The sequence below is a fragment of the Silene latifolia genome, chromosome 2, assembly GCF_048544455.1.
Source record: "Silene latifolia isolate original U9 population chromosome 2, ASM4854445v1, whole genome shotgun sequence".
NCBI classification, from domain to species: domain Eukaryota; kingdom Viridiplantae; phylum Streptophyta; class Magnoliopsida; order Caryophyllales; family Caryophyllaceae; genus Silene; species Silene latifolia.
The window spans coordinates 169,461,767-169,533,855 of NC_133527.1; the positions used below are offsets into that span (position 1 = coordinate 169,461,767).

Genomic DNA, 72,089 nt, shown 5'->3' on the forward strand with positions numbered 1-72,089 from the left:
GATCACAGATACGAGTTATAACGATACCTCGTAGGACAATTTTTGTGACAATGTAATGGAGTCCTAAATGTTTAAAAACATTCGGTGCCAGGTCGTGGGTTGGACGTCCATTGTGTTCCTAGAGTCGATTCTTTTGACTATCGACTGTCTCTTGAGATTAAGGCAGTTTTTGGGTGACTTTGGTTTCTTTCTCATGGTCTGCCGTAACAAGAGGCTAAGCAGATTTTTTTCGGGTCATTTCATCTTTGTGCTTATATCTGCGAGGATTCGAGTTGAAGAAAATATCCAACCTTTATCAGGTTTAGTTATTTCTCAGGGCCACTCGAGGAGTTGTAACTGAAATACATGGCCATGCTCGAATGATGATTCGTTTATCAGTTAAGTTACTCTCTAGTCGGGAAAACCACTCTTGATATTGATCACTTGTAAAATACGACCTTTGTGAATACGAATTTTGCAAATTGTTTTACATTGAGTGGGAGAAATTTTAGGATATCAGAATCGGTTATCGCACATACACTTGTGAGGACAAGTGGGAGTTTGTTGGAGCTTGTGTCCTCCACAAATTAGTGTGATAACATTTATAAATCTCTTATAGGTTCACAAGGGTATACTTCGTATTTTATCAGTTGATTAACAATTACTTAATAACGGTTGGCTTGCTAGAAAGTTTGACGTTATTATCATACTGATGGCGGTGATCAACTGGTCCCTAAAAGTCACACCTAAAGGATGTGTTTGAGAGATGTGATTATGGAAATGTAATCACATTGATGCCTTACGTGACTAAAAGGTTAGTCCATGTATTGACTAAACAGTTAGTCAATGTGTTGATGAGACGATTATTTAATCTAATTAAATAATATTAGCTGAGACGAATTAACTGTCAATTCGTAAATTGAATATAAACATTTATATTTAATTAATGTATATAATGTTAGCTTGAACGAATTAAGATGTTAATTCGTAATTAAACGTAATCGGTTAATTATATTTAATTAGCTAATTATAAATATGCGATATTTATACTTAAAGTATATATTATACGATATTGTCATAATAAATTATTACAGATCGACTGCCAGCTGTTGTGTGTAGACTTGTTAATACGGAATAAAATAAATGACAATTTATAATTAATATACTTTATATACATTTTGTAAACTACCAAAATAAGTAGATTTAATCTCCTTATTTTTGGTAGGTAGAAAAACCGAAAAGAGGAAAAAGAGGAGAAAAAAGATCTCCCCTCATTCACTCCTTCACACGGTTGATAAGAGGCCAAAAAGAGAGTTTTTTTCTCTTATTCTAATTTGACCTAATTCTTTCATCATTCACAAAAACCCTAAAAACTAATTGGCAATTTTGGGGATCGATTCTAGCAAGAACAAAAGGGCATTTCTCATATCATCTTGAGTGCAACGATTAGGCGAATATCAATTTTGATATTGTTCTTAGGCCATATTTGCAAGGACCAAAGGTTGATTATTAATCCCTATTCCATTTTGTTTATGCATTTCTTTTATGACTAGTTTTCATAGATTATAATTTCGTTATAATCCTTAATTTTAAGGGAAGTATACCGATATTTCCTACAGTTTACTTGCAGCAACTCATATTATCAATAAATTACCCTCTACTGTTTTGGGTTGGACGACAGCATATGAACTTTTGCTGCATAAAGAAGCCCAATATGATGAACTCAGAGTGTTGGGATGTTTGTGCTTTGCCCTAAGACCTTCTAGATATAGGGACAAATTTGATCCTAACGCTAGAAGATGTGTCTTTGTTGGCAATCCTTTTGGTCAAAAGGGTTACAAGTTATATGATTTAGATTCTCAAACGATCATAGTTAGTAGGGATGTGATCTTCAATGAGACCATATTTCCTTACAAGTCTTCTAAGCCTCTTCAAACAAGTCAAGACACTCCATCTGTTTTTGAGTTTCCTGTTGAGGATTTAATCAAAACTTCCACTTATCCTGAATTTGGTTATACTTCACATTCTACTTCACATTCGGCTCCTAACAATACTTCAGCGGTGAATACTCCTTCTAGTCGAAATCCAGAGTCCAACAATTTCTCTGATGCACCTAAAATCCAGCAGGGTTGTCAAGCCACCAAATGGTTTGCAAGACTTCATTTGTCCTACCTTGAAGCCTGCAACCACTTTATTTTCTATTTTTGATATTACTACTTATCCTTCTGAACTTACTGCCTCCTTGAACAATGTACTCTCAGTACATGAACCATCCAGTTACCAGCAAGCTAAGTCTAACCCTAACTGGATTCATGCTATGCAGCCAGAATTGACTGCACTAGAAAGTAATAATACATGGGAATTGACTCAACTACCTCATAGTTTCAAGGCCATAGGTTCAAAATGGGTTTTTAAGATCAAGTTTAAGCCAGATGGTACAATTGAGAGGTATAAGGTAAGATTAGTAGTTAAAGGCTACAACCAGGTTGAGGGGAAGGATTTCAAACACACTTTCTCTCCTGTTGCTAAGTTTACAATTGTTAGGGTGTTTTTGTCCATAGTTGCTGCAAAGAAGTGGAACATTTATCAGATAGACATCAATAACGCATTTCTACATGTCTTTCTTGATGAGGAGGTGTATATGAAACCACCTGAAGGATACACAAAAGCGTCTCCTGGTCAAGTATGCAAACTTAAAAGATCGCTCTATGGTCTTAAACAAGTTTCACGACAATGGAATATTGAGCTTTCAAAACTTCTTCTTTCACAAGGTTTTCTCCAGTCAAAATCAGATTATTCCCTTTTTTTAAGGAAGCAACATAATTCTTTTATTGTTGTTCTTTTATATGTAGATGATCTTTTGATCACTGGATCTGATATTGCTTATATTACTTATCTGAAGAAGATTATTGATAAAGCATTTACCATCAAGGACTTGGGAGAAATTAGATACTTTTTAGGACTTGAGGTCACTAGATCTTCTGAAGGAATTTTGTTGAATCAAAGGAAGTATATGAGGGATCTTTTGCAAGATGCTGGTATGAGTAACTGTAAGCTTGCATTATTTCCTCTTCCAAAGGGCCTTAAACTAACTCCTGATGCAGGTGCTCTTTTGCTAGAACCTGAGGTTTATAGAAAATTAGTTGGTAAGTTGTTGTATCTTAACTTGACCAGACCAGACCTATCATACTCTGTGCAACATCTTAGTCAATTTCTTAGTGCTCCAAGGGAGCCACGTTGTGGACAGCGGGCCGCCCACGGGGGCGCTTGGTGAGAACGAAACAAGCGTTTGCATTTTGTAAGGAGTCGCCACCAATTTTTATGGGAAATTGGAACCGTTCGAATACCTCGTGTCATGTCAAGACACAAAGTAGTGACATGAACACTAAGTGATCGTTACCCTTAGCATTCTATGTCTAGAATGACTCTCGTGGATGCCAATGAACACGGGTGCTCACGGAGATCTGGAGTAAGGGGTGAGGGTACGTATTAGGAAGCTCTTTCGATCGAACACCTAATCCCGCCCGCCTCGATAGCGGCCTCTACTAATGATTAGGGATATCATTCGTACTCGATATATCGTCGGCTATATGCATGCAATGCAACATCCAAGTTTTAATCCTAGCATGTGAGAATTAATACTAAGTCGGTTGACACGTAATTAACACACAATTGGGTCGAAATAGGAATTTAAGTTGATTGCATGTGAAAACATACAAGCAATAAAGGAAATACAATAATTATAAATTACAATAATGAAAATTACAATAATTACATTGGAATAGGCGATTTATGTCGAAAATACCTTTAAAACGGATAATTTGAGAAAAAGAATAAAAGAATAAAAAAAAGAACACAACAGAAGGTGACAATACGAATAATAGTTGATTAATACATAAACTAATTAAACTAGGTCAAGGCAGAAACGGAGTTCAGGGACGTAACTCGGCCCAGAACAAAGCAGCAGAGAAGCGCGTCCTTTGGGAATAGCGCAGCAGACGACGCGTCATTCCTTGGCTCGGTCTCCGGGTCGTGAAGCCGTAATTGCAAGCCGTTAATGTTAATTGGTGATTTAGTTGATCGATTAAATTATTTACTCGGATGAAAGTGATTAATATGTTATCTTACATATGAATGGGTCATAAAAGCGGTAAACATGAATGAGACGGATGCAAACGGATTAATTACATGATGAAATAATGATAGAAGTGAAAAATATTAATGAGTCCTCTATTGAAATCAATTAACTAGTCTAAATACGATGATATATGACGAATATGCGATGAACATGGGAAAAGACAGATTAAACTATATCAAGGACTAATTTCAGAAACCCAATATGAACAAATTGAATCTCTACAACTCGGAATTGAACTTAATGACGAAAACCCGCAAATATTGGATTATTTGGGATTTAAGTCGGATTTGTGATGATTAAAACATATTAATGATGATGATTATAATATACATGTGGAATTATTATGATATTGAGACGAAGAATTAACAGACGAACAAGCAAAAGAAAGATTTTGAATACGAATTACAGAGGACAAACGAAGAAGAAAGGAAGCAGGAACTGCGGCAGCCTCACGAAGAGGCGAAGCAGGAACTGCGCTCCTTCGAAGAGGCGCGGCGATTCTTTGCGTCTTTTCTCGACGGTTATCTACTGGAAATCCGCAAAAACAGGTTTTAACAAAGGGTTTTAGAAATCGGTTTTAATGGTATTTTCGACGTAAACCTTACAAGTGATGATACGAAAAGTAAATAACAATAAATAAAAGGGGAATTTACACCCTCAGACTTACATGTTGACGAAACGAGAAGAACTAAGATATCGATTAGTGATGCTCGACGCGAATGCAAAGAAAGTGCCCTCGTAAGAGGAAAACGATTAATTGATTAAGTTGATTGAGTGTAGTTGGTCAAGTTGGTCGGTCATGCAACGGAGAGGCTGGTACTCAGAAGGATCCGAGCTTACGTGGTCGAAAGTTCAAGCACGTAGGCGCCAATAAGTAAGAACAAAGTCTAGAATGCAAAGGGAGAAGAGAAGGACGGACACTCGCGTGAGAAATATGAGGAGCGAAAGCTCCTATTTATACTAATCACGTGAAGGAATTAGGGTTTCGGAGACTCTTTGGAAGTGAATCTCGGAAAGATATGCAAAAAGATACGAGAAACATGCAGAAAAGGGCCTGGAAAGAGGCGCAGCAGCCACTGCGTCTCTTGGAAGAGGCGCAAAGACTTTGCGTCTATTCCCAGGAGGTTTCCTCCTGCTGAAGAAAGATTTCCGCGTTTGAGTTATGGTAGGACGGAAATAATTCGATTTCCTTAATATCTTATATGAATATTACGGGATATTATTTGCTAAAAGATAAAATTTGTAAAATATGGAATAGAAATATCCGGAACATTCCAGAACATTCTGACTCGGGATTTAACGGTTATCAGAAAATGGAGACGGTTTTAGGCCCGGACTCCGAATGTACTCTAATTACTGCCAAAACGACCGTATCGGGACGTAGATGACAACTAAGAGGTCGTCATTAATATTTGAGCAATCACTTGACGATAATCTTACGAACTGTCACAAATCGTTCCGCGTATCAAACATGCGGCCCAATCATCACCGGGTGGTTTGTGAGAGGTGCAGAAATGAGGTATCTACACACGTCTTCAAACAACAACCTATGTCCTGAGGTATTTGCAAGGCACCTGTGATGCTGCCTTATTCTACCCCGCTGATAATGATCTTACATTAACTAGTTTTTGTGATGCCGATTCGGGAGCCTTTCAATTTAGTTGCAGGTCCATCACTGGTCAAGGATTTTTCCTTGGTAGTGCTCTTGTTTCATGGAAGACAAAGAAGAAAAAGACTGTATCCAAGTCTTCAGCTGAATCCGAGTATCGGGTATGTGGGTGAGTAAGTAGCGGCGCTCGACTTCATCATTGTTCAGTTGGATTACTTCAAGTAAGTCCTCGAGATGAAGTTCTTCCACAGAGCACCAATGGTGGCGGGTCAATGGTGTTGATGAAGTCTTTCGTGGTGAAGACCATGAATGTGGACGAGGCTCGGATGTCGACAATGCGAGTGATGCCAACAATGAAGCGATGGGCCCCAACTTCTGGGAGCTTCATGACCTAGAAGCAAAATGTGCTGGTATAGGCGCGCATATCCAACTTAAGAATGCCCAAGTGTTCTGAGGGAAGAACATGATCAAGACGTGTCAAAGACAAGAATGCTTAAAGATTTAGTGGAATCGAGGGTGAACAAGACTCAAGCTAACCACGCTGCATAATGTTTTGGAAGACAAAAGAGTCTTCCTATACAAAGTGAGGTAGACAATGAGGATTGAAAACCCCAAGAAAATAGTCTCGTGACTTTAGGGGACCGCACCGAAATCCAGATTTGGCATTCTGATTAATTAGAGGGTCACTATCCTATATGAGGAGGTCTTGTACCATCAGGCGATCGAGCTGAAATATTGATTCGACGTCGTGGAGACCTCACTTGTCCTTGACTGCAGGTACCGAAGTGGTCGAAGACAAAGTGAAGCGGGGGTGATCATCCGAAAAGACCTTGCAAAATGTCTTCTCAGGAGACGAAGGCATGGACTTTTAGAACCGCCAAAGACGAGTGATGAATTTGAAGACATGATATTCGGTAACTTCTATATCAAGGAATTCAAACCCATCCTTGAAGAAACTATGATACAAATCATTGAGTGGATGAAGAGTATCTACAAGCAAAGAAGCCACGAGAACATCTAAAGCCAACTAGACGACATCTGCTCAACGAGGGCGTCTTTCTGAAGCGCCGTTTGAGAATTTTCTGTTGTAGGGGACGACAACTGATTAAGTGGAGGAGAGTGTGACAATCTCAGTGCACGGGACTCACTTCAACCCCGATCATTCCTTTTATGTAGTTTGTATTTTCATTTTCGTTTTTACTTTCTATTAGTTCTCCAAGATAACTTCCTACGTATCGAATGTTGGAGTCTAAGATATGTTTTTAAGCCTCTATAAAATGTATCGTTATTTTGCACTTTTAATGTTTCATGCAACCAGACATGTTGTATCAAATTTGCCTCTATAGGGAGTGATAGTCAATGAAACCACTTCCCCTACCTTTAACCTTGATATTCCTTGTCTCTTACTTTCAATAATAGCATTGCTTACTTTTATCGCTTTCGTGTGTCGGCCGTTGACAATCGTGATTAAGATTATTGACACACACACCTTAAATCCCGAAAAGCGTGAAGAGGGCGATCCCTCACTAGCACAAGACCCTTATTGTTTGCATTCTTGCCTTGGTATTGGGCTAGAATGTGCGACACGAACCAGCAAAAGTACCAGACCGTGACACTTGGAAACGTGTAGTTAATAGGAAATAAATATAATTGTTGGACCTCAATCATCGCCTTTAAGGTTTTGGTTGGGATGGTTCATCTATAATGGTATCAGAGCCAGTGTGACCAAAGGTCCCGGATTCAAATCCTGGCAGCCTTAAATATCTCACGAAGTGGACTTTCAGCATATGGTATGGGGGGGTTTGTGCACTAGCCACTCTTCGAGCCTTGTACATTCAAGTGAGAGGGCCTAATAGAAAATAAATATAATTGTTGGAGTAACACTTATCGAGAGAGGAATAAGATGTAAGGAAATAATCTGCGTCTTTAAGAAGAAGGTTGCATATTAAGGTATATCGTTCACGGTTTTGTGCCCCGGACAACGAGAAGTTTGAGAACGATTCTTGAGAGCTGGACGATAACTAAAAAAACTGAAGCTTACATTTGAACAAACTTGATCTTATTAGTTACTAGTTTGAAAGCCCATACTTCGTACGGGTTAATGCCCTTGATAATTTTTAAAAAAAGCTATAAAACATTATCGAATAGGTGTTTAGAAGTTCAAATACGGGTGTCACATAATTGTAAAGAAGATGAAATATCTGAATCCCTTTTAGTGTCTTGATACGAACTTAATTCTAAGCATTATGTAGCTTCTAAAGCTTTGTTATCTCGAATTCAACAAAAACTTATTGAGTACTAATCACCGTAAGTGTAAGGGAATCAAGATGTTTTGACAGCCCTTCTCATTAATATAAAAACATGCGCACAATTAAAGAGCCAACTTATGTCAACGACCACATTCAACAAATGATTATATATATTGTTTGAACCATCTACCTACCCTTTAAATGTGGACGATTTATTTACGTGTTATATACATATATATATATATATATGCACATAAATTGTAGAGTAAGACGGTCTTATATTGCGAGAAGGCCAATATTTTCAAAAATTTATTCGAGAAGGTTAATGCTATGAAATTTATTCATTTACTACTATCAACAGATTACGTAATAAAAATATTTCATGGTATAAGACCATTCCTTCACAAAGCATATGTGATGTATACCCATACGAATCTATGATCATCTTATTGATATCATTTCACTCTAGAAGTTAAACTCATCTATGGGTTGATACCTTAGTTCCAAGGATGACTTTTATTTATAATTATAGGATCACTCCATCTTATGTTAATCATTCAATGTATACAAATATTTCATTGTATAAGACCATCTCACATAATAATTAATTTATTTAGAGAATGATACATAGAGTTCATTTTTATGTCATTTCCTTCACAAAGCACGTGTAATGTATACTCCCATGAATTTATGATCATAATTAAAATCGAGAATTAATTATTTATCATAATTAAAATATGTGCAAATGATATGAAATATGGCACTCTAATAAAAGCATATTTTTTAACATGAATTCAATTATACAATTTTTGTACGATACTTTTTTATCTAGTGAAACGTAAAAATTTTTTATATAAAAATTATAAACATCACTTTATTTATAATACTAAGATTTTATATATATTATAATAATTAAAACATCTCCACTTTCTTTTTTTACCCTACACTTGAATACTGAAATAGTACACATATATACTTCTATTTTCGTTTTCCTGATAGATTATACTGTGAGTATGTATGTGTCAGTCAATCGAGAATTAATTGTTTATCACCGTAAGTAAAAGTTGTTAAGTTGACTATATAAGTAGTTAAACAATGTTATATGAAAAATTGAGGCCAATATCATTGATAGGTATGATTTATTTAGGCGAATATTCATTAACAATTCCGACTCATGACAGTAATCAAACAAATTGGGTTAATGTTTTTAGGAGCACGTTCATTTTAAATAAAATAAATAATAAAAAATAATGGTGAGTGAAGGTTCCTTATAATCAAACTTCGCATCTCGTGATTCTACTATCGGAATATGTAAGAGGACTCGAACATATTATATTATCAAAACTTAAACTAATGGTTGAGGGTCTTAATATTTTAGCTCAATAATAAAATCTTAAGAGCCCTTTAAAAATACTTAAGAGACTCCAAAATTTTTGGTTTGATACCCAAGTTTCAAAGATGCCTACTATTTATAATCATAAGATCAACTACCGTATGTTAATCTTTCGATGTGGGACAATTCTACTATTTATATGTAGTATATTCACCAAGCATACATTATTTTTCAACGTGGTACACATAACACAGTAAGAAGTATACCATCTTCAATATATGCACATCATATGAAATTTATACTTTAATGATATCATTTCTTACCACAAATTTAATTATATTTTTTTCATATTTTTTTAGCGATGTTTTTTCCCAAATGAAATATAGAATTTTTATATAAAAATTATATACATCACTTGAATATAATTTAGGAAATAAACATATTATAGTAATTGAAAGATCCTCCACTATATTTTTTTATATTAAATATATTATTTATGAAACTTTCCTAAATTGAGTTTTGATGATGTGGACAACTTAGAATCGCTCGAAAAAAGCCTTTTTAATAAATATACTAGTTTGAATGCCCGTGCGTTGCAACGGGGTAATTAACTTATTTATAATGAAAAAAAAACGTTATAAGTATTTAATGTTTACATTCCATGTCTAATGATTTGTTTACATATTATTAAAATATCTCTTTCAAAAAAAAATAAAAGATTAATATATACATGGGTTAACTTTTATTTATAAACATATAATCACCCAACCTTATACTAATCTTTCGATGTGGGACAATTCTACTATTTATAAGTAATATAGTCTCCAAACTTGGATTTTTTTTCTGATGTGGGACAATTCTACTATTTATACGTAATATATATTCATCAAACCAGCATTTTTTTCAATGTGGGACAAATAACATACTCAGAATTACACCATCTTTTTTGCACTTAGTTCGACATCCAACCAGACGAATACCGAATACAAACAATTGGTACTCATTATATCTAATAGTTATATTTAAATTTAATAATATGATCAAATACCCTTCATTAATATTTGTACGTTGTTTTTCTTCAAAAAAAAATTTAACATAATTGAAATACGGAAATTTCCCGTGGTACCCCTTAATTTTGTCAGATTTCATGTTACCCCTATTTTTAAGAATCTGCCTATGGTACCCTTATGGTTCCATTTTTTTGCCCATGGTACCCCTAATGTAAAGGTTGTTAAATGGACGTTAAGTTTGATGGCGTGACAATAAAATAACAATTAAAAAATAATACCCCCTTTATTGTTTTATTGGTACGGATATCTCTCTCTTTTAAATGAAAATTTAATTAACTATATCATTATAATATTGAAAATTTCTCATGGTAACCTTGAACTTTGATAGATCACATGCTACCATGGACGTTTATTTTCTATTTTTTTATCATAATTAAAATATGTGCAAATGATATGAACATATACTCTGATGATATAATATTTTTAACATAATTCTAATTATATTATTTAAATGTAGTATATTTACCACACCTACATTATTTTTCAATATGAAACATATAAAATCTATAGGTAGAAAATATAATGATATAAACTTTGAAGAGCTCTCCAAGACAATACTTAAGAGACTAAAAAGATTTTGGATTGATGCCTAAGTTCCAATGATGCCTCCTATTTATAATCATAGAATCACCCATCTTATGCTATATTTCGATGTGGAAAATTTTATTTTGTATATGTAGTATATTTATTACACCTATATTATTTTTCAATGTGGTACATATAACATACTATGAAATACACCATCATTTTTATAAGTGCAAATTATAGGAAATCTATATATACTCTAATGATAACATTTCTTACCACAAATCTAATAATATTACTTTCATAATTTTTGTACCGACATTATTTTGTCAAATGAAATGTAAAAGTTTCTATATAAAAATTAGAAAAATCATTTGAATATAAAATAAGAAATACAGAGTATATATTATAATAACTAGAAGATTTTCCAAAGATTAACTTAGGTTAGAAATCATTATTGTAGAGATAGTAATACAAACTCTTTTAAAAGCTCTCTCTGACAATACTTAAGAGAATCAAAAGAGTTTGGGTTATGACTTCTATTTATAATTGTTCCGGGCGTAATTCCAGAGCAAGTATCGTTACCACCCGTGGCTTGTAGAATAATGTCTTGAGTTGAACCCTTCTTGCCTTTATCGTTCCTCTCGGCCTCTCCTGCAACAATGAACGAACTGAGGGCTTGGCTTTGTGCCAAGCGTACTCACTCCGACGCTCAAGTCAGTAAACTTAACGGATTAAGTTGTGTTGCTTGGCTAGGTATGTATTGTAGAGAGATAAGGAAGATATTACCAGATGAATAGTGTATTTAGGTTTAGTTGTGGATGGATCCTTTCCTCAATGAAGGTTGAGGAGTATTTATAGGCTTCCACCTTTTGTCATGTAGTGGCCAAGTGGCTAGCAGGTGGACAGACTGATCTACCCCTCGGCCGAGGGACCTATGGCAGGCCGGCGGGCCATGTTGACTCACCGCCGAGGGGTCTTGGATATGAGTACGCGGGTATGTGTCCCTTGGCGGGTTGTCACGCCGAGACCCAGGCTAACAGCCGATGGGTCGCATCGGCTAGGGTCTAAGTCGTTGACTTCTTGTGGATATCTTTGACCTTGTTCAATATGTTGACTTGGTCGGCGGTGCGAATATGCCCCATCAATTTGCCCCAGCGTAGTCTATGCCGTGGTATGGGCTCCGATGTACGTTCGAGCGTATATTCTGCGCAAGTAATTTGTAGCAAATGTTCGATCCGCTTTCGCGGCGGCTTCTTTTAGCTCGGCCTGGTCTACCTTAGGCCGTACCATATCCCCCCTCCACATGGATGCGTAAAGGGTATCCGATGTGGAAAAGAAAGTGACGCTGGCCGAGACCAGGGTTGAGAGTGCTGGTTGTTTTTGATTGCCCCCGCGCGCTACCTACCTAGCTTGGTTGATCGAGTGGCGGCGGAGAAAGATGCTTGGGAATTTGTTGAGGAAGGTGAATAGGCGGAGAGATATGAATGGGCGTGTTGAAGACGCTTGGTCACTGTTGCATTGATTGACGTCTAACTGTTGCAACGATTGACATCCCGTGGTTGCATGTCTGACACGTGTCTGCACGCTGATTGGATGACGCTTCATGGGCTGTTCGCTGATTGGTCCTTCTTTATGGGCTTTTCCCTATAAATAGGGCAGTTATTCCGTGAAATTGGCCACCAATTTCATTCTCCAAAATTTTTCTTCTCTCTAAACTCTCAAGGGCTTCCTTGTCTTCTAATTTTCAGAGTTGTTACTCCGGCGAGTGTTTTTCTTCAAGGTAAACAGACAAACTTCTTCACTTTTTATTTTGTTAAATAATTATTGCTATTATGTCTTCTGCTGACGCCGGAACTAGCACTTCTCCGCCGGAGGGTTCCCCGTCGCGTCTTGATGGGGAGGGGATACTAGACGCCATCCCGATAAGGTTTGGGGGCCCTAGGTCTCCTTCTCCCGTAGTCGATCCACCAATTTTGGAGGAAAGGGAGGATGAGGATGACGATGCTGACGAGGATGAGAGGACTCCTTCTGATGGTGGGAGGCTGTCTATCCCGGATCATGGCGAGCCCTACACGACTGGTCTTGACCGTGCTTGGTCCCATAAGTTCGCCAGTTGTTCCGGCGAGACATTTTTCGGAGGCCATTTCTCCCTCGGTGAGGGGTACAAGATCGTTATCCCTAAGAAGGGTCAGGTGGTCTGTTGCCCTCCCCCGGGTCACACCGGCGTGTATATCAGGCACCTGGAGTATGGGCTGCGGTTTCCTCTGAATAAATATGTCATGGCCATCATCAAAGCTATGAACGTCGCTGTGGCCCAACTACATCCGCTGGCCATGAGGACGATAGTTGGCTTTGTGTGGCTCTGTCTTTTTAGGGGGGAGATCCCGACAGTCAACTTATTCCGCCGCCTTCATCATCTACGGCCGTCAATTGCCGGTAAAGTGGGGTGGTACAGCGTGCAGACGGAGCCTGGCTATATCTCCGTGAACAAGCTTACTTCTTGCAAAGACTGGCAACGGCGATGGGTGTACGTTCGAGTGCCGGAGGACTACCCATTGCCTCGGTCTTTCCAGAGCCCTGTTTACTTACGGTGTGAGAACCGAGAAGAGTATGAGGAGTGTATCTCCCGGGGTAAGGCAAAGATGGATGCTTCGTTGGTCCCTCTTACTGCGGATGAGCAGCGGGCGATGCAACTGTTCGATGCTGGGAAAGGATGGCTGCCCCGACTCGATTATTCTCCAAGATGAGCCGCTTTGCCGCGTCGACCTCATACCGGCCCTCAACCAGGGTGAGTGGGGTCGGTATGAGGCCCATCTTTGCCTCGCTGCTATGCTTCGTTTTGGAGCTTTGTTTTACTTCTCGTGTAACCTTTGCTTGATTTCTTGCAGACCGGTTTGGCCAGGATCTGTCTGAGAGGACCTTGCAGAGGTTAGGGCTTGACAAGGACTGGAAGGTCGTTGAACAGCATCCTACGGCTGACTTGCGTGATCGTAGACCGTCTCCCAACGAACTCATGGATAAGCAGCTGAAGTCGTTGGATCCGGCGGCGGCCCATGCAAGGGTTCTCGGGGCGTGCCAAAGAGAACAAAGAAGGCGCGTCCGAGGTGGCGGCGGCGTCTGTGCCAGCTCCCTCTTCGACCCCAGTGGTTCAGGAGCCTGTGGAGGTCATCGAAATCGCTGGTGGGGCGGTGACCGTTGCTAAGGCCTTTTCTCCGAAGAAGAGAAAAGAGCCTCCGTCTGCTTCCATCGCTGCCGGAGAGAAGACTGACTCAGCCGGCCCTCGAACGAAGAGGGTCCAGACTGGTACGGATCTAACTTGTGGTTCGGATTTAGCTGGTTCGTTGGACATCCCAGATGACCGGCTTTCTGATGTGTCAATGCATGGTGACATGGATGCTCTGTGTAAATTTTTTGTAGATCCTCCTTCGGCAGCCGCCGTTCTCACTGAACGGCAATTAGGGAAGCAGCCTGAGAAGGTTATTGAGAAGGCGGGTGACAGAAATGTCATCGTTGACTCCTCGGTTCAAAAGATTCCTCCCTCCGAGCTTGTGGCAGAGGGTGTGAAATTATACAAGAGGATGGCCAAGTGGACCCAACAAGCCGGCTCCTACATCTTGGAGCAGGAGAAAACCATGGGCCAAGCTGCGCCACTGATCGCAAAGCTTAAACTTGATCTCTCTGCCGCAAAGGGGGAAGCCGCGAAGGCTAAACTGGATCTCTTTGCTGCCAGCCGGCGCGTGGAGGAAATTGAGAAGCTGCTAGGGGCCGAGAGGGCCAAAGTGGAGGAAGCTGATGCCGCCACTGCCAAGATGATGGTGGAGCGGGACAGGTAAAAGGGTGCTTATGACGCCGTGGCTGCCAAGGGAGAAAAGTGGAAGGATCTGTTCCACAACCAGGCGGAGGCGCTCAAGGACGCGCATGCTGCCCTTGCTCAAAAGGAGAAGGACATTGAAATGCTTCAAGATGTTCTTCTCCCTAAAATGTGCGCCCAATTCCGGGACCAGGCCGAGGAGGCGGCCAGGGAGGCAATACAAAGACTCGTCCCCGAGGGCTCTTTCCCGTGGGATAAATTTGACCAGCTTCTGGACGAGATGGCTGATGCTGCGGAGGCAGCGGCTGCAGAGAAGGCGGAGACAGCGAAGGCGGCTCAGATAGCTGAGGCCAAGGCGGCCTACGATGCGAAGGTGAAGGAGGGTGAGAGGCTGAAGTTACTTGAAAATGTTGAGCCTTCCTCAAAGCCGGCCACCGAAGATGCTGCTGCTACTGACGGAGGGCAGCAACAGGCATAGGGGGACGGGCGGTCGTCACCAGACTCACCCGGCGTCTCGGATAGCTTTAGCTGTTCGGGGGCCAATTATTGAGCCTTCTCTCCCTGCCATCTTTTTGGTGCTTCAAATCCCAAGTCTGTAACCTTTTGTTTTTTTGTTTCCTCGCTTTTGTAAAGCTTTGGTAGGTAGAGTTTAGGCTATCCTTATGGGGACGGCCGTCGTCTGTACTCTCCTTGCAATCATCTTCAATAAAGTTTTATCTTTTTGGTCCTCGGCTTGGCCGGGACTCTGATCACGATCCTTTACTTGTCTTCTTGCGTTATTAATTGAGTGCCTTCGTTTTTACCGTCGGCATGGCCGAGTCAGTTAGAATGCACATCTCAACTGCGTAACGTCTTTAGCATTTCTTCTAGCGTATCGGTCATTGTGTCCCCGTCGCTCTCGGCTAAGGCCGAGGTAATCGGGGTTATGGCTCGATAGCAATTCTTCTAGCGTATCGGTCATTGTGTCCCCGTCGCTCTCGGCTAAGGCCGAGGTAATCGGGGTTATGGCTCGATAGCAATTCTTCTAGCGTATCGGTCATTGTGTCCCCGTCGCTCTCGGCTAAGGCCGAGGTAATCGGGGTTATGGCTCGATAGCAATTCTTCTAGCGTATCGGTCATTGTGTCCCAGTCGCTCTCGGCTAAGGCCGAGGTAATCGGGGTTATGGCTCGATAGCAATTCTTCTAGCGTATCGGTCATTGTGTCCCAGTCGCTCTCGGCTAAGGCCGAGGTAATCGGGGTTATGGCTCGATAGCAATTCTTCTAGCGTATCGGTCATTGTGTCCCCGTCGCTCTCGGCTAAGGCCGAGGTAATCGGGGTTATGGCTCGATAGCAATTCTTCTTTTTGAGTTCCTGCCTGGTGGCAATTTGTGGAGGGGACAAACACTTCGATGGAAAACTTGGGCGATTCATTTGTTTGTTATGATCGTGCGTTGGGGTGTCCACAATGGGTTTGGACACCTCCGCCGCTATACAAAGTATTTTCTCAAGTTATCGGTGTTCCAATGGCTCATCAAAGGCACACCTCCCATGTCTGTCAGCCGGTATGTACCCGGCCTCATCTCTTCGACCACTTTGTAGGGACCCTCCCAGTTGGCCGTTAGTTTACCGTGAATATTTCCTTTGTTGGTGGCAGCCGACTTCCTTAGGACTAGGTCTCCCATTTTTAAGTCCCTTTTGTGGACTCTTGATTTGTAGGCTCTCTTCATCCGGTTTTGATATACGCCAAGTTGAGGCGTCTTGTATTTCGGCTTTCTTCGACCAGGTCTAGGGAGGCTCTCAGGCCTTCCTCGTTTTCAACCGGGTTAAAGGTAGCCGTTCGAATGTCTGCACCGCCGCTTCAATTGGTAGGATCGCTTCGGAACCGTAGACTAGGTGGAAGGGGTGTACCCCGTTGCTTCTTTCTCCGTGGTCCGAAGGGACCACAGACGCCGGTAGTTCATCGGCCCACCTTCCCTTAAGGTCTTCAACTGTCTTCTTCAAACCGTTGAGGATTGTTTTATTGGTCGCCTCCGCCTGTCCGTTGCTCTGTGGGTGGCAGACGGAGGAGTACGCAAACTTGATGCCAAGCTCTTCTAACCGATTCATTATCAGTCGCTCCAAAACTCTCGGCCGTGGTCGAATACCATAACTTGGGGTAATCAAAGCGAGTTATAACATTTTCCCATTACCTTTCGACGGCTCATGTGGTCTTGGCCGGTGCTCGCTACGGCTTCAACCCATTTGGTGAAGTAGTCAACGGCGACGATTAAGAACTTCCTTCCTCCGGAGGCCGTTGGGAACGGCCCTAGCATGTCCATCCCCATCGTGCGAAAGGAAGGGGACTAAGCACGGTTGTAGGTCCCCGGAGGGAGCGTGTATCACCGGGGCATGCATCGACGGTTCGTGCACTTCTTGGTCTTTGTTCGGAATCTTGAAGCATGGTGGGCGAGAAGTAGCCGGCTCGAGAGCTTTGTGGGCTAGTGTTCTTGCCCCCATGTGATGTCCACAGATGCCTTCGTGAATCTCTCAAGATCGATTCTGCGTCGGGCCGGACCGACACACTTCAAGAGTGGTCTTATTACGGATCTTCATCGTACAGTTCCCCTTCGAACACCAAGTACCTGGCGGCGATCCTTTTTATTTTGGCCGAGGGATTGCGGCCCTCCCCAACTCACCCGTAAGTTTGTATTTCATTATCGGAGTCATCCACGTTGTCTCGGTCTCTATGTTACCCACCATGCCGACGGTCTCAGTGATGCTTTTCGCATTCCGATATCTACCAAGACGGTTGGTGACATTCTTGATGGTTGAGTGGCCGGTTTGGAGAGAGCGTCGGCCGGTTGTTCTCGGATCCGGGAACGCAATGGATTTGGAAAGATTTCAACTTTGCTATGTCGGCTTTTACCCTCTCTAGGCACCTTACCATTCCGTCGTCCCGAGCCTCAAACTCCCCTCTGATTTGGTTAGTAACCAACAGTGAGTCCGTCTTCAACACAATGTGTTCCCGCTCCGGCAGACCCTAGCTAGCTCGACTCGGTTATCACCGACTCGTATTCGGATTCATTGTTCGAGGCCGAGAAGGTGAATTTCAAGGCGTACTCAAACTCGTCCCCGTTTGGGCTGATGATAAGGATGCCGGCTCCGAGCCGTTCGTCGTGGAGGAGCCGTCGGTGTAGACCTTCCATATGCCTGGGTTTGGCTCTTCCTGATATGTGCATTCGGCCGGGAAATGCAAGTGCTTGCCCCTTTATCGAAGGCCTTGGTTTGTATTGAATGCCGAAGCCGAGAGTTCCACCGCCCATTTGATGAGCTGCCGGATTGTTCGAATTTTTCCAAAGCTTTCTCCAACGGATGATCGGTTAGGACCGTCACGGGGTGTGCGTCGAAGTAGGGTTTTAACTTCCTTGTGGCAACGACGACGACGAAGGCTGCTTTTTCAATTAGTGGGTAATTTCTCTCGGCGGGCAACAGTGTATGGCTGACAAAGTAGATTGGGTGTTCCTTGTTGTCTTCTTCCCCGATGATCACGGCGCCGACCGTGGCCGAGGTAATCGCTATGTATAGGTATAGCGTCTCCCAAAGATCGGTCCGGGACGAGTTGGGAGAGTCGAAGATGAGCTTTCGATTGCTTGAAAGCCGTGCTCTGTTCCTCCCCAGCTGAAGTCTTTATTTCCTTTCAACACTTTGAAGAATAGGGTGCTCTTGTCGGCTGACCGAGAGATGAAACGGGCGAGGGCCGCCATTCTCCCGGTCAGCGTCATAACCTCTTTTCGATTCCTTGGTTCCGGCAGGTCTAGGATTGCTCGGACTTTGTCCGGATTGGCATCTATGCCTCTGGCGCTGACAAGTACACCTAGAAATTTACCTGCCGGACACCGAAGTTGCATTTCATTGGGTTGAGCTTCATCTTGTATTTCCTTAGTGAACAAAATGTCTCGTGTAAATCGGCCGGATGCTCATTTGTCGGACTTGCTTTTTACAATAGCATCGTCGACGTAAGCCTCAATGTTTCATCCTTTTTGGTTTTGGAACACTTTGTCCACCAGCCTCGTGTACGTTGCTCCGGCATTCTTCAAACCAAACGGCATCATTTTGTACATGTATGTGCCGTTGGCGGTGATAAATGCGCATTTAGGCATGTCTTCGTCGGCCATAAACACTTGGTGATACCCCGAGAAGGCGTCCAGCAGCTCAAGATGGTGTAGCCGCCGTGGCGTCGATTAAACTATCTATTCGAGGCAAGGGATAACAATCTTTGGGGCATGCTTTATTAAGGTTGGTAAAGTCTACACACATTCTCCATGCCCCCGATGACTTCTTCACCATTACAACATTGGCTAACCACTCAGGATAAGTACAAGGCATGATGAAACCCGCCGCTAGTAATTTATCTACTTCGGCTTTGATGGCCTCGTCCTTCTCGGCCGAGGAGTTCCTCATTCTCCGCTTGATCGGGCGGCGGTGGAGAGTACGTTCAGCTTGTGAACAATCACCTCCCGACTCACGCCTGGCATCTCGGCCGCTGAGTATGCGAAAACATCTTTATTCTTCCTCGGCAGTCCAGGAGGTCGGCTCGAATTTTGGTTCCAGGTTGACACCGACGGTTACGGTGCGGCCCGGATCAATCTCTACCTCCTCGGTCTCTGCTCCTTCGACCATGCCGATGGTCCGGTCGTTCCGGATCCGGGGGTGTCAGATCCGGAAGGATTTTAGTTCGAAGCGACGCTCTCACCCTCACTAGATACCTTATCGTCCCGTAGTCCTGGGCTTCGTACTCTCCTCTGATCTGGTTGGTTACTAAGAGTGAATCTGTCTTCACCATGATGCGCTCTGCCCCGGCGGTTTTAGCTAGCTCAACTCCGGTTATCACCGCCTCGTACTTGGATTCATTGTTTGAGGCCAATGAGGTAAGCTTCAAGGCGTGCTCAAACACGTCTCCGTTTGGGCTGATAATAACGATGTCGGCCTTCGAGCTATTCGTCGTGGAGGGGCCGTTAGCGTAAACCTCCCATAAACCGGGATCCTCCTCGTTCTTCGAGACGAGCTTATGCGCCTCCCCCCGGTCCGAGACATATATCAATGTCAGGGCCCGGATGGATATCACAGCGTCGATTTCGCTCAAAGTGACCCGACCTATGAGAACGTTGTAGACAGACGTACCGTCGATGACTACGAATTCAGACATAACAATCTTGGCTGCACCTCCCTCGCCGAACCTCACCGGCAATCTGACTGACCCCAGGGTAGACCTGGCAAAATCAACCCGACCCGATTGACCCGACCCGAAAAAGTTGACCCGAGACCCGAAATCGACCCGAACTGCCGCACCCGAATGACACCCGGAACCCGAATAGACCCGACCCGACCCGAAAATGACCCGAGCTTTCATGGACCCGTAATAGACCCGGCCCGAAATGCCTGACCCGAAACCACTCAACCCGAAAATGACCCGACAAAAAATAACTCTAATTGACCCCAAAAGACTAGAAATGCCTTTTTCTCTCTTAATTATTGACCCGAAAATGACCCGACCCAAAATAACCCGACCCGCTTGATCCGAATTAGACCCGACAAACAAACCCGAAACAAACCCGGAATCCGAAATGACCCGGCCCGACCCGAGCTAACCCGAAAATTTGAGAAACCCGAAATGGCCCGACCCAAAATGGCCTGACCCGAACCCGACCTGTTAACCCGATTTGCCAGGTCTACCCCAGGGGTACCAGACCGGCCCCAGAAAAGCTGTACAACGGGTTGGTGCAGGGGCTCAAATCTTCAACCCTCGGACCGAGGCTGAGAAAGCATTCTCTGTACATAACGTTCGTGTAGGCGCCTGTGTCAATCAGGCACCTCTTCACCAAGTGGTTGGCTATGTCCAGGCGGACTGTAAGTGGGTCGCTATGAAGAGCGATGTCTCCCTCGTAGTCCTCCTGTCCGATGGTCATATCGGGGATGTTGGGAGCGGGGGTGGCTGTGTTGGGCACAAAGTTGATGGCCTGATATGGTTCATTCAGGTGCCGTTTGTGCCCATGAGCGGACCCATCGTTCCCGTTGCCCCTGATGACGACATGGATTACTCCTATCCGTTCAAAGACGGACTTGCTATTTGATCCGCCGACATCGGTTTTGGCCTCGGCAACATATTTGCCGAGGCTCCCCTTCCGGATCGTTCTTCAATGGCATCCTTGGTGTCGGCAATCGTTGGTTAAGTGTCCGGTGTGGCCGTGGTACTCACAAAGATCGGCTCGTGTCACCGTCACTCCTCGGCCTAGGGGGTCTTTCCCACTTCTGGCCCTCGTTCTTGCTCAAAGCGAAAACCTCGGCGGCCGATACGACTAGGGGGGTGTGATCATCGTACCGTTTTTTGTAGTACGTTCCCGAGCTCCCCCGGGCATCCGCCGAGCTCTGTTTCCTGGCAGACTTGTCTGACCGTGACCTATTATTCTCACGGCGTCTTTCATCGGACCATGACCCGTTGTTGTCACGGCGTCTTTCATCCGGGTTGTCCTCCCGGCGGCTCTTCTTTTCTGAGTGCTCGGCCTCGCTGGGGCCTACCCAGGTCTTGTGATAGTCCTCTACCTTGATGGCTTGGTCGGCCAACTTCCTGGCGGCGTCCAAGCCCAGGCCTCCGCACTTGATGAGCTCATTTTTTAAATCTCCTCTTGGGAGGCCCTTCATCAGTGCGAAGGCCGCCAGTTCGGGATTGATTTCTCGAATCTGCTGGACCTTTCCGTCGAACCTCTTCACATAGCTTCGTAGAGACTCGCCCCCCTCCTGTTTGATAGTTAGTAGGTCCGATGTCTCCACGGCCCTTCTCTTGTTGCAAGAGTACTGGGCTAGAAAGGCGTCCCTTAGGTCGGCGTAATAGTATACCGAGCCGTCGGGAAGCCCCTTGTACCAACTTTGAGCCATTCCATGCAGAGTTGTTGGGAAAACTCGGCACCAGACCTCATCGGGCTGCTCCCATACCGACATGTAAGACTCGAAAGCCTCAGCGTGGTCAGCTGGATCACTATCTCCCTTGTATGATAGAGGTGGCAACTTGAGCTTAGTTGGCACCTGGACTTCTAGGACGTAGGCGCGAGGGGTGTCGACCACGTGTCGAACGACACGCGGCGATCGGCTCCTCGCATTCCTAATCCGGCTCCTCTCCTCGTAGCGGGAAGGACTCCTTCTTCGACTTGGACTTCTCCTCCAACTCTGTTGAGTCGGACTCCTCTGGCTCCTTTGGGGTAAGCCTCGTTCGTGCTGCGGGGACGCTGTCCTCCCATGAGTGCGGGAAGGACTTAGGTCTACCGCGCCCACTTTGGGCTCCCCCGGCGACTTGACTGGGTCAGCTTCTCCTAGTGCTCCGTTCAAATTTCTCGGAGTCACGTTTTGGGCCCTGGTCTCCTGGACGGTTTCCGCCGCTCTTGTCGGCGTGACAGTGTGAGCAGGCGTATTACTGATTAAGTCCAGGAGCATTTTCAGTTTTGCTACGTCAACCACATGTCCCATGATGGTGACCTGGTTGGCTGGCAGCGGCGTGTCGGGTATTGTTGGCATCCCGAACTCTGGTTGGATTACTCCGCCGGTGGAGGGCTGCACGACTCCAGAGTTGTTGAAGGTATCATCTTGGTAGAATACGGTTTCGTCGGTCACGACTGCGTCTTGTTGTTTCGACATCTTCTTAGCTTTTTGGGTGGGTTTTTTTTTTGTTTTTTTTTTTTTTTTTTTTTGTGTTTGGGAATGAATGTGACTAGCTTCTAGTGTCTTCCCCACAGACGGCGCCAATTGTTCCGGGCGTAATTCCAGAGCAAGTATCGTTACCACCCGTGGCTTGTAGAATAATGTCTTGAGTTGAACCCTTCTTGCCTTTATCGTTCCTCTCGGCCTCTCCTGCAACAATGAACGAACTGAGGGCTTGGCTTTGTGCCAAGCGTACTCACTCCGACGCTCAAGTCAGTAAACTTAAAGGATTAAGTTGTGTTGCTTGGCTAGGTATGTATTGTAGAGAGATAAGGAAGATATTACCAGATGAATAGTGTATTTAGGTTTAGTTGTGGATGGATCCTTTCCTCAATGAAGGTTGAGGAGTATTTATAGGCTTCCACCTTTTGTCACGTAGTGGCCAAGTGGCTAGCAGGTGGAAAGACTGATCTACCCCTCGGCCGAGGGACCTATGGCAGGCCGGCGGGCCATGTTGACTCACCGCCGAGGGGTCTTGGATATGAGTACGCGGGTATGTGTCCCGGCTGGCAGGTTGTCACGCCGAGACCCAGGCTAACAGGCCGATGGGCTGCATCGGCTAGGCTGTCTAAGTCGTTGACTTGCTGTGGATATCTTTGACCTTGTTCAATATGTTGACTTGGTCAGCGGTGCAGAATATGCCCCATCAATAATCATAAGATCATCCTGCCTTATGGCAATCTTCCGATGTGGGACAATTCTAATATTTATACATAGTATATTCACCACACTTACATTACTTTTCAATGTAGGACAAATAACATACTAAGTACACCATTTTTTTTGCACCTACTTTGACACCAACCCGATTTAACAATGAGAAAATACAATACAATACAATCTACACTCTAATGATAGCATTTTTTTTGTCACAATCTAATTATATAATTTTCACACGATACTTTTTTGTCAAATGAAATATAAAGTTTTTATATCAAAATTATAAACATCACTTTAATATAATATAGAAAATGTATATATATGGGACAGTTCTATTATTTATACATAATATATTCACTACACCTACATTATTTTTCAATGCGGAACATATAACATACTAAAAAGTACATATCTTTTATATCAAAAAATTTTGGGTTAATATCTAAGTTTCAAAGATGCCTCCTATTTATATTTATAGAATCACCCTACCGTATACTATTTTTTCAATGTGAGATACATAATTTAATTATTTAGACGTAGTATATTCATCATGCCTACATTATTTTTCAATGTGAAAGATATAACATACCAAGAAATACATGTCTCTTCTTAAAAAAACCACTGTTGTATACATATTATTTTTCTTTGAAGATAAAATCACTTAGTCTCGATAATTCGATAGGGATCTCTACATCGTAGATATAACGACTCACTAACGCTCAATTAGTACATTCAGAAGACAATCATTAGCAAAATCTTTAGTTTTGTACCGTGTCAGGAGACTACCATTAGTAAAACCTTTAGTTTTGTATTTTTTGATTTTCTTGTTCATGTTCTTAACTCTTTCCCGGGTAGTTCCCAACGATTTCCACTTTATTTTTTATATCATATCGTAGATAATGATAGAAAATCTTGAGAACTCTGTAAAACAATATTTATGAGACTCAAAAAATTTTGGGTGGATACATAAGTTCCAAATATGTCTGCTATTTATCATAGGATCACATCACCTTATATTAATCTTTCGATGTGGGACAATTCTACTATTTATATGTAGTATATTCACCACACCTACTTATTTTCCAATGTGGAACAAAACATACTAAAAAGTACACAATTTTACGTATTAAGAAGTACATCATCTTTAATATGTGCAAATAATATGAAATCTATACTCTAATGATAGCCTTTTTTACCACAAAGCTAATTATATTATTTTCCTAATTTTTTTAACGATATTTTTTTGCGAAATGAAATGTAAAAGTTTGATATAAAAATTGGAAATATCACTTGAATATAATTTAGGAAATATACATATTATAATAATTAAAAGATTTTCCACTTTATTTTTTACATAAAAAATTATACTTTCCTAAATTGTTTTTTGATGATGTGGACGCTCTCAGATCGCTCGAAAAAACTCTCTTTTATATATATACTAGATTTAATTCTCGTGCGATGCCCGGGCCAATTTGTAATATCATATGATTATGATGTAATAATTCTCTAAGACACTATTCTTTTGAACTTAATTTTGCAGAACTGAACATATAAAGGCTGAGTTGAACTTATAGGAGCTTAACTTTTCTGAACTGTACCTTTTTTTGCAGCTGTAAAAAAAACCTCTGAACTGTACTCACAAGAGCTGAATTGAACTAATAAATGCTTAATTATAGAAAAATCGGTATGAATTGAGATTTACTTTTCTAAACTGGGAAAAGGTACTTAATAGTGTATCTCACTGAATTGAATTAAAAAAAAAAAGTGAACTTTTAAATGGTTTTTTCCTAACTATATGTGCGGAGAAATAGATTAAGAAATGATACACAAGTCGTTAGGTATAATAGATTAAAAATTGCCTTTAATTTAGTTTTGATTTGATATCAATGGTCTGGGTAAAATTTTAACCTTTCATCCTTGGTTAATTAGTTAATCCAATTGAGGTATATATAGATATAGCTTCTGGTTGGTATTAATAATAGAGAAAAAGGATTGTACATCAGATGTACTAATACCCAACACTTAATGAGTTTTTGAGTTCTTGTGTATTTTTTTTAGTTTTATATAGTTTATAAATTACATTTTAGTTTTATGACGTCAAAAATCAAATTTTCCCGAGCTTATATGTAATTTTTTTGAGTTATAATGTAATTTTTTGAGATTAATGTTTAAATAATTGAATTCAAAAACTTTATAATAAACTCAAAATTTTTAAATTAAAACTCAAAAACTTTATCTTAATTTTCAAAAACTATACAATCTGATGTACTACATCAGATGTATAATCCACTTATTGGTAATAGTTTTTTTTTTTTGGCACTAATGAGGGGACGAAGCCCCGAAAGTTAACTATTTGCTATTACACGGGGAATAGCAACCCCAAAAATATCCTCCCGAAGAAAAGGGTGTAGCTCATTCATAGGAACCTCCAAATGCGTCGGGTCGTTACTTGAGGTGACTCCAACATTTGCTAAATAATCCGCAGCTCGATTAGCCTCCATATACGTGTGTTCTAGGTTCACTGTCCATCCCGCTTCTTGTATTAGATCCTTAATGCTTTTGACGATGAATTTTAAACTGTTGCTAACCAGTTGCTCTTCTAATATAAGTTTTATGCAAGGATTATTGTCCATGTGGATGAGAAGCCTTCTTAACCCAAGCTCCATTGCTCGTCTCAAACCGGTGAGGAGGGTCATTAACTCCGCTTTCATGGATGTGCAAAAGCCACAAGAGAAGAAATAAGCTGTAATAAAGTTACCCGTCTCGTCTCTAAAAATTCCACCACCCCCTGCTAAGCCATGATTCCCTTTAGAAGCACATTTTTCATCCCGATCATTTATTTACCTTTGAGTTTTGTTTACCTTAGTGTTTAATATCCCTCAAAATGAATATAAAGGGTAAACAAATAGTAATTGAGACGAAAAGATTTGTTTAGTAATTTTAGCTTTCTTAATACTATGTATTAGTACTATTGTGAGATTCTCATGTATGTACTAATAAAATACTCATGAGTAATAATTTGAAGTTAAGTAGGAGAATGATTATTGTAGCTTAAAACTCTCAATATTTCTTAATGTTAAGAGTATCGACTTTTGTGTCTAAGATCCGTTTTACGGACATTTTCATACGTCGTTAGATCAAACCATCGGTATTTAACTCTTGCATTATCGATTCATCTAATTATAGGCCGATTGATGATCATAAATTTGTGAAAACGTGTCACATATTCAATTTCCTTGCTTATATATTGGTTTTTCACGTATTTTTTTTAAATTGCTCATATTATTATATTGAACGATGATTACTTTGATATTTTTTTTTTTTGGTAAAACCGATTCAAATAGAATGAATCCTTTATAATATCTAATAAATAAATTAATTATTAAAAAAAAATATTATTCAATAATTATGTCAATGACTCAATATAATTAATGTAAACATTAAATATGATTAAGTATTGATTTTAAATATGTTTTACATATTTTAAAAAGTATATTTTTTTAAAAAAAAATCGTTAATAATTATTTCTTAACCCCTATTCTGACCCTAACCCGATCCGTGACCTGTATAATCCAACCCGAATCTGACCCGACCCGTATTCTAACCAGACTTGTATGACCCGACCCGCTCGACCCGTTTGACAGATCTAATTCACGGTATACCTGGTTCCTTTAGGGCTTCCTTGTTGTCGGTAATGAGAACTCCTCGCCCAAGTAATAAAGCATACTAGGTAGTATCCCTCGCTTCGCGTGGCCTGTTTTAAAATTTTGTTATTATAATTGAAGAAAAATAACATAATTTATATATGACCTTTAATATTTTTACGTATAAATAAAAATAAATTATTTTTTCTCAAATTTAATTTTTTTAGGTTTAATTTCAAAGTTATATAATAAAATACATACAATTTTAATTAAAACTAATAAGCGATAATTAATTATGCATGATCAGCGTTTTATAAATTATTTTGTGACTGATCAAATATCATACTCCTTTCTATTCGCTATAATGTTCCCTCTTTCCCGAAACGGATTATTCAAGTAATGTTCCCCTTTTTTTGGTAACTTTTACCCCACACAACTCCTTTACTCCTATTTTATTACTTTCCTTAATGTTTTGTCCCTATAACTCCTTATTTAACTCCTAATAATTCATCCCTCTCTCAAGGCTCTCCTATCACCAACCCCGACAATGTCCTTTATTCATTTTTAATAGTATTCCTTAAGTATCGTGTCAAAGACAAAGAGAAACATTATAGCAAATAGGAGGGGGTATTAATTAAAATAAAATTTATTCAAATAATGCAACAATCAACACTAAGTTCTCAAATTATATCATTTCACGATTTGTTATATTCTAAATCAATTAATATTTGTTCAAAATGATGTGAATATAACTTTATGTAATTTTTTATTTTTTATGTATAACGTGTGATATTTATCTATCAAACATATAGAGTTCAAACTCAACTTATTCAAATGTTTTGAGTGTGTCTTGCATGTATTAATTATTATGTGTCAAACATATCTATTCTATAAGAATTGCATCTTTTGTATTTTAAAACAACCATATATAAATGATGTATTAGAGTTTACCTGTAAATAAAATAGGTTAAACTTTCTCAAATAATATTTTTTTATGTTTAACTTCAAAGTATTTAAAAGATAATATATAAAATATTTGCCTAATAGTAATATTTAGGTAGTCATAATCAATATTTATACATGACGTATATATATTTTAATTGAAGATATTAAAGTAAAATGTAACATTTTTTCTATTTTTTCATGTCATTTATAGTACAATATATATTATTTAATAATCATTACTTTTGTTTTGATTATTCAAATGCATGCACTCGCGATCACTGTGTACATACATACTCATACAAATACTCGTTAGCACACTATTTAAATATATCAAAATCTCATATGTGTTCAATTTCTCGCAATATATTTTTTTTCATTCTCATATAAAAACTTATCTCTTAGTAGTTTTCTTTAAGTTATGTTTTTAAGAAATACAACGACGACTATTCCAAATATATTTTTCTTAAAATTTAATTGTCTAAGTTTTATAACTTTTTTAAAATATCTTTGTATGTAAAAATAAATCATTATGAGACACTCACTTTAATCATCTCTACAAATAAAAAATATTTCAATAAATATAACGAAAATTATTACTCTATTTGAAGCATTTTTCGCAATGAACGTAATTATTTACATTTTAGAATTTTTATCAAAATAATTTTTTTAATAAATTTATAATCAAATCACCGTAATTATTTAATTTAATTTTATAATAAACTTATTAAATTATAATTAATATTTTGCTGAGATTTATACAACACACTACTACAAATCCAGGCAACTACAACGCCCCTTTAACAACGATTATTCACGAAAATCACAATAGACGTTGTAGAATGTATGGCGCGAATTTTACTAAAATTAATTACAACGGGTATGGTTATAAAAATCGTTGTTATTAGTTTTAACAACGGGTAACACGTGCGGAACCGTTGTTAATAATTTGGCGCAAAATTGGCGCAAAGTTAGTGAAAAGTAATCACAACGGTTACTTTTGTAACCCGTTGTTAAAACATATTTGACAACGGGTGTTTTTTACAACCGTTGTTAAAACATATTTGACAACGGTTGTTGATTTACAACCGTTGTTAAAACATATTTGACAACGATTGTTGTTTAATAACCGTTGTCAATACCTTCCATACTATAAACCACACAAACACAAGTCTGCTGCAGCCACAAAACACAAACCTTAATACACAAACACAAACACAGCAGACAAACACAAACACAAAACACACACTTTCTCATCGTCTCTTTCTCTCTTTCTCATCGTCGCTTTATCTTCTCGCCGTCACTTTTGATTTCATCGTCTCTTACTTTCTCTAATTATCAGGTAAATCTCGCAAATCCTTTGTTAGTTTCATCGTCATTATTTTCTTTTTCTAATTATTTCTTTTGCATGTATGTGTTTTTATTGACCATTATGTTATTTGTTTAAGTATTGTTCGCATAATTAGTTAGTAAAACAAAGAAGAAGCAAGATGAAGAAGCAAGATAAACATAATTAATATATATATATATATATAAATACATAAATTAAAAAAAAAATTACATTAATAAAAATGCAATTCTTATATTTTCATAGAGGATCTTATTCTCCTCTATCATATCCGTCCTCTCCTCCTTGGCTATTTGGAGGTTCCGTTCAGCAGTTGCTATATCGTCATATAGCCGAATCGCGCCGCTCCGCAAGCCATCTTCTTTGGCGTCCTTCAGTACGGATCGAGCATCCGCAAGGTAGCTCCTGAAACTTTCCTCAATATGGAGCAACCGGCGGATGAAACTGTTGTTGTTCTCGATCATAGTAAGAGTCTTAAGGATGATATCATTCATTTTGTTGGAGTTTGGAGTTTGTTTTGAAAGATTAAGTAGGGTTAATTTATTTGGAGTTTGTTTTAGCAGTTAGGGTTTGGAGATGTATATATTGAGATAATGGAAATGTTAGTTGAGATAATGCAATGTATTTATACTAAGCAATGTGTGGGTTGAGTTGTTTTTTAATTAATATATATGTTAGGAAGTTGTGCCATAATCATCATCATTTCTCTCAATGCTGCTTCAAATCTTATTACTAACCCTCCTCATTCCATATTGTCCGTTCATATGCACAGTGATGGCAGTAATAATGCATGCATCGGAATTATAACGAGCCGTAATTATGCATGCATCTAGTAATATTTATTTATTTTTTTTTTTTTTTAAGAACAAACAACAACGGTTATTTACAAACAACCCGTTGTCTTCAGTTATAACAACGGTTTTGTATATTACAATCGTTGTTATAACTTTCCTCCCAAAATTGAGTCACACTTTCCACAACGGGTTTTTATACTTAAAATTGTTGTTAATATTTTTAACAACGGTTTCCTTAAGAAAATCAACCGTTGTTAAAACCTTTTACAACGGACGCTTTAACAACGTCCGCTTTTTTATATAACAACGGTTTTTGACCGTTGTTATAGCCTGTATTTGTAGTAGTGACATTTATTATGTTTGTATTTAATGTTCTCTTGTAATTAATACCTGTATTTATGGCTGGGTTGACACATGACGCAACCATAGCATTTTAACTTGATTTTATATATATATATATATATATATATATATATATATATATATATATATATATATATATATATATAGAGCAAAGTTCTTCTAAGTCCACCTTTTTTTTTGAGTCCATAAGTCCCTCCCACAACCCTTGGATCATGCATGGTGGAAGGTTGAGATTGAAAGCAAAAACACTTAACACTAATGAATTCACTTCTCTCTCTAGTTTTAATAATACATTCACTAATTCATTATCATACACAATTAACACCATGTTTTGTCTTATACTTCAAAGTTTCTGATAATTTTGTTAACATTTTTCGTGTTTCGGTTTTTTTCGTTTTTTTTTTTTTCGAGACAAGTTTTCGAATGTTTCGTTTTTTTCGTTTTTTTTTTTTCGAGACAAGTTTTCGACATTTTAGGATTTTACGAGTGTAATTCTAACGGCAAAAAGTGTAATTTTAAGAAATATTTTCGAGAATTTAGCGTTTTACAAGTTTAACTTCAATCTTTTCCGAGTGATTTTAACGAATAATATTTTGAATTTTTGTCATTTTATCACAAGTTATTGTAATTTAGCATTTTACGAGTGTTATTTTAATGACAAAAAGTGTTATTTTAGTCCAGGTAAGTGTAATTTCAGTCCAATGAGATTGTTATTTTTAGTCAAGGAGAATGTAATTTTAGTCCAGAAAAGTGTAATTTTAGTCCAGAAAAGTATAATTTCAGTCCACTGAGAATGTAATTTTAGTCCATTGAGAATGTAACATTAGTCCAATGAGAATATGATCAAGTCCATTGAGAGTATAACATTAGTCCAATAGAGCTAAGTGTAATTCTAACAGAAAATAGTGTAATTCTAATAACAAAAAGTGTAATTCTAACAACAAAAGTGTAATTTTAAAAGAAAAAAGTGTTATTCTAGCAAAAAAAAGTATAATTTTAACAGAAAAAAGTGTAATTCTAACAACAAAAAGTGTAATTTTAGCCGAAAAAAGTGTTATTCTAGCAAAAAAAAAAGTGTAATTTTAACAGAAAAAAGTGTAATTCTAATAACTAAAAGTGTAATTTTAGCCGAAAAAAGTGTTATTCTAGCAAAAAAAAGTATAATTTTAACAGAAAAAAGTGTAATTTTAATGGAGGAAAGTGTGATTTTAAGAGAAAAAAGGTGTAATTCTAACAACAACAAAAAGTGTAATTTTAGCAGAAAAAGTGTAGTTTTAGTAAAAAAAGTGTTATTCTAGCAGGAAAAAGTGTAATTCTAGCCAAAAAGTGTAATTATAGCAAAAAAAAAAAGTGTAATTGTAATTCTAGTAGAAAAAAAGTGTAATTTTAAGATGAAAAAAAGTGTAATTCCAACCAAAAAAAGAGTAATTCTAGCAGAAAAAAGAGTAATTGTAGCAAAAAACAAAAAGTAATTGTAATTCTAGTAGAAAAAAAGTGTAATTTCAACCAAAAAAAGAGTAATTCTAGCAAAAAAAAGAGTAATTCTAGGAGAAAAAAATGCACATCTACGATGAAAATCAACAAATAACCTTAGATCTATTTATTAGATCTAAGACTAAAATAAAACGATCTAATATAACAGTAATTAAAAAAAAAACAGATCTGGGTAAGGAAAAAAAGAAGGAAGAATAAAAGGAAAAAAAGAAGAAGAAAGAGGAAGAAGAAAAACAAAAGGAAAAAAAAAAAAAAAAAATAACCACAACAATAACATCCCCTAGCCCACGTCTTTTAAAAAAAAAAAAAAAAAAAAAAAAAACAACAACTTGATAGTCGAAAAAGGAGGACAAGAAAGAGAAGAAAGGAAAAAAAAAAACCAAACCACAACAAACAACATCCCCAGCACACTAATTTTTTATTAAAAAAAAAAAAAAAAAAAAAAAAGGAAAGAAGCTTGACAGTCGAAAAAGGAGGAGAAGAAAGAGGAGAGCAAAGGCCATGGTTAGGGTGGTAGTGGTGTGTCTTTTGCGGCAGGAGGAAGTAGTGGTGGTGTGGATGGCGGCGGATCTGGGGGTGTCGGTTTTGTGGTGGAGTTGTGGTGGGCGGCGGATCTGGTGGTGGTGGCGTGACGGTGGTGTCGGGTTGTGGGTGTCGGGGTTGTGGATGTGGCCGTGAGGAGGTGAGGCTGGGTGGTGTTGGGACGGAGGGTGAGGGTGGTGGTCGGTAGTGGGGCCGGTGGTGGTGGGTGGGAGAGTAATATGGAGGGAATTTTTTTTATTTTTTAGATTTTGAATTATTTGGGTTTGTTAGGATGAGAGTATTATTTGGGTTTGGAATTAATTTGGGTTTTAGAGAGGGAGTAGAGAAGTGAATTGTGTGAATGAGAGAGAAGTTGGTGAAAAAATAAAGGTTATATAGTGGATTAATATTTGATTAGTATGGATTAGTAAAGTAGAGAGGGAGAGTGTTTTATTAGGCATTAATCATCCTTTTTTTGCTTCCAATCTCAACCCTCCATCTTCCTCATCCAATGGCTATAAGGAGGACTTATGGACTCAAGTGTAAGACATGGACTCAAATGATCTTATCACTATATATATATATATATATATATATATATATATATATATATATATATATATATATATATATATATATATTTATATATATATATATATATATATATATATATTAGGTGATGTACCGTACATACTTCATTTTCTCATAATCTTTCACTTAAAAGCAATTGCAATTATACATAAACAACTAAAATCAAAGAGTTTCATCAAGATCGTCATGGAGAAAAAAGATAACCTATACATGAATAATACGGAGTACTATTGCTACACATGAATAACCTAATCAGAGAGTCTTTAACGTCTTTCATCAATATTACGATCATAATTTATGAAAAATTATTTCCTTACTACTCGTTATTTCCTACTCTATATTTTCGTATTGTCTTTCCAATGCTATAATATTGTATTACTCCCTCCAATTCGCTATAATGTTCCCTCTTTCCCGAAACGGATTATTCAAGTAATGTTCTCCTTTCTTTTTATTGGTAACTTTTACTCTTATTTTATTCATTCCTCTCTCCTATTACCAAACCCCACACAACTCTTTTACTCTTATTTTATTACTTTCCTTAATGTTTTGGCCCTACAACTCCTTATTTAACTCATAATATTTCATCTCTCTCCTATCAACAAACCCCACATTTGTCCTTTATGCATTTTTTATTCATTTTTCTTAAGTATTGTGCCCATCTCAAATGGGATCATTATGATGAATTGGAGGGAGTATAATTTAAACATCAGCCATTCAAATCTTAGTTTTGAATTATGATATACTTTTATATAACTATCTTAGGGTTTCACTTCAAGTAGTTTACAAATTTTGTTACTTCATTCATACTCATCGTCCTACCTTACGGATGGCGTCACCGGTGACACTTTATTTGTGTACCATCATAATAATAATAATAATAATAATAAAAATCAATAAATTATAAAATAACATATCTTTCTTTACTGATCCGCAATAAAGCAAATTGGGTGAAAATAGGTTTGTGGAGTGAATACCATATTACCATGCTTAAGCAATAAACCATCGTTTTCAATTTCGAATTTCCACCATGATTAGCATGATCAATTAAGTAGTTATCTTGCACAATAAAAATTGGAAAAATGATACGTTCGTAAATGCATATGAGTTTACACAAAGATTTGGTCTGTACAATTTGGCGATTGTACAAAGTAGGTTTTTTTGGAATTAATTACATACGCCGAGAACCTTAAGAGGAGACGTCCATTATCATACAAATATCCGTAATTAAAATCCGTTTTGAAGCTCGTGGTAGACTCATGCACCGCTGCACGTCATTTAATTCATCTTTATCATATTTCATAATCTTAGGTAATTAGGGAAGATCATCTCCATATATAGGTCACCATTATCACACATATCCGCAATTAAGATCCGGTTTGAAGCTCGTGCGTGGTAGACTCGCGACATTGCAGCATCGCGGCATCGTTGCACGTCATATAGTTTATCTTTATGATATTTCATAATCTCAATTAGTTAGGGAAGATCATCGATCTCCATATATAGGTTACCACACTACAAGAAAATCTGAAACAGGCGACCGAAATTTGGCGACTGAAATAAGTAGTCGCCAAATTGGCGACTGATTTTTAAATTGGCGACTGAAATTAGTCGCCAATATGGCGACTGACTTTTTCAAAAAAGGAATCAAACTTGGCGACAGGAACTTTCAATTTGGCGACTGAATTAGATATAGTCGCCAATTTGGCGACTGAAACTCAGTCGCCAATTTGACAATCAGTCGCTAAAATTTTTAGTACAAACCAGCCTGTCATTTTAAAAAGGGAATCTTTTTTGGCGACTGACTTATGGAATTTGGCGACTGAAAATAGGGTAGTCGCCAAATTTGGCGACTGAAACTCAGTCGCCAATTTGACAATCAGTCGCTAAAATTTTTAGTACAAACCAGCCTGTCATTTTAAAAAGGGAATCTTTTTTGGCGACTGACTTATGGAATTTGGCGTGAAAATAGGGTAGTCGCCAAATTTGGCGATCGATTTTCATCGCCAAATTCAAAAAGTCGTCGCCAAATTTTTAATTACTTTCAGCCCCCTCTCTCCTACTTTACTCTTTGCGAAACAAAAAAAAAAAAAAAAAGAGTCGAGCAGCGATTTGGCGAACGACGGACGACACCAACCAACAACACCACACAACCACCCTTCCACCGCCATTTCCACCGCCACATCCACCCTCTTTAATTAGGTTTGTTGTTTTTCTTTAATTTCAGTTTCTTTAGTTTAATTTATTAGATTAATTTATAGTTAGTTTGATTAATTTGTAGTTAGTTTGATTAATTTGTGGTTAGTTTGTTAGATTTATTTGTAGTTAGTATGTTAGATTAATTTTTAGTTAGATTTAGTTTAATTTGTGTTTGAATTAAAAGGGAATGATTAAGGGGGTTTGTGTTTAGGTTTAGGGTTATGGGTGGGGGTTTGGTCGGCCGTGGGTGGTGGCGGTGGGGGAAGGGTGGCCGTGGGCCACGGTGGTGGCGGTGGGGGAAGGGTGGCCGTGGGTGGTGGCGGTGGGGGAAGGGAATTATTGTTATTATTATTAGTATTATTATTATTATTAGTATTAGTATTATTATTATTATTAGTATTAGTATTATTATTATTATTGTTATTGTTATTATTATTATTATTATTATTATTATTATTATTATTATTATTATTATTACTAATTAAACCGCCTTATTATTATTAATGTTAAGCTAAGTGAAACCGTCTTTTGCATTAATGGAATTAGCTAAGTGGAACCGTCTTTTGGATTAAGAGAAATTATCTATTAGCTAAGTAGAACCTTCTTTAGGACTTGATTTTGATAAATTTAGTTTGATAATTCATGTTATTGATGAATTGAGGTAGAATAAACTTGTTATTTTTGTTTTTCTTTTCTCTTTTCAGGGTTGTCACCACATGTTGCTAGGCACCACCGTCTGTAGCATTTGTTGCTTCTTGTTTTCTTTTCATTTTTGCTTTTACTTGATTAGGTAACCTCCTCTTACCAGTTACTTTTTAAATTTACTAATTTTAGTTCAAATTATGTTACGGACTTTAGGATAGAAGCCTTTACTATGTGGTTGAATTGGGCTATTGATTGACTTAATTAATTTAGTACTTGATTGTGTTGTTGTTTGATTTGATGTTGACTTAGTACCAGTTCAAGAATTACTCATTAGGAGTAATTCTTGAATAGTCCCCATTTTGGGACTGTCTTTGTACGTTTCAAGTCATTTAGGTAGTAAACACGTACTTGTGATTTATTAATGAGGAATGAGTTTGGTGGCGATCCCTTTAATGTTCTCCGAATACATGTATATGTGTATTTGGAGAACAGAAGGGAATTGCTGCCGAATTTTTCCTCATTAATAAATTACAAGTGTGTTTGCTAGTGACTTGAAACGTACATTGACGGGTTTAGGTTGGAGTGATAAGGACCCCATTCGAAGATGGATTACTTATTGACAATATTTATATATTGTTTTCATATGTTTATTGTATAATGTGGAGTATAATGTTTAAATTTTGTATTTAATATTATTGTTATTTTTTAAAAATGTTTAAATTTCTTTGGGGTCTTCTTTAGATTAAAATGAAGAGATTGGAACGTTCATGGATGTATGAAGGAAGATTAGACCATTCCAATAAGAAAAGACGTACTACCGCTAGATTTATAAAGGGTGTTAGCGAGTTTATTGAATTTGCTAAACAACAAGATGAATATGACTTGGTAGACAAAAAACTTAGGTGCCCTTGTGCCAAATGCAAAAACCTGAAATACCAGCTTGACATTGTAGTAGAAGAACATCTCATTATAAACGGGTTTAAGCCAAATTATTACAATCGGATTTCACATGGAGAAGCATATTCTCCAATTCATGAACAAACTCACACCCAACAAATACAAAATGATGAGAACCCATATAGAGAGATGGTTGTTGATGCTATGGATTCCACTATTTTTAATAGTGATGACCATACAACTATTTTTGAAGAACAACCGCCACACCCACAAGCAAAAGCCTTTCTTGACATGTTAAAAGCCTCAGAAAAACCCTTGTATGAAGGAAGCAGAATGACATTGTTACAAGCCGCTTCTAGGCTAATTACCTTGAAATGTGAGTTCAATATGCCATTTGTTGCTGTTGATGGCATTGCCTCGTTCCTTGAGGAATCTTTCCCCGATGATAATATCATGACCCGAAGTTTCTATACTACCAAAAAAGTAGTTAAAGGTCTTGATTACCGCATGAAAAGATTGATGCATGTCCTGAAGGATGTATGCTATTTTGGAAAGATGATGCTTTGCTTGACAAATGTAAAGGTTGTGGGGCGGATAGATATGAGACAAGTGAAGGAGATACAGTTTTGGTGTTGAAAAAAGGCAACGGTAGTAAGAGGGCAAAAAAGAGTAAGAAACCAATAGCATGTAACCAATTGTTTTACTTTCCTCTCGCACCAAGACTTCAAAGAATCTATGCCACCAAAAACATTGCCGAACAAATGAGATGGCACAAAGAAAACCCACGTGCTCCGGGGAAGATGAGTCATCCTAGTGATGGGGAAGAATGGAAACGATTTGATCAGATGTATCCTGATTTTGCCAAGGAACCCCGCAATGTACGACTTGGCTTGTGTACGGATGAATTTGATCCTTTCGGTAATTTTGGGAGGAAGTATTCTTGTTGGCCCGTTATGGTCACACCATACAACTTACCACCTTGGTTATGTATGAAAAGACCATTTATCTTCTTGTCACTTATTGTTCCCGGACCAAAAAGCCCGAAACGTAATTTGGATGTTTATTTACAACCATTGGTGGAGGAGTTGAAATATTTGTGGGAAGTTGGGGTGGAAACTTATGATGTGTCTAAAAAACAAAATTTTCAACTTAAAGCTTCCCTTTTGTGGACAATAAATGATTTTCCTGCCTATGGTATGCTATCTGGGTGGACTACACAAGGACAAAAAGCATGTCCTTGTTGCATGGAGGAAAGTAAAGCATTTTGGCTTCCCAATAGCAAGAAAATAAGCTGGTTTGATTGTCATAGATGCTTCTTACGAGAGGGAAATCCACATAGGAAGAACAAGAAAGCTTTCACAAAAGGTAAAGAGGTGCTTGATGCCCCTCCGAAACGAGTGCCTGGGGATGAGATATGGAAGACGGTATGTGATTTACCATCCCCTATTGATGGTACCGAGGAAGAATTTAAAGAATTGAAAAAGCAGAAAAACGGTTGGTTTAAAAGAAGCATTCTTTGGGACCTTCCTTATTGGAAGACAATGTTGATAAGACATAATTTGGATGTAATGCACATAGAAAAGAATTTCTTTGAGCAACTAATTGACATGATCATGGATGTAGAAGGTGAAAAATGTGATAGCATTGCTTCTAGAAAAGATTTGCAGAAATTTTGTCATCGTCCCAAATTACACATTCGCGGCGACGGGTCTAAGCCAACATCCATTTTCACTCTCGACAAAGCTAAGAGAAAAGTATTGTGTGAGTGGTTACAAAATTTGAAGTTTCCTGATGGGTATGCATCAGATTTTAGTCGATGTGTTGATCTTAAGAAGCTGAAGTTGCAAGGCTTGAAAAGTCATGATTGTCATGTATTCATGGAGCGATTATTACCCGTTGCTTTGAAACACCTCGTGCCGACAAACGTTTGGAATGCAGTTGTTGAGATTAGTCAATTCTTCCGAGATTTATGTGCCTCTTCAATATGTGTTGATGACATGATTAAATGCGGAAGAGCAAATACCACGAGATATTGTGTAAGCTTGAAATGATCTTTCCTCCTGCATTTTTAACTCCATGGAGCATCTACCGGTTCATTTGCCATATGAAGCCAAAGTTGGGGGACCCGTCCAATATAGGTGGATGTATCCATTTGAAAGGTAATTAAGATAATCTAGCTACTTTTAAATTAAAATTAATAATAATAACTAATCTATTTATTAATTATATGTTAACTTTATTATTAATAAAACTCATCATTAACTTTTATAGGTTTCTTAATCATTTGAAGAAAAAAATTGGTAATAAAGCTAGGGTGGAAGGTTCTATATGCAATGCTTATTTAACGGAAGAGATTGCAAACTTTTGTTCTCTTTACTTTGAAAAACATATAGAAACCAAAGCAAAAAACTTGAATGTTGAGAAACCGGATGAAGTAGACGGAAGTTTACCCGAATTTTTCCAAACTCAAGATGATGAAGGGTGTTCATCAAAGGGGCAAACACGATATTTAGATGATAAAGAGTATAATCGTGCCCACCTTTACGTGCTATCTAATTGTGACCTCTTGGAGCCATACGAAACACGAGTTTGTTAATGACTTCATTCGGAGGAATCCTAATATAAGTAAGGATGATGTTTGGGACAAACATGAGGACCAATTTCCATCATGGTTTTAGAAACATGTAATTGAGTTGAATATTCAAGATGATTTGATAAGAAGTTTGGCTTTTGGTCCTTTAAAAATGGTAAGAACGTGGAATCGATATTCGGTTAATGGGTTTAATTTTCAAACATTCAACCACGGTAAAGGTAAGGCTAGGTGCAATTGGGGGGTTACTATTTCTTCTCTTGATGACAACGAATACTATGGTATAGTTGAAGATATCTTTGAAATTAGTTATAGTGGACGTGACCGAGCTTATAAAACTGTCTTATTCAAGGTTGATTGGAAGGATAATTCGTGGGTGGAATGAGAGTACATGAACAATACAAGCTTGTAGAAGTGAATCGTACTAGAACATACTCTAAGTATGATCCATTTATACTTGCACATCAGGCTCATCAAGTGTATTTTGCTACTTATCCAAGCACAACAGATGATAGAAATCAAAATGCGTGGTGTGCAATCTTTAAGACAAAGGCACGGTCACAAGTTGATACAACTTTTTTCCAAGAAGAAAACGTTTCAAATGAAACGCTTTTGTCTCCACCCGATGAAATCAACTATGAACATGAGAATAAAGATGGTGAAGACATGGAAGAGGAAGAATTTTATGATGTGGAAGAGAGGCTCACGGGGAGGATGAGGCGGAGGAGGAGGAGGAGAGAAGGGAAGAAGAGGAGGAGAGGAGGGGGGAAGATGAGGTGAGGAGGAGAAGGGAGGAGGAAAAAATGAGGAAGGACGAGGGGTTTGGAGATGAAGATGATTATGATGATGATGACGATGATGACGATGAGGAAGAGGATGAGGATGAGGACGAGGGGTTTGAAGATGAAGATGATTAAATTGGTATAATTTTGTATTCCTCAAGAGTAAATTATTAAAATTTAGAAGTCTGTATAATTTTTATTTATCATTATTTGTGTTAATTTTTATTTGTATTATGAGATGGTCGGAGCAGTCGAGGTAGGAAGCGTGGAGGCGGCTCAGGAGGAGGACATAGTACGCGTCCGGAGCAGGAGGAGGAGTTTGTGCAGGAGGATCCGATGCAGACAGACGGTGACGGTGAGGAGAGTGACGCTACCGACGAGACACCACGGGTGCCGATACGGTACACTTCGGATCATAAGATGATCCTTGAGCCGACGGGATTATGGTAAGTTTTATTCTTTATTAGTCTACTATTTTTTTTTTTTTTTTTTTTTTTAAATAATAATTGTTTGTAATTTTACATGTTCAAAATAAATGCAGGTTTATGGACAATTGCGTGGTACGAGGTGTCACGAAAAGCACGAAGACTAATTTCGTGGGTCCAATTCCTACGTCGTGGACACAAGCTTCTCCTGCACAAAGAGATGCGTGGTTCAATAACTTTCGGGTATATATTTTCCGTATTTCTTTGTTTTAATAACCAAGGTTATACTTTTATAAATACTAAAAGGTTATACTTTTATAAATACTAATATGAAATTTTTGTTTTTTTTTTGTAGCAAGCATATGCTTGGTCACCGTCTCAAGAACGGAATGTCCGTATCAGGTACGAGGAAGTCGGTACTCGACGATATCGGGACGTGATTTGGAAGGTAGTTAGGCGCCCAAAGGAACCAGAGAACATGAAAGGTATTTAATTAACTTGTTTTGTTATTTGTATTAATTAGTATATACTCTCTTATATTATAAATAATATCAGTAACTTATTAGTTATGATTTCATATGTGTAATTGCAGGTGACAAGTATGAAGGCTTAATAAAGCATACCAAAACTCCCGCTTTTCAGAAGAAGTCTAAGCAAGCATCCCTCAACAAAAGAGGAGGAAAGGAAGACGCCGTGAACGAGCCTACTCATTACGCGGGTTCACGATCGTTCTGGAATCGTATGTTGGGGTAAGTTTGTCTATTATTTCACACTTTTTTTTTGTTTTCAATGCAACATGTTTATTTTATGTTAGATTTTTTGTTGATTTTCTAACATGTATGTTTTTTTTTTCATTCGGAGAGGAAAGAAGAAGTCACGGCCCGATTGCGACGGTGAAGCTGTTTCGGACACGCATTCGGGGTTGACCACAAAGGGGTTAGAACTTGGACTAAGCCAAAAGACAAGCAATTATATGTAAGTTTCCGTCACACTTAATTTTTGTTAATTTACTCTCTTTTAAAATGTCGTATATAAGGTGGTTACCATATTAACTTACAACCATTTGTTTAATATTGTAGGAAGCATTTGAACAAGAAAAAGCCGCCAATCCGAAGCTCAGGATAATGACATATGGTTTAAGTTGGTGGATGGCTTCAAGAAAGGGAACGTGTATGGTACCGGAAGTTCAACACCGGCTTTCTATGAGAAAACGCGTAGGAGATCGACTTCAACAATTCCCAGCAACACGTATCAACCGGGAATTATTAGTCAACTTCAAGGTCAAATAAGAGAGCGTGATGAACGTGATGCCAAACGTGATGAAGAACTTGCCAAACGTGATGAAGAATTCCGGCAAATGAAGGAAAGAATGGAAATGTTTGAGAATTGGTGGCAAGGTTGTAACCCCGGACCTAGATCCAACTACGATCCAAATGATCCGCATGGTCCACATGGGGGGAGTGGAGCCGGTGTTGGCTTCCAAGTATGATGATTTTAGCATGTAAGCTTGTAAGACTTGAACATTTAGACTTGAACATTTAGAATAGTTTAGCTTGTAAAACTTTCATTTTCAATATATGAAATGAAGTTTGAGAAATTGGGAGGTGTTGGGTTGAAATGTATGGTGTTGTGTGTGTTGAAATGGGATGTATGGTGTTGTGGAACATCGGTTTGTATGCGAGTTGTAAATTTTTGGCTAGCATCGAAAAACGAAAAAATCCACCAAAACTTACAAGTAGCTTTGGCGATCGATTTACAATTTGGCGATCGCAAGTCGCCAATTTGGCGATCGATATTAAGGTAGTCGCCAAATTGGCGATCGATTTGTAGTCGCCAAATCTATACTCGATCGCCAAATTGCCTCGATCAAATTGGCTCGTCACCCAAAAATGGCGATCGAATCAAGATTTGGCGATCGCATTTCGATCGCCATTTTGGCGATTACCTTGGCATCGATCGCCAAATTGGCGACTACCCCGTCGATCGCCATTTTTGGTATTTGGCGGATCGATTTGTCGATCGCTAAATTTGGCGACCGACTTTAGTCGCCAAAGCTAAAAAAGGCGACTAAGGTCCGCGATCGACGTTTATGACGATTTGATCGCCAAATTGATTTTGGCGACTGATTTCAGTCGCCAAAATCAGTCGCCTGTTTTAATTCTTTTTGTAGTGCCATTATCATACACATATCCGCAATTGAGATCCGTTTTGAAGCTCGTGGTAGGCTCGCGACACCGCTGCACATCGTATAATTCATCTTTATCATATCTTGTTGAATATGAAAGCACATATGTCAATGTAAGAGCATATATATATATATATATATATATATAGTAGTTCTACGCTTTGGTTTAGTAGCAGAACTCTAACATAACTCTAAGCCTCTAAGATGTATCCTACACATACCCTATTTTTTACCAAAATTTTATCCTATCAGCTATCAATAAGGCTTGATTTGATTTAATTAATAATTCTCAAATTTTATCTACGATAACATTATCAATTATTATCGGTGTTTGAGAAAGTCGGACTCTCTGTAATCGCTCGAAAAAAGCTTCCTTTAATAATATAGATAGATAGATAGATATAGATATAGATAGATTACTATATCTTGAGCAAATCACATAGAAAATGGCCTGCGGTATGGTGGCCTTTGCTATTAGAGTATTTATTCTCACACAACCGATTAGACACAAGAAAAGAAACAAGGAAAATATTGTCGGAGTGTCCCGGAGATGAAATGCTTAAGCAGCTTTTAAGGTGTTGCCAATATCAATGACAAAACGGTATCTAACATCGGCCTTGAGTACTCTTTCCAATGCCGTGTTCACGTAATCCATTGGTATTACTTCAATATCCGCTTTGATGCCATGTTTGGCCGCAAAATCGATCATCTCTTGCGTCTCCTTCATGCCTCCTATGCCGCTTCCAGCAATCGTCTTTCTTCCTGTCACAACATAATTGAATTTAATTAGACATATATCAACTCAATTAAGTCGGTTTGATTTTACCCTTTAATTAACATGGACAGGAAAGATCTCCTGCTTACCGGCTAGAAGAGGGAAGGCGTGAAACTCTAGTGGCTTCTCAGGGGCGCCAACTAAAACGAACTTTCCGTGAGATTTTACTAGTCCAATCAACGGCATTAGTGCATGTTCTGCTGAGACTGTGTCGATAATTCCGTCCATTGTCCCCGTAGCAGCCTAAACAGTCACAATCAGATTGATTTAGTCCGTGCACAGTCACTCAGGTCTTACCATAATTTAGAACAATCAAATGTTATTATCGCAAAAATGGGTACCTGCATTTGCTCAGGGTCGCGGCTAACCAAGAAAGAATCGGCACCCAAACGGGTGATCGCTTCATCCTTCTTATTAGGCGATGTACTAATAACAGTGACCTTAGCACCAAAGGCCTTAGCAAACTTGACCGCCATGTGACCAAGCCCACCAAGCCCAACAACACCCACATGAAGGCCGGGCTTGTCAAGCCCAAAGTACCTAAGAGGGCTATAAACTGTGATTCCGGCACACAAAAGGGGCGCGGTTGAATCCAATGGCATGTTATCAGGAATGCGAATAACAAAATGTTCGTCGACTACAAAGATATCGGAGTAGCCTCCTAAAGTTTTGGTTCCGTCATAGTAAGTGGATCCATAGGTTCCTTTGAAGTCGGGACAGTAGTTTTCGAGATGGTTACTGCAATTTTCACAAAAACGGCATGATCCAACCATGCAACCAACTCCAACTTTGTCCCCTGCTTTGAAGTTTTTTACCTTGTTTCCTACCTCTGTTACCACCCCTACTATCTCATGCCTGAAATTAAGCCAAACAAATTACGGAGTAACTAGTAAGACTTGGATTTTTTTCGAGATTTCACTTTAACTGCATGTCACATTATATTGTTGAACATGAATTCACATTTTTCAACAGATTGACTCAGGTTTTTATTTTATTTTTATATGGACCAATCTCACAAGATATTTAAGATTAATTAATTTGTAAAGAGACGTACCCGGGAATAGCAGGGTAATAGGCATTACCCCATTCATTCTTGATGAAGTGAATATCGGAGTGACAGATTCCACAATACAACACTTTGAATGTCACATCTTTTTCACCTGTTGGCCTGCATATCAATTAATCGACATCGTCCTTGGTTAATAAACAAACATTCAATATAAGACGTACCCGGTAACTGTCATGACCAATTTCAAATTTTTCTTATGTTTGGTTCTTCCTATTTTTGTAACATACATAAACTTTCATTGATATCTTATACGGAGTAAGTTGTAACAAACTTTCATCGAGTTTATCTAATGTGTGTATAAAGTTATGAACTAAACGTCTAAACAACTCGTAATTTTGATATAAAAAAAATAAGTAGGTACCTGCGAGAAAAGTTGATAGGGGAGAGGAAACCAGAAGCGTCTCGAGCAGCCCATCCAAATGCGTTTTGAAAATGTTGTTCAATTCCTGAGCTTCCCATTTGTTACTAATTTGCTTGAATTGCCGACGATGATTTATGATTATAGACGGTAAAGAAAAGAAAGCACTAAATAATAAATAATGTGCACTGAAGAATGATGATGAGTGTATGTATGTTTCTGTGTTAAAAAAAGCGAAAAGTGGGGGTGGAATTATATAGGTTTAGAAGTGGATTTAAACCTGACGTATCCACTGAGCTAAATACATGTTACTATGCTACTGTGCTTTCGTAATACATGAGGTATGACTCGAGGCATTTTGGTTACTTCGTCATGACCTCAAGTCAAACTTTACCACCTTTACTAAGGTTTAATAATGGAAACCAAAATCCACTACAATAACCATTATTGTCTCAATTTATAGATGTCATCGACTCATGGCTACAACAACAATAACAACATCAATGCCTTAATTCCAAAATAATTTTGGATCGGCTGACATGAAGCATCCTTTAAAACAGTCCATGTGTGACGCACACCTTAAAATACGGAAAAAAAAAGTAGAAAAGGGAAAAATGAAAAACAAAGGGGAGAGCGAAACATAATACAAAGTCAAGATAAAAAGTTATAGGTTTTAAAATCGAAGTCCGGATTTCTTTTATAAAAACTTAAAATTTAAATGAAGAATAAAGATTAAAACGATTTTGAAAATTAAAGTAGAATTTAAAGATCCAGAATACCTTAAAAGTAAACCAAGTAAAATATATAATAAAGTGGTTGGTAAAAAAGTGTAATAAAGGAAAGAAGAACAAATAATTTTTTTTTAAAATTAAATAAAAAAACTAAATATGTCAAATAATATCAAATACTAAAAATCCACATGTATCCTTTCCCTCCATTGTGCCCTCTTGATAGTGTCAAATTGTGACGAGTCAATAGGTTAATGTTATCACAATAAACATATATACTTGATACCGGGTTTTAGTTGGACTTGTTGTAATATGCCGGTTTGCACTTTTGGTTATAATTTTAGAGTCTTAGCTTATAACTTACAAAGGCAAAGAAGGAGGGGCAAATATAAGCCAAGGGAACAAGTGAAAAGTCAAGAAAAGTAAGCTAATGGAAAATTTGAAGCCTTGGCATACATATACAAGAGCCAAAATGAAGAATTGAAAACTCGGTTTCACAACGGTCAACTTCAAACAAGTATATCTCGAGTTCTAGATCTTTTATCGATGCAAGGTCAAGTGGAGGTGAAATTTTGTGATCTTAACTTTCCAACGGTAGGTCACACGATTCATTTGTCCAAAAAACGAGTGAGATATGGCTCTCGCAAAAACGCGCTGCAAGGCTGAAAATCGCAGGTTGCGCTTTCAACTGTTTCAAGCCTCATGATTCTCTATTTTGAAGACCCAATTTTGCCTTAACTTAAAGCCAAGAGCCAAGGGTATAAATACCCATTTTATGAGAACTTAGAAACAACCTCCTTACCATCAAATCATCGTCTATTATTGAAAAATCAAACTTGTATGTTTAGTAAGAACTTGGTATTAGGAAGGCAAAGTTGTAATCTTTTGCTTGGGTTTATGTCAATCTTTCCAACAATTCTTAGATTGTTCTAAGGTTATGGAAGGCTAAGCCTTTTTATTTGTGTAATTTGGTAAGACACTACTTTCCTTAAACTTGTAAGAACCTCTTAATCTTTCTTCAATAATTATTGCCCTTTCCTTGAATTTCATGTTTATGTTGGATGTTAATGTGTTAGGAGTAATTAACCTTGCATGTTATTCACCCTACTATTGCAATCCTTGTAGAAAGCTTGCATCTTTATGAATTTGGCTTAAAGTTTGTATCTTTGTGAGTGGATTTTGCAAGTCATTTCTTAGTTGGTTGGATTAAGCCTTCTAAAGGATTGATCTTTTGACTTCTTTTGTTTGGAATTGAACTTAGTGCTCTTGTGTGTAAACCCTCTTGTGGTTTTTCAATTGGGTGACCATATATGTAGGATTTACTTTTCTAACTTAGGAGTAAGTGATCACCATCTTATGAAAGTTGTTGGGTAATTGTTATAGGAATAAAAGAGGAGGTCTTTATGCTGAGGAAGTAGTTGTTAAACCATGTTACATCAAGTTTTTCTCTTTCATTGAATTTTTGCATACTACTTGTGATGGGGCATATTCTGCACCCGCTGACCGAGTCAACATATTGAGCAAGGTCAAAGATAAAAGACAGCAAGTCAACATATTAACAGCCTAACCGACAAAGCCTGTCGGCCTGTCACTTGGGTCTCGGCTCGGCAACTAGCCGGCCGAGAGGCATATCCGCGTACTCACATCCAGTCCCCTCGGCATGGAGTCAACCAGGCCTGTCGGCCCGGCATGGGTCCCTCGACCGAGGGTAAGATAGTCTTTCCACCTGCTAGCCACTTGGCCACTACGTGACAAAATGTGAAAGTCTATAAATACTCCACTTCTCTCATTGAGAAAAGGATCCGAAAATCATCTTAATCTGGTATAAACTCCCTCATCTCTCTACCATATACTTTGCCAAGTTAACACACAACTTATCTCTCTAAGTTTACTGACTTGAGCGTCGGAGTGAGTACGCTCGGTACCAAGCCGAGCCCTCAGTTTGTTCATCTTTACAGGAGAGAGTGAAAGGAAGAGACGAGCAACGACATAATTCAACAAGCTCAAGTGGTCATAATCCTGCTCCGGAATTATACCCGGAACAATTGGCGCCGTCTGTGGGCACTAAGATACTAAAAGCTAGTCACCTACCTTACAAAAAAAAACAAAAAAAACCATTCAAAGAGCTAAGAAGATGTCAAAACAGCAAGAAAGTGTGATTGAAGGAACTGCATTCTTCCAGGATGACACGTTCTGTAATTCTGAGATCGGGCAGTCCCCCACCGGCCGAGTCACTGAACCGGCGTACGGGATGCCAAAAGAGCCAGAAACACCGCTGCCGACCGACCAAGTCACCGTCATGGGACATGTGGTCGATGCGGCCAAATTGAAGCTATTCCTGGACCTGATGGGTAGTACGCCGATCACCCCTGTCACGACGACGGTGACGGCAGCGCACCCACAGGTGACCAGGGCCCATAAAGTGACTCTGAACAACTTGACCGGAGCGATACAAGGAGCTGGGCATGCTAGGACGCCGGCAGAGCCCGTGGTGCCAGTGGCAGACCTAAGTCATTCCCTCACTCGCGGGAGGACAGCGTCGTCGCGGCAACAACGAGGCCACCTCCGAAGGAATGAAAGAAGTCCGACTCACCAAAGTCGGACAACAAGAAGCCCTTCCCGCCAGAGGGAGAGAAGCCGGACTAAGGTTGCGAGGAGCCGATCGCCGCGTGTCATTCGACACGTGGTCAGACAGCCCCTCAGTTTCTATGTCCTCGAAGTCCCTGTGCCGACTAAGCTGAAGCTACCGTCCTTATCATACAAAGGGGATAGCGACCCAACCGACCATGCCGAGGCTTTCGAGTCGTACATGTCGGTATAAGAGCAGCCTGATGAGGTATGGTGCCGAGTCTTCCCAACGACCCTGCATGGGATGGCTCAGAGTTGGTACAAGGGGCTACCTAATGGCTCGGTATACTGTTATGCCGACCTGAGAGACAATTTCATAGCCCAGTATGCTTGCAACAAGAGAAGGGTCGTGGAAACATCAGACCTCCTAACTATCCGACATGGGGAAGATGAGTCCCTCTGAAGCTATGTGAAAAGGTTCGACGCTAAGGTTCAGCAGATCCGTGAGCTGAACACTGAACTGGCGGCCTTCGCGCTGATGAAAGGCCTCCCGAAAGGCGAGTTCAAAAACAAGCTAATCAAGTGTGAAGACCTCAACCTAGACTCCGCCAGAAAGATGGCCGACCGAGCCGTAAAGGTGGAGGACTATCACAAAACCTGGGTAGGCCACAGTGAAGCTGGGCACCCAGAGAGGAAGAGCCGCCGGGACAACGTAGATGAAGGACGCCGTGACGGAAATAGGTCACGGCCCGAGAGATTTAATAGGAAACAGCACTCGGCGGGCGCCGGGGGGAGTTCGGGACCGTACAACCAGAAGCGGTACAACAGTCTCACCCCCCTGGTCGCCTCTCCGGCCGAGGTCTTCACCCTAAGCAAGAATGATGGACAGAAGTGGGCAAGGGCCCCCAAGGTGAGGGGGACGGTGACGCAAGCCAGTTTTGCGAGTACCACGGCCACACCGGCCACAAAACTGACAACTGCCGACATCTGAGGAACGCCATCGTAGAGCTGATCCGAAAGGGGAGCCTCAGCAAATATGTAGCTGGAGGCCCAGGAGCAAGCGCCGATGGGGCGAATAGAAAATCAGTATTCCAACGGATTGGAGTGATCCAGGTTATCATCGGGCGAAACGAGAACGGTGGGTCAGCTAATGGGCACAAACGGCACCTGAATGAGTTATACCAAGCCATCAACTTTGTGCCCAAAACAGCGATCCCCGCTTCCACCATCCCCGATATAAGCATTGGAAAGAAGGACTACGAGGGAGTCGTCGCCCCGCACAGCGACCCGCTTGTAGTCCACCTGGATATAGCCAACCACTTGGTCAAAAGGTGCCTGATTGACACATGCGCCTACACGAACATCATGTTTAGGGAGTGCTTTCTTAATCTCGGTCTGAAGATTGGAGACCTGAGCCCCTGCGCTAACCCGCTATCTGACTTCTCGGGCCGGCCTGGTACCCCGGGGTCAATCGGGATCGCCGGTGATGTTCGGCCAAGCGGACGCGGCTAAGAATGTTTTATCTGAGTTCGTGGTTATTGATGGTTCGTCTGCCTACAATGTTCTCATAGGCCGAGTCACTTTGAGCGAGGCCGATGCAGTGATGTCCATCCGGGCCCTGACATTGATGTATGTCTCGGACCGGGGGGAAGCACAAAAGCTCGTCTCAAAGGACGAGAGAGATGAAATAGTCAACATCCAAGTGTCTGCCAGGGGGTGCAACATGCAATCCCTCAAAGTGGCAAAAAAGTCGGAGAAAGGGAAGAGCCCATCCTTGCAGCAGGAGGGCGACCCGATGAACACTAACGTCGGCATGGTCGAAGGAGCCGAGACCGAGGAAGTGGAAATTGACCCAGGGTGCACCGTAACTGTCGGTGTCGGCCTGGAGCCAAAATTCAGAGCTGATCTCCTAGACCTGCTGAGGAAGAACAAAGATGTCTTCGCATACTCAGCCGCCGAGATGCCAGGCGTGAGCCGGGAGGTGATCGTTCACAAGCTGAACGTACTCTCCACCGCTCGGCCTGTCAAGCAGAAGATGAGGAACTCCTCGGCCGAGAAGGATGAGGCCATCAAAGCCGAAGTAGACAAACTATTAGCGGCGGGCTTTATCATGCCTTGTACTTACCCCGAGTGGCTAGCAAATCTTTGTAATGGTGAGGAAATCGTCAGGGGCGTGGAGGATGTGTGTTGATTTTACCAATCTTAATAAAGCGTGCCCTAAAGATTGCTATCCCTTGCCTCGAATAGATAGTTTAATTGACGCCACGGCAGGCTACACTATGCTAAGCCTGCTAGACGCCTTCTCAGGGTATCATCAGGTATTCATGGCCGAAGAAGACATGCCTAAATGCGCATTCATCACCATACACGGCACATTCATGTATAAAATGATGTCGTTCGGTTTGAAGAACGCTGGCGCAACTTACACTAGGCTAGTGGACAAAGTGTTCCAAGATCAAAAAGGGCGAAACATCGAGGCTTACGTCGACGATGCTATTGTAAAAAGCAAGTCTGACAGCGAGCACTTAGCCGATTTGAGCGAAACATTTTGTTCACTAAGGAAATATGAAATGAAGCTTAACCCAAAGAAATGCAACTTCGGTGTCCGGGCCGGCAAGTTCCTCGGCGTGCTTGTCAGCGCCAGGGGAATTGATGTCAATCCAGAGAAAGTCCAAGCAATACTAGACCTACCGGAGCCGAGAAATCGAAAAGAGGTTATGATGCTGACCGGAAGGATGGCGGCTCTCGCCCGTTTCATCTCTCGGTCGGCTGACAAGAGCACTCCGTTCTTTAAAGTGTTGAAAGGGAACAAAAACTTTAGCGCTGGGGGGAGGAACAGAGCACGGCTTTCAAGCAACTCAAAGCCCACCTTCTGACACTACCGACCCTGTCCAGGCCGACGCTGGGGGAGACGCTATATCTATACTTAGCAGTTACCTCGGCCACGGTCGGGTCGTAATCGTCGTCGGGAAGAAAATAAGCAAAGCAATACCCAATTTACTTTATCCCATACACCGGGGCCGAAAGAAATTACCCATTGATCGAAAAATCAGCCTTCGCCGTCGTCGTTGCCGCAAGGAAGCTAAAACCCTACTTCGACGCACATCCCGTGACGGTCTTAACCGACCAGCCATTGAAGAAAGCATTGGAAAAATTCGAAAAATCCGGCAGACTTATCAAATGGGCGGTGGAGCTCTCCGGCTTTGGCATTCAGTACAAGCCGAGGCCCTCGATAAAGGGGCAAGCGCTTGCAGACTTCCTGGCTGAGTGCACATATCAAGAAGAATCACATACCGGCGTGTGGGAAGTGTATACCGACGGGTCCTCCACGGCAAACAGCTCAGGAGCCGGCATCCTTATCATCAGCCCTAACGGAGACGAGTTTGAGTACGCCTTGAAGTTTACCTTCTCGACCTCAAATAACGAATCCGAATATGAGGCGGTGATAACTGGAATCGAGTTAGCTAGAGCTGCCGGAGCGGAGCACATCGTGTTGAAAACAGACTCGCTCTTAGTGACTAATCAAATCAGAGGAGAGTATGAGACTCGAGACGATGGGATGGTAAGGTACCTGGAAAGGGTAAAAGCTGACACCTCAAAATTGAAATCTTTCCAAATACAAAGTGCATCCCAGTCCGAGAACAACCGAGCCGACGCTCTCTCAAAACTTTCCAGTTCAAGCATCAAGAATGTCGGTCGAACCGTCTTTGGTGGATATCGAAATGCTAAAAGCATCACTGAGACCGTCGGCATGGTGGGCGACATCGAAGCCGAGACGACGTGGATGACTCCGATAATGAAATACAAGCTGACAAAAGAGTTGCCGGAGGACCGCAGTCTGTCTCAGAAGATAAGAAGGATCGCTGCAAGGTACTTAGTGTTCGAAGGAGAATTGTACAGAAGGTCCGTAATAAGACCACTCTTGAAATGTGTCGGCCCAGCCGACGCGGAGCTTATACTAACAGAGATTCACGAAGGCATCTGCAGACACCACATGGGGGCGAGAACGCTAGCCCACAAAGCTCTCCGAGCCGGCTACTTCTGGCCTACCATGCTGAAAGATTCCAGGGCAAAAACCAAGAAGTGCAAGAATTGTCAGATGCATGCTCCGGTAATACATGCACCTTCCCGAGATCTGCAGCCAGTACTTAGTCCCCTACCATTTGCACAGTGGGGGATGGATTTATTAGGACCATTTCCGACGGCCTCCGGAGGAAGGAAGTACCTGATTGTCGCCGTTGACTACTTCACCAAATGGGTCGAGGCTGTCGCGGTACCTGCCAAGACCACGGCGGCCGTAAGAAAGGTGATTTGGGAGAACGTCATAACTCGTTTTGGGTTACCCCAAGTCATTGTATTTGACCACGGCCGAGAGTTTTGGAGTGACATGGTGATGAATTGGTTGGAAGAGCTCGGTATCAAATTTGCATACTCCTCCGTCTGCCACCCTCAGAGCAACGGGCAGGCGGAGGTAGCTAATAAAACAATACTGAACGGGTTGAATAAGAAGGTTGAAGATCTAAAGGGAAGATGGGCTGATGAACTACCCGGCGTCCTGTGGTCCCTTCGAACCACGGAGAAAGAAGCAACAGGGTACAGTCCAATCCACCTAGTCTATGGGTCTGAGGCCGTCCTGCCAATCGAAGCAGCTGTGCCGACATTCAAGAACGCAAACCTTTAACCCAGTCGATAATGAAGAAGGCCTGAGAGCCTCCCTAGACCTGGTCGAAGAAAGTCGAGATACGGCACGGCTCAACTTAGCGGTATATCAAAACCGAATGAAAAGAGCCTACAACCGTAGGGTCCACAAAAGGGACTTAAGAGTAGGAGATCTAGTCCTGAGAAAGTCGGCCGCAACAAACAAAGGAAACATCCATGGTAAAATGACGGCCAACTGGGAAGGACCCTACAGGGTGGTTGAAGAAATGAGGCCGGGGACATCGGGTCGACAGACATGGAGGGTGTGCCTCTAATGAGCCACTGGAACACGGACAATCTTAGGAAGTATTTCGTTTAGCGGCGGAGGTGTCCGAGACCGTTGTGGGCACCCCAACGCGTGATTATATCTTATGAAGAGTGATCCAAGTTTTCCATCGAAATGCTTGTCCCCTCCGTAGTCGTACCAAAGTAGATGCCACGGCCAAAGCCGGGCAGTCACTAGTAGACGCCACGGCCAAAGCCGGGCAGTCACTACAATGGCAGCTGATACTCGCGAAAGCGACCAACATGCTTAAGAACGTATAAGTACAGTTGAGAAGCGCAAATCTGACTGCCTCGGCCAATCCGGGGGTGGCAGAGGAAGCGATCAATTTGACTATAGATACGAATGCAGTCGAGCCGTAACTTCGATTGCCTCGGCCAAAGCCGGGAGTGACGGGGAAACGACCGATATGCTAACATGTTTAAAACAGCAGTTGGGAAGCGCAAATCTGACCGCCTCGGCCAAAGCCGGGAGTGGAGGAGGAAGCGACCGACATGCCAACATGTTGCTAAGCAGATTGGGAAACGTGAACCTTGCTACCTCGGCTGTTCGGGTGCAAAGAAGGGACACGACCAATATGTTAAAAACGTTTAAGTACAGTTGAGATACGCAATCTAACTGCCTCGGCCAAGCCAAAGGTAAAAACGAAAAGGCGCTCAATATGTTTAAAAACGTAAAAGGACAACTGAATGGAGGATGAGATCAAAGCCTCGGCCAAGCCAAAGGCAAATAAACAAACTTTATTAAAAATGTTTACAAGTGAGGCAAAACAAAGTCGACGGCCGTCCCCATAGGGATAGCCTAAACACAACCTACCAAAGTTTAACAAAAAGAAGGAACAACAAAAGATTACAACATTAAGACTTGAAGCGCCAAAAGGATGGCAGGGAGGAAAGGCTCAATAGTTGGCCCCGACAGTGAAGGCTGTCCGAAGGGCCGGGTGAATCTGGTGACGACCGCCCGTCTCCCTATGCTTCTTGCTGCTCGCCACCGGCAGCAGTAGCAGCGTCACCAACGGTGGGCGGCCTAGAGGACGGCTTGGCAGCTTCACTTGCCTTTGCCCTCTCAGCCTCCTCTCTGGCCTCCTTCACCTTATCATCCTGGGCCGCCTTGGCCGCAACTTCCTGAGCAGCCTTCGCCGCCTTCGCCTCGGCTGCGGCCTTGGCCTCCGCAGCAGCCGCCTTCTCATCCAGAAGCCTGTCAAAATCTTGTCACGGGAAGGTGCCTTCAGGAAGGAGCTCTTTAATCGCATCCCTGGTAGCATCTTCAGCTTGGTCCCGGTACCGGGCACACATGTCAGGGATGATGACGGTCTTCAGCATCTCAATATTCTTCTCCCTCTAAGCAAGGATAGCCTTTGTGCCCTTGTGCTCCTTCGCCTCGGCCGAATGCAGGGACTTCCATCTTTCCCTCTGCTCAACCATGGCCTTATAGCCGCCCTCAAATTTGTTTCTCTCCTCCCGCGGCTTAGCGGCATCAGCCAACGGAGCCTCAACCTTGGCTCTCTCGGCCTCCTCCTTAAGCTTTCGCTCAGCGAGGAAGTCTTTCATGGTGGCCAGGAAGTCCCTCTTCATCCTCTCGGCCTCCTTCTTAGCAGCGGCAAGCTCAAGCCTAAGCCGTTCGAGCGTAGGGGCAGTTTGAGCCACGAGCTTTTCTTGCTCGATAAGATGAATGCCGGCTAGTTCAGCCCACTTCACCAGCCTCTTGGCCAACTTTATGCCGTCCGCCCTGAGCTGAACGGGGGAAACCTTCTCGGATGAGGAGTCGGCGGTGACATTTTTATCGCCCGTCTGCACAGGCTGCTTCTCCAATTGCCGTTCAGTGAGAACGACAGCCGGCGACGGCTGATCTATTAAAAACCTAGACAAAGCATCCATGTCAACATTCATTGACATATCAGAAAGCCTATCATCAAGAATGCCTAAAGAACCTGCTAAATCCGAGCCATGGGTTAGATCCGTACCAGTCTTAGCCTTCTTGGACAGAGGGCCGGCTGACCCCTTCTCTTTCCCTGCCTCGGTAACAGCAGCAGCAGGCGTTGCTTCCTTCCTCTTATTTGAAAGAGGAGGACCCTCCAGAACGGTGACGTCCTCGTTAACATTGACGACCACCTCATCCTTTTGGACTGCGAGGATTGGAGATTGAGTTGGAATTGACGTCGTAGCCGCCGTAGACGTTGTTTTTGGTCTCCGGCGCGGCACGTTACCGCCAATCTCCGCTTGAGTTGCCCCCACATCCATTGCCTTCATCGCCTGCTCCATGAGTTCGTGAGGGGCCTGTCTGCGATCACGCGGCGCGGCCTTAGGGTGCAGCTCAACAACTCTCCCGTCCTGCTCAAGTCCTAACTTGTTTAGGATGGAGACAGACAGATCCCGGACGAATCGATCTGCAAGAAACAAAGTCAACAGTTAAGCAAAGGAAGTAAACCAAGGCTCAAATACAGAAGCATAAAAAGCAAAGGTGGGCCTCACACCGACCCCACTCACCCAGGCCGAGGGCCGGTATGAGGCCGACATGACAAAGCGGCTCGTCTTGAAGGACGATCTGCGTCGGAGGCATCCATCCCTTCGGCGTGCCATCCCTCTCAGCCTCGAACAGGCTCATTGCCCGCACTTCGTCGTCCTTAAGATAGACCTTCTTAGCGTCCATCTTAATCTTATTACGGGAGACATATCTTTTATGCTCCCCCTGACTCTCACACCGCAAATTGACGCGGCGCTGGAAGGACCGGGGCAGTGGATAGTCCTCCGGAACCTCGACATATACCCACCGCCCCTTCCAGTCTTTGCAAGATGTCAGCTTGGAAATGGTGACATAACCCGGCTCGGTCTGTATGTTGTATCACCCCGTGCCGCCTAGGGTAGTCTGCCGAAGATGGTGGAGCCGGCGGAAGAGGTTCACCGTTGGGGCCTCCCCTTGAAAAAGACATAGCCATACGAAGCCAATAATCGTCCTAATGGCCAACGGATGCAGTTGTGCCACGGCGACATTCATGGCTTTGATTCTGGCCGCGACGTGTTCATTAAGAGGAAATCGGAGCCCATACTCCAGATGTCTGATATACACGCCGATACAGCCTTCGGGAGGGCAACAGACCGCCTGATCACCCTCAGGGATAATAATTCTATACCCCCTGCCGAAGGAGTAATGGTCTTCAAAAAGTTCAGGCCCGCAGACACTAGCGAACTTGTTCGTCCAAACACGATCGGGTTTAATCGAGCAGGCTTCGCCGTGCCACAAGAAATGCGGCCTCTTTACATCAGAATGGGTCTTTTCCTCCTCATCATCATCAAAACCCTCCAAAAATTTCTCATCAATTTCAGGAGAAGGCGACAAGCGACCCCCGAACCCTATCGGGGTGACAACCAGTGGCTCTTGTTCATCAGGATGCGGCGGTTTGCCCCCCGGAGTTGAGGTACTAGGCGGAGCATCAGCAGCAGACATGGTGACAACAATTAATTAACAAGTAAAAAGTTGGGGAAGAATTTGTTTGTTTACCTTGGAAGAAAGTGTTGCGCCGAGTAACGCTTCGAAAATTAGAAAGAGAAAACGCTTCGAAAACAAGAGAGAAGAAATTTTTTTGAGAAAAAGAAGTTTGTAGGTCAAAATGAGGGGCATATTGCTCTATTTATAGAGCAAAGCCCATTCAGTGGACCAATCAGAGCAAAGCCAATGAAGCGTCCACCAATCAGCACCAGGCCACGTGTCAAGCATGCAACCACGAAATGTCAATAGACATACAGTGACAAATCTTCTTCGACACGCCTCTTGGTATCTACTTGCTAACGGCCAGCTGATCAACAATGCTTGGCAGCACCGGCCGGGGGCAATCAAAAGCACACAGCACTCTCAACCTTGGTCTCAGCCAGCGCCATTTTCTTTTCCACATTCGATGTCCATTACACAACCATGTGGAGGGGGGATATGGTACGGCCTGAACAAGACCAAGCCGAGGAAGAAGTTCGACATGCGCAGAATACGCTCAACACGCATCGAAGGTCCATACCACGGCATAGACTACGCTGGGGGCAAATTGATGGGGCATATTCTGCACCCGCTGACCGAGTCAACATATTGAGCAAGGTCAAAGATAAAAGACAGCAAGTCAACATATTAACAGCCTAACCGACAAAGCCTGTCGGCCTGTCACTTGGGTCTCGGCTCGGCAACTAGCCGGCCGAGAGGCATATCCGCGTACTCACATCCAGTCCCCTCGGCATGGAGTCAACCAGGCCTGTCGGCCCGGCATGGGTCCCTCGGCCGAGGGTAAGATAGTCTTTCCACCTGCTAGCCACTTGGCCACTTGGCCACTACGTGACAAAAGGTGAAAGTCTATAAATACTCCACTTCTCTCATTGAGAAAAGGATCCGAAAATCATCTTAATCTGGTATAAACTCCCTCATCTCTCTACAATATACTTTGCCAAGTTAACACACAACTTATCTCTCTAAGTTTACTGACTTGAGCGTCGGAGTGAGTACGCTCGGTACCAAGCCGAGCCCTCAGTTTGTTCATCTTTACAGGAGAGAGTGAAAGGAAGAGACGGGCAACGACATCATTCAACAAGCTCAAGTGGTCATAATCCTGCTCCGGAATTATACCCGGAACAACTTGTTTGTTGAATTGTCTCATAGAAAAATCTCCACTTTTACTCTTTTTCAATGTTGTTTCCAAACCAATGTTTTCTCCTTTTATGTTTTCTACAAGTTGAACATTGTTGATACCCATTGTTTGTGATTAGTTTAAATTGTTAAGTCTAAATTGTCATTAGTTTCTTAATTAGTTAGTGTGTAATAGTTTAAAAGTCGAGTCTTAGTTCAACATCCTTCTCTTGGGTTCGACCATTTACTTCCACTTTACTATTGTCTTGCTTAGAGTTAGTAGAGTCAAGTTTAGGTTTACAAATTAGTTGTTTGATAGGTTAATTCTAGTATTTACAACAACAGGTATTTTCCTTATCAAATTTGGCGTCGTTGCCGGGGAAGGTAACATGGCTAAAGCTTGTTTTTGAACTATTGGTCATTAATTAATGTAATTTGTCTTTGTAAATATTAGGACTCATTTACTTGCCTTAGTTTGTTTACTTCTTTGATTAGATGGCTACCCGTTATTGTCGCCAAATTCATGATGAACCATTTTACAAGTTTTTTAATAGAATGAAAGAGTTTAACTCTCTACATGAATACCCTTATGAGATTAGAAAGCTTTGTAATGTGGTATATGATGGGTTGAATGAATAAACTTTGTTCCTTACCGATCAATTGACTAACCAAGAATTTGTTGGAAATGTCTCTATCTATGAAGAGAAGTGAAAATTTTTCCATATAGTGGCTCTTGCATGTAAACAATTGGAGTTGAGAAATTCACCCCTAGTGTACCGTGTGAGGCTATTCTTAGTGAGGAGCCTCAAATTGAGGATGGCCGGTGCCCCGAGGGTAAGAGTTATAGTTGTGACTTGACTACTTCACTTCCTTTACAACCCACTTGTGTTCCTAGTGACCCTTCGATGATTCCTCGATTCATAGTTATCTGAGTGATGATTCCACTCATGAGCGATCGTTGAGTAAATTATTTGAGGAAGTAGAACATGAAGGGGTTATTTGTGAAGTGGTTTAGGAGTCATTGGATAAAATTGTTGAAAACATTGAGCATGAGGAAAGTAAGATCGAGGAAGACGTTGTTCTCACCTTTGTCGACTCTTATTTTTATGAGTTCTTTGATGAGGAGGATGATATGAGTGGATTGAAAATTTTCTTGGAGTCACCACCTCAAAAGCTCCTTATTGAGACCCCTTGTATCGAAGTTGATGCCTCACATCTTGGTAACAACTCCTTGGTTCGTAGTAACTCTTGCCCGGAATTTACCCTTAAGGAATCAAGGAGTGAGTCATTTGAGAATAATGACCAAGGAGTAATGATTTTTGAGGTGGTTGGGATAGAAAAACAGAAGGTGGAGGCTCTTAAAGACTTGATTTGTGAACATACAAAGCCTATCATGTAACACCCTCATACTCCAAGTGCCTTACCAGGACCACTTAGGGCATGGAAGTGCTACCGTCTCGGTTATCCGAGGCAATGAATATCAAATAGACCATAAAAAAAATGTACATTAATAATTAAGTTTAAAGTGATACAAAACCAAATACCAAAACTGATAAAGTACAATAAAAATGTTCTCAAACTGTCAAACCAACTAAAAAAAAAAAAAGTGTTCGACACTGCGGAAGACTTCTAAAACAGCTCGTGATGACTCAACCCAGCTATCCCATGCGCATTAACTCATACCTGCTCAATAACTTCTCACCATCTTCGAATGGATCACCACAGTTTTTAAAACATTTAAACGGGGTCAGTACTGATTACACAAAACAAACAGCTGGAATAAAACAACATTACAAACCAATCCAATCCACCAACTCCGTCACATCACCACACACCTGACTATACACTAAAGTGCGTAGTTCTGCCAGAATACTCATCGGAACAAGTATTCCACACCGCCAGTGGAGGACCGCAGCCGTTCCCACCTAAGCCTCGCTCATCTCATCCGAGCGATAAACCCATGTTCCTTAATGTGCACATCCCCTTCTGTGGCAGGTTCCACAGAGGGCGATTCAAGGGCGTGAAGCCACTCCCGCAAGTGAAACCACTCAGCCGAAGACGCACCTCGGAAACCACAGACGATATGAAATAACCACATTATACTACCAGTCATCACCAATTCCAAACCCAAATCCAATATGATATACAACAACACAATCAACAACAACAACAAAACTATGTAATCAATACGGAGTAGAGAAACCCTACCTGGATAGCAATCGCACGAGACCGTCATGGAGCTAATCAAAACTTCTCCTCTACTAATCCTCCTCCTATAACATGCATACATACAATTACTACCAACACACCAAAATACTCCCCAAAATCCCCAACATTACCCAATTAGGGTTTTAATCAAACTCAACAAAACGCTATAAAAATTACACAACGATCACAACGGTATAACGAACGAGACAATCTGACGATCCTAGCCTTGGGATTTGCTAATAACGTGAGAGATGCGATCTACGTAACTGTTGTTCTTCTCTTGAAAGGTTTTTAGAATGATAAAAGTGTTTAGGAAACAATGAAGAAAGCTTTTATATTAATCTCGCGTTATTAACAAAACCCGGCTAATCAATCCCGTAAAACACACTTACTCGATCGAGTAAGTGACTTACTCGATCGAGTGTCACACATAATAGATCGAGAACCCACCAGGTATCCTACTGTTTCGTATAAAGACATACTTACTCGACAGAGTAATTCCCACTCGATAGAGTACCCATAGACATAGAAAATCGTAGTATTACATATCAAACTTGTAAGTGTCGGGGTCAAGGAAGATGCTAAATAAGAAATGGAAAATAAGTTTGTAGAGGTGTACCCCCATAAGGAGGAACTCTCTCAAACTTGTTTTCAAAAGCCATCAGACTTATCACCCAAAGAATCTCACGAGTCGCCTTATTCTTACTTGGTGTTCACCAAGTCCATCCCATCCTTCAAGCAACCATACCGTGACAAGAAACCGTCGATTAATCATGAAAACTTGAGACACTTGTCTTGTGTTTACTATTTCGTTGTTTATACCTTCTATGTGGATGATCTATGCTATGGTCATGCCTCTTGTCTATGAGCTAATGCATTTGATAAGTTGCTAAGGGCTTTGAGTTGTTCCGCTCTTGACTCTTGAAAAGAAGAAGATATTAAAAGGCGTCGAGCAAACGACAAAAAACAAAAGCGCTTTACGGAAGGCAACTCGTACTCCTTTTTGTAGCAGGAGCTGGATTAGGGGCTCCCAACCCTGACCATGCCACAGTCCAAGTCCCAGCAACATCCATTGAACCACCCCCAACTTAACCAGTCAAGAGGTTCACCAGGTCTAGTTTTCAGCTGCCTATATGGCCAGCTAGGGCAGGCCTCAACTAAACCCATCAAAGAGTCTCAAAGCATCCAAGGCCAGCCAAAGATATTCAAGGAAAATCAGCACAGAAAAACAAGTAAAGGCAAACAGACACATGTTGCTAAAAGAGTTGATAAAGCATAAAGCAAACTTTCTATTTTTGATGAGGCAATTGTGAGACTAATGCAGAAAGGACCACCGCACCATCCTTCCTTGAGAACAACTACAGAAAACTACAAGAAGCCTTGACTTTAGAAAGCACTCAACTAGCCAACAAGATCAACAGAAACATGTGCACAAATGCCAAATGACAGACTGCACCCTTACTTTATTTTCAGTCTGTTTTTACCCATTTGCTTTTGTTTTCACTTGTTCACTTTATTTACCATTTTGTAAGATAATTTATGTTGTTTGTATTCATCTTAGATTAATTATGGACCATTGGATGCTAGGGTTTCGAATTGTAATGCAAAGACAAGGCCTATATAAGGACCTGTGTCTCATCTGTTTCAGGCAGATTGTTTTTCAATGAAAATTAGCCTTGAGACTTCTCTCATTTCTTTCAAACTTGTGTTTAAACTGTAGTTTGGAAACCTGGCCTAGTGATTAACCTGTGATCTCTGTGGTTAATTGATCAAAGTCAGTTTGGCATTATTAAGTTGAACCCGTGTCTATCTATGGTTCAGTTTAATTGTGTTGAGCAAAGATCAAACTTTAATTCTGTGTTTAGCTGTGGATTTGAGTCTGAAATTTATTAAGTTATAATCTTAGATTTCCTTTGAGTATTCTGTGGGAATTTAGGGTCTTAACTATATATTTTATTCACACAAATAAGTCACACAACCAGTTAAGTCAGTTTGTCTGCAATCTCAGGATTTCAGGCTGTTTCAATTGAGTTTAAAAATACTTAGAGTCCTTCAAAATTCATGAAAATTGGTACAGTTCTAGATCAATATTAAATCTTATTTGTCATAAAAATTCAGAATTTTTCAAGGTCATTTGATATTTTTAAGGTGTCCTGCAAGGTCCAGCAGCATTGTTACATGTCCATAGGGTTTACACTGCATTTTGGTTATCAGAGCTCAGGTTTAACATAATTTCACATTTGTGTTAGTCTTGGGTTGAGAGAAGTCGTGAGATCATTATCCCTACCTACATTAAAAACACAAAAACAACCATGAGTGAAGAGAGACTAGCTGGTATTGAGATTAGAATAGAAACACTTGCAGGAAATGTAGACACACTGCTCAATGTTGTTCATGTGGTAATGGAGAGGTTTCCAAACCATGATCCCAGGAGACAACTGTAATACTATGGTTTTATGAGTCTCTGGGTACTCTATCGAGTAGGGCTTACTCTGTCGAGTAAGGGTGTGTTGCGGTTTTAAAATAGTTTCTGACCTGTTGGGTACTCGATCGAGTAACCTTGATATTCGATCGAGTAAGGGGGCACTCGATCGAGTACCTCAGCTACTCGATCGAGTAGCTCGGTTAGCGGGTGATAATTCGACGGGTTTTGTTAATAACACGGATTAATATATAAATCTTTTCGTCACTTTCATTATACACCTTTACAAACCTAATAACATTAAAAGGGAGATTCAAGTTACGTTCTTCGCTTTCATCCGTGTTGTTGACAAATCCCGGAGCTTGAGAGGTCGGATTCCATCGTTCTTTATACCTGTGTGATCCTTGCGTCGAGGGTAAGATCTACATACCAATTTTATAGTATTTCGTTAAGTTTCATTAAACCCTAATTTTGGGATTGGGGGTTTTTGTTATGTTTTTTTATTGGTAGCAATTGCATGATTATATGTTAGGAGGAGGATTCGTAGGAGAGGAATTTTGATACAAATTTGTTGAGACCGTCTCGATTGTGTTCTTTGTTCGGGTAGGGTTTCCCTACTCAGTATTATTTACATAATGTGTGGTGATTGTGCTGCAATTAGTGTGATTGATTGATTCAGACGGTTGTGCTTATACATTGTTGATAGATTCAGACGGTTGTTGATATTGTGATTGTGATTGTTTGTCTGTGGTTCTCGAGATGCGTTCTCGGCTGAGTGGAGTCACTTACGGGAGTGGCTTCACGCCCTAGTTTCGCCCTTCGTGGAACCCGCCACGGAAGGAGATGTGCACATTAATGGGACAGAGTTATCGCTCGGTATGATGAGCGGGGCTTAGGTGGGAACGGTGCGGTCCCCCCGCGTGGCGGGTCCAAAGTGGACGATCGGTGATGGAGATGGAGTGGAGTGCACGATTGTGTATGATTGCTTGAGCGTGTTGTGTTGGTTCTTTGATCGTTGATTATATAACTTGTGTAAATAGTATCGACCCGTTTAAATGTTTTGAAAAGCGTGGTGATCCATTCGGGGTGGTGAGCAAAGTTATTGAGCGGTATGATATGACGCGTATGGGATAGCCGGGATGAGTCATCACGTGGCGCGTTAGAAGTCTTCTTTGTGTCGACGGTGTTTTATAGCTTTGATAGTTTTAGCAGTAGACCGTCTGAGAATGTTGTATTTCAGTTTATCAGTTTTGGTTTTGATCATGTAATCACTTAAACTATTTACTTTTAGGTAGTGTTTGGATATACGGAATTGATTTCATTTCCATGATTTCAATTGTAGAAATTGAAATGTTTGAATTCAATTCCAAATCCAATTCCAAAATTACGTTTGGGAAACCCGTGAAATTGGAATTGGAATTGGAATTGAATTTGGGCGAGACGGGTAAGGGTCGAGACCGTTGGATGTTTTATATTTGAAAAAATTAAATATTGTCTCGAAAAATATTTGCGATCGGAAAAAATATCATAAATAAAAATATTGTGACGAAATTTGCGTCACAAAATAAAACGAAAGAAGTCATGGAATTGAAATGACTAGTATATGGTAGGTATTTGAGAACCCCAAATTTTAACTAGCTTGGAATTGATAAGGAATTGAGTCAATTCCAATTCCAAATTCTAGGGGTTCCCAAACACTTCAAATATTTCAATTCTGGAATTCAATTCCAATTCAAGGTTCCCAAACATAGCATTAAGTATATTTCGTTATTTTCTTATGATTATCATTGCCTCGGGAAACCGAGATGGTAACATCCTTATACCTGGGTGGTCCTGGTAAGGCACTTGGAGTATGGGGGTGTTACAAAATGGTATCAGAGCGACGATCCTGAAACCTGTAACCAATGAATCCAATGAACTTAGGAAGTCAATTAAAATGAACCCGGGGTAAAGGTTGTAGGAGCTAATGCAAAGACTTGGGAGACGTCCTAAAGTCGCGAACTCGCCCTATAATTTTGAACCGGTCACCATGGAATATAAGTCGGGATCGCTATGTGTTTACTAATGCTCTATTGCGTGTGTTGGATGGATGAGTGTTATATAGTTGAATGGATGGATGGTGGAAAAGATGAAGGTAATTTTTTTTTTATGATAACCTGAATTGTGATGGGAATTACTACTGGTTACTATTGTGTATATGCATATGGTTGCGTGCATATGATTGGATGAATAAGTTGTATGAATATGGGTATGAATGTGATCTATGATTTGGTTGAAAAGATGAGTTAAGGAATTGCATGAGAATATGAAATTCATGTGGAGAACATGTTTATGTGATGGAAGTGGATTTTCTACTTTTTCTATGTTAGTAACATGTGAATAGGGGATTTCATGTCGTATATTATGTTATTGTGTACGTGAAGTTATAAAATAAGAGCATGTGGGTAAATCGTGATTGACAAGTTAAATAATCTATGTGCATGATGAATGTTGTTGCTTGGCTTTTGAACATAGTAACATATGATTAGCAATACTGGTTTTATGATTACTGAGTCGTTTTGTCTACCTTGTGGTTGTTTAAGTCGTTTGGGAAGTAAAAATCAATAGTTATGTCGTCTGATTACAGCAAAGTTGTCTTTAAACTGTTATAACTTGAGATGCATAAATGATTATAATGCGATTCCAAATGGAGATGATAGCTTGTCCTTTTACGATTCTAACGATAGGTCACACGCCCAAAACGACCAAGAAATGAGTGAGTTATGACTGTTTTACGAAAACTGAACAGTGCTGAGAAATGCGTAGGTACTCGATCGAGTAGCCTTGGTACTCGATCGAGTATAGGGGCACTCGATCGAGTATGTCAGTTACTCGATCGAGTAGCCCTGGTGATTTGTTTTACGTGCTTCTGACCTTCACCTACTCGATCGAGTAAGTCCCTTACTCGATCGAGTGGCCTGTACTCGATCTAGTGACCCCTGTTTTGGGTCATATGCTTATCTTTTGACTTCGTTGCATATCATGTTTAATTCAAAGGTGTTATCCTGCTTCTTTATGCATTGTTTTATATGTATGTTGATCCTGATGCGTAAGTTACCCAATCTTATGATGTAAGGTGTGGCACCTAAGGTGAGTATGAGTTCGGTGGGAGGACATGAGTTATATGTGGTTGTGATAGATAGTGGAAAAAGAAAAGGAAGATCGTTATGTCTTAATTGAGACATAGAGCATGTTTTCTGAGATGAGATGAGTGATATGATTGTGTGTTGAGTAATGTAAAAGTAAGTGAATGTGGCAAGGGGTGATGTAAGTTTATGGAACGTGAGAATGAAAGATTGAAATGAGAGACGCATATGATGGTAACTTTGAATGTTTAAGGATTATGAAGGGAGGTGGCTATCACTCAGTTGGTTAAGAATATATGTAGTGAAAGTTCGATTTAAAAGGGGTTGAGAATAGTGGTATATAGTGAACTTTATGGAGACATGTTCCGAGGTGGATTTGTAGACAGTGAGTGAGTTTGGAAGATTTGGTTTATTAAGAGGTGAAACTACGTGTGATTTCCTTGGGCATTTAACGGTATGAAATAAATTTTGATTTCTAGAGATGTACGAAGGGGATGCAATTGTTTGAATAGTGAACGTTGATTTTATGGATAGATTAGTGGCAAGTGTGAGTGATAGCATAATAAGAGAAGATCCATGGTAAGAAAGAGTGAGATGATATCGATATAAAATAATGGGATGTGAGTCTTGGAGCAATGAGGAAGCAACCGGAACACTAAAGAGTTAAGAAGAAGTAATAAGGAGTTTTATGGTTAATTGATTTTGTCGAGAGTAAAAGAAAAGAATAAGGGGAGTAAAACTAGGAGAAAAAAAAAATGTTGACCGGAGTTATGTGATATAAAAGTGAGGAATCATCGAGATGTATGATACTACCAAGAGTAAGTGAGTTAATGGTTATACAGAAGTTTCAGGGCAACATGATTAATCATGAGTTTCGAGGAAGTAAGGGAGTAAGAGGTTGATTTAGTATCTGCACTCTATGAGATTTTGGTGGAGAGTTAGATGACGATACAGTTCCGGATAGTATTGGGAAGAATGTTGAAGTAATTTTGTTGATGGATTTCATGTTCGTTATTTGGGATGTTAACCAAAGATAGGAAATAAAACGTAATGTTTAGAGATGAGTGTAAGAGGTTTGATGTCCGGACAGTGGTAGTGTTATGGTTTGTGACTAGTGGTTAAGGATGATGGTATGTTAGAAAGGTAGCAATTCTAAAGAGGTTAATTTTGTAGGGACCAGATTGATAAGTATGGTTATGAAAGAGTATAAGATGTGGTTATATGAGGCGGTTGTTAGTAGTTGAGTATTAATGGTGTGGCTACATTTGGCAGAGGGTGATGGATATGCGAATGGGAGAATATGTTATGAGTTGTATACGAGTTAAGCTCGGGTGGGAGGTAACTTTTATCAGGCGGTAACTTACGTGATCGGGATTGACTAGTTGGATGTGATTATGGGTCTAAGATGTATAAATGTATGTGTGAGGTTGTGACCTCACGAGAAGCGGTATGGTGTGATAATTATAAAGTTGTTATATGATTATTTTGTAATTTATGTTGGGTACGGTATACTAATGGAATGAGGTTCAAAAGGTAATAATTTGATTGATCTGACATGACTGGTTATACTTGTATGTATTCATGATACATGTCAATCTGTGATATGGTAAGGGGATGATATCCATGAGGTTATCTGTTTAATTCATATAATATGTTGTGATGTGATTTAGTAAAGTGGATTTGAATAAGTTTTTCTTGTCTGAGAAGTTATTTTGAGTCAGTGTTTGTGGGAATTGTATGTAGCTGTGATGTCTATCGATGTGGTTGTGGTGCCTTGGGTGGTGATCCGGGCACGGTAATTAGTATTGTGATGCGGGTATTTTCGCACCGTGGTGTGGCTGTTGGTGGCGGTGTTGCGATGCCGTCACCGGTTGTGGTGGAGTAGGCGGGATGATTATGATTCGAGTTTCGAAAGTTCATACCGATCATACATAGATTGTTGTTTTGTTTGATGTTGCTTCTGTGAGTTCCGGTTTGTACGAGATAGACGGTTGTCTTGTTTATTGATGTTTCTTACCAGTAAGTCTTGGTATGTGGGTAGAGTATGATATAAATAGAGTTGTATATGTTTTCGTTGTTGTCAAGGTATAGTGATATTCCGTTGATGGGACACGGTTGTGAGAAGTTATTCTGATAATTTTGATCTTGTTCTAGATAAGGCTTTAGTGGACATGGTAATGGCAAGTGATTCGTAAAACATGTGTAGTAATGATCTGATATATGCAGGTGGTTCATAACCCTTTGTTGAGACAGTGAGTGTAGGGTGTTGGGAATTAGTGTCATGTTAAGTTTTGTATGAGTTTTGCGGTAATAAAGAAAGGAACTTGAGGATCTAGTGTGAGTGTACGTAACAAGTGTGGATCGGGAGTTATGCTTTTGGCGATAAGAGTTTTATATAGTTTATATAGAGAGGTGTGTCATGTTGCGGTAATAGGGAACAAGTGAAGTTTTGGGTTAAGCTAAGGATTTTGTGGGATAGGTTAGGTGGTGTGACGAGTGAACTGAAGTATGAGAGTTGTTTAAGAGAGCCTTGGATATGTGCATGGCGAGTGTTTAGGTTATAGGTGGTTATCTTTGACATGCGGTGGTGATGAGGATAATGTAGAGATATATCGAGGATTTAGTATTAGTGAGTTACGAGGACGTAACATTTATCTTAAGAGGAGTAGGATGCGATAAAAGAGATTTTGATGGGTGTGCATATGGTAATATATTTGGAAGTTTGAGTCTTGATGTAGAATAAAAGATTGATTCGTATTGTGGGTGATTTTATTAAAGGTCATGACCGTGCTTGTAGTAGCGTGATGTTTAGGAGTGTGAGAATATTTCACTAGTGTTGACAGTTGGGTGATGAGGTTATGAGTGTGAGTAAACTTCGAGGACGAAGTTCCTTTTAAGGGTGGTAGAATGTAACACTCCGTTTGATGTCTATGAGTGTCTTGATTTTGGATTTGATAGTGGATGATATTATGGAGCTAGCAGCGTTAGAGGATGGTAGTTGGTTATGTATGGAGTTGGTGTCGTGAGAGATATATATGTGGTGGATACGATATCGTGAGTCATGTTAAGGAAGTAAACATAGTTGGTGGAGTGGGTGTTAAGAGTTCATGTTTTATGTTTGGTCGAGTTCTTGAGTTCATAGCTATGTATTTGTGTCTTAGTCAAGTTGGTAGGTTTGTTTTTATGTATGGGTTGAACTTCGGGGACGAAGTTCTTTTTAAGGAGGGAAGACTGTAATACTACGGTTTTATGAGTCTCTGGGTACTCTATCGAGTAGGGCTTACTCTGTCGAGTAAGGGTGTGTTGCGGTTTTAAAATAGTTTCTGACCTGTTGGGTACTCGATCGAGTAACCTTGATACTCGATCGAGTAAGGGGGCACTCGATCGAGTACCTCAGCTACTCGATCGAGTAGCTCGGTTAGCGGGTGATAATTCGACGGGTTTTGTTAATAACACGGATTAATATATAAATCTTTCCGTCACTTTCATTATACACCTTTACAAACCTAATAACATTAAAAGGGAGATTCAAGTTACGTTCTTCGCTTTCATCCGTGTTGTTGACAAATCCCGGAGCTTGAGAGGTCGGATTCCATCGTTCTTTATACCTGTGTGATCCTTGCGTCGAGGGTAAGATCTACATACCAATTTTATAGTATTTCGTTAAGTTTCGTTAAACCCTAATTTTGGGATTGGGGGTTTTTGTTATGTTTTTTGATTGGTAGCAATTGCATGATTATATGTTAGGAGGAGGATTCGTAGGAGAGGAATTTTGATACAATTTGTTGAGACCGTCGATTGTGTTCTTTATTCAGGTAGGGTTTCCTACTCGGTATTATTTACATAATGTGTGGTGATTGTCTTTGTAATTAGTGTGATTGATTGATTCGAGACGGTTGTGCTTATACATTGTTGATAGATTCAGACGGTTGTTGATATTGTGATTATGATTGTTTGTCTGTGGTTCTCGAGATGCGTTCTCGGCTGAGTGGAGTCACTTGCGGGAGTGGCTTCACGCCCTAGTTTTGCCCTTCGTGGAACCCGCCACGGAAGGGGATGTGCACATTAATGGGACGGGGTTATCGCTCGGTATGATGAGCGGGGCTTAGGTGGGAACGGCTGCGGTCCCCTGATCGGCGTGGCTGGTCCAGTGGACAGCCGTGTGACGGAGATGGAGTGGAGTGCCCGATTGTGTATGATTGCTTGATTTGTGTTGGTTCTTTGTCGCATCGTTTATTATATAACTTGTGTAAATAATCGACCCGTTTAAATGTTTTGAAAAGCTGTGGTGATCCATTCGGGGTGGTGAGCGGTTATTGAGCGTATGTATGATATGACGCGTATGGGATAGCCGGGATGAGTCATCACGTGGCGATTAGAAGTCTTCCGCCGTGTCGACGGTGTTTTATAGCTTTGATAGTTTTAGCAGTAGACCGTCTGAGAATGTTGTATTTCAGTTTATCAGTTTTGTTTTGATCATGTAATCACTTAAACTATTTACTTTTAAGTATGTTTCGTTATTGTCTTATGATTATCATTGCCTCGGGAAACCGAGATGGTAACATCCTTATACCTGGGTGGTCCTGGTAAGGCACTTGGAGTATGGGGGTGTTACAACAGCCACCTCCAAGAGGAAGAGGTAGAAGCAGAGGCAGAGGCTTCTTTATGGGATCAGGGAGAGGACAACCACCACCTGGTCATGAGTCAAATTCTGAGGAAAGCATCAGAACACAAGAGGAGGCTCTTGAGCAAGCAGACAAGCATCTAAAGGTAGAAATTCCTAATTTTTCTAGTAGTCTTTCTTGGAATAAAGACCTTGTGAGACAACTTTTTACGGAGGAAAGTGCGGGCAGGATTTTAGCCATGCCTATTTGTGGATCGCAGATGACAGATAAAGTGTTCTGGTTACATAATAATTAAGGTGAATATAGTGTTAAAAGCGGCTATGGCATTATTCATAACTCCTATATGGAGCGAAATGGCTCGACCAAGGATAAGATAAGATTGGACGATGATGATCGATCCTTTTGTAAAGGTAGGTTATGGCAATTACCGGGACCACCTATGTGGAAAATTCTCATGTGGAGAATTATTACTGACACTCTATCGGTTGGTGATAATTTTGCAAAAAGGAACTTCGATTTGGATCATAATTGCAAACTCTATAATCATCATGAGAGGGTCGTGGAAACAATGGAACATCTGTTTCGGGACTGTAATGTTGCTGGGAGAATATGGGCTTGCTCTGATCTTGGCATTCGATACGAAACTCGTTCCCCTATTGGCTTAGCGAAGTGGGTCATTAAGTGGATTCGCTATCTCGACAAGATGGTCGACGCGGAGTTCCGTTTGGTGCGCTTCCTTGCAACCTTGTGGTGCTTATGGAGTTCTAGAAACAGAGTGTTGTTTAGGGGGGACATTTTTCATCCGATGATGTTCATTAATTCTTGGACATAAGTGGTTAAAATCGCGGACCAGGCAATAAGAAAGGTGAAGAAAACGCGGGAGAAGGATGATAGGACGGACCATGAGTCTAATTATGAGAGCCTGACGTGGATTCGGATAGTAGCCCTATTCATATTATCGGGATTTGAATTCATGTGAGCGTATTAGGGTTATGGTTGATGCAGGACGGAAATCTATGGACGTGGCTAGGATTGGCTGGGTCACTCTAACAGGATCTGGGAATAGGTTCTACACCAAAAGCAAAGCGATAAAGGCTGAATTGGCTCTACCGGCTAAGGCAATAGGAATTAAGGAAGTACTTTTGTGGGCTAAGCAAAGTAGACTCTGGCACTTGGAGATTTCTACGGACTGTCTTCCCCTTGTTTGCTATTTTGCAGGAATTGAACGGGCGCATCACCTGGCGTTAGGAGTGTTAGAAGACATCCGCTTTCTTTGCTCTTTTTTTCATTACTTATCCTTAAGTTTTATTCCTAGGTCGTTTAATGCGTATGCTTATGGCCTTGCTTGCAAGACTATGATTAATTAGGGTACCTTTCTTTACAGCTGTGAAAAAAATATATATATATATACTTCCTCCATTCTACAATGATCTACCCATTTACTTTTGGCTCAACAACCAAGGGAAGTAGATTAGTTGCAATTTGGGAGCTTAATTAACAAATAAAGTACAATTGATAATTGGTGGGATAAGGCATAAACTTCCCACCAATTTCTTAATTGTACCCGGTTTTTCATGTAAAGAGGGAGTGCAAGTTGGTGTAAAACAGTGGGAAAAATGGGAGGGAAATGAAAATTTGGATGAACTTTTAAATCTCCCACCAAATAACATCACTTCAAAGATGTGATTACCAAGACCTCAAGTCATGTTTCACCAGCTATAATAGGATTACATAACCAATGGTTCTCAAATAAAATTACACAAACTACTCTAAAACTTCTCAGAAAATTACAAGCATTACAAAAAAAATTCAGTAAAATTACCAACCAACATTTAGGCAATGAAAAAACCAAATCTGACTGACGACCAAAGGCATAGAATCGTCTGCTTGTTGTTTGAGAGTTGCAAAAATGGTAAACCTGCACATGGGAAGATGAATGAAGTGGCAAATAAGTTCAATGTCACAAGGAAATCTGTTTTTAGTATATGGTCAGCAGCAAAAAAACAGAGAGAAGCTGAAGTGGCCATCAATGTGAGGAGTAAAATTGTAGACACCTCGTTTCTGCACCCCTCGCAAACCACCCGGTGATGATTGGGCCGCATGTTTGGTTCGCGGAACGATTAG

General features: G+C 40.6%; 2 protein-coding genes across 2 annotated transcripts; one reads left to right on the forward strand and one right to left on the reverse strand.

The window, feature by feature from the left end:
• Positions 1-14,538: 14,538 nt before the first annotated feature.
• Positions 14,539-41,072, forward strand: LOC141641606 (uncharacterized). Its single transcript, XM_074450261.1, has 5 exons — positions 14,539-14,735; positions 40,146-40,340; positions 40,436-40,562; positions 40,675-40,804; positions 40,912-41,072. Exons 1-5 carry the CDS (start codon positions 14,539-14,541, stop codon positions 41,070-41,072), a joined length of 810 nt encoding a protein of 269 aa, XP_074306362.1.
• A 1,858-nt stretch (positions 41,073-42,930) lies between these two features.
• LOC141643338 (putative mannitol dehydrogenase) lies at positions 42,931-44,954 on the reverse strand. The gene is made up of 5 exons (XM_074452462.1): positions 44,710-44,954; positions 44,334-44,447; positions 43,621-44,134; positions 43,369-43,522; positions 42,931-43,266 (listed from the first exon to the last, which is right to left on the reverse strand). The coding sequence occupies exons 1-5, from the start codon at positions 44,805-44,807 to the stop codon at positions 43,064-43,066; spliced, it is 1,083 nt and encodes a 360-aa protein (XP_074308563.1). The 5' UTR covers positions 44,808-44,954; the 3' UTR covers positions 42,931-43,063.
• Between the last annotated feature and the right edge of the window lie 27,135 nt (positions 44,955-72,089).

Coding starts and splice junctions, on each gene's coding strand:
- LOC141641606 (XM_074450261.1), top strand. CDS start 14,539: ATGGGCCAAGCTGCGCCACTGATCGCAAAGCTTAAACTTGATCTCTCT. Junction 40,341..40,435: donor CTTGAGCCGACGGGATTATG/GTAAGTTTTATT, acceptor AAATAAATGCAG/GTTTATGGACAATTGCGTGG. Junction 40,563..40,674: donor CGTGGTTCAATAACTTTCGG/GTATATATTTTC, acceptor TTTTTTTTGTAG/CAAGCATATGCTTGGTCACC.
- LOC141643338 (XM_074452462.1), bottom strand. CDS start 44,807: ATGGGAAGCTCAGGAATTGAACAACATTTTCAAAACGCATTTGGATGG. Junction 43,523..43,620: donor GCGACCCTGAGCAAATGCAG/GTACCCATTTTT, acceptor GTGACTGTTTAG/GCTGCTACGGGGACAATGGA. Junction 43,267..43,368: donor CGCCTTCCCTCTTCTAGCCG/GTAAGCAGGAGA, acceptor ATGTTGTGACAG/GAAGAAAGACGATTGCTGGA.